The sequence below is a fragment of the Galeopterus variegatus genome, unplaced genomic scaffold (assembly GCF_000696425.1).
Source record: "Galeopterus variegatus unplaced genomic scaffold, G_variegatus-3.0.2 Scaffold2981, whole genome shotgun sequence".
Taxonomy (NCBI): domain Eukaryota; kingdom Metazoa; phylum Chordata; class Mammalia; order Dermoptera; family Cynocephalidae; genus Galeopterus; species Galeopterus variegatus.
This window is the reverse complement of record NW_007729092.1, coordinates 187,345-259,433: the sequence shown is the minus strand read 5'-3', so window position 1 is coordinate 259,433 and position 72,089 is coordinate 187,345.

Genomic DNA, 72,089 nt, shown 5'->3' with positions numbered 1-72,089 from the left:
TTTATGACACTATAATTGTGCACACATTTCATTATAAATTTATTCAAACTTATAGAATGCATAATGCCAAGAGTGAACCCTAATGTAAATTATGAACTGTGGGTGATCATGATGTGTCAATGTACATTCATTGATCATAACAAAAGTACCACTCTGGTGGGGGATGTTGCTAATAAGGGAGACTCTGTATGAGTGGGGGTGGGGGTATATGGAAAGTCTCTGTGTTTTCCCCTCAATTTAGCTATAAATCTATAAAATCTATAGATTTCATAAAATCTATAAAAATATGCTGTGAAATACTATGGTAAAGGAAAATGCTTATAAAATGTTATAAAAGAAAAGGAGGGTAAAATTAGATATACAGCATATCTTATATAAAAAATTAACATACTCTTAATAATAATTAGTAGTAGTAGTAGTCAGAATTACTGGATTTTAAGTAAGACACTGTACTAAGCATTTTATATTCTTATACTTAATATATATAACCTTCAGTATATAATATATAAAATCATCAGTAATAATAAATAGATGAAATTGAATAGGGTTTGCTATTTGCCAAACAGACTTCTTAGTGCTTTGAATTAATTCATTTGATTAAGAATTATTTTATCCTCACACAAGCCAATTGCCAAAAAATAAAGAAAAATAAATAAAGAATTATTTCATAACTTAATTCATGAGCTAGATCTTATTACTATTTATCACCAACTCCAATCACTGTATCTGGCTCTTAAACTAGTACATATTGGTTATTTGCTGACTCAGTGAATGACTTGACAAACGTACAGCTGAATGAATAAATGCATTACCATCTAATAATATTGACAATGAAATATGGAAAATATGGCAACCGATTTTATGCATGTAGTGAAAGCAAGAAAGCCAAGAGAATACTAATTATTCAATAGAGAACGTAAGAATGAAGAGGATGTTAGAGTGATATTGGAAACTTCCAATTAAGAATGCTGGTATTTTCCTCCAACTCTGGAACTTTAAGATAGTGTAATCCACAAATGTACCACGCAGACCTGTACCAATGAAAACTGGTCCTATTCCAATTCCAGCAATAAGCTTGGACCCTCCTTGCTTAAATTTTGACTTCATTTTCATTTTATTTTATACGTGATCTACCTAAATTTTGATCTTTGGCCTTGTCTCCCCCTTTTTAAAATTAATTTACTCTCAAATAATTATACTCACAAGAAGATACAAAAATGATACAGAGAAGTCCCAGGTACCCATTATGTAGCCTTTGTAATAATGATGTTATGTAACTAAAGTGCATTTTCATGTTTATTTTAGTGCTATATACAACAGCCAAGGTATGGAATCAACCTAATGTTCACTGACAGATAACTGGATAAAGAAAATGTGTTATATATACACAACAGAATACTACTCGGCCATAAAAAAGAATGAAATGCTGCCATTCACAGCAACATAGATGATCTCGGAGAAAATTATGTTAAGTGCAATAAGCCAGACATAGAAAGAGAGATAATATATACCCTTGGGAGCACAGGAAGGAAGGAAGGAAGGAAGGAAGGAAAACTTTGAGCATTCAGGAGAAAACAGAACTGTGATTATTAGAGGGAAGAAAGGGGGAGGAGAGGGGGGTTTAGGGAGCAACTGGTTGATGGACACAAAGAATGAGTATGTTTTGTAGTGACGAATATGTCAACTATCCTGATGTGATCATCACATATTGTACACAAGTACTGATAGTCAACTCTGTACACCACAGTTATGTATAATTACGTTTCAATAAAAATAAAGTCTATTTTCAAAGTCAAGAAATTGACACAGTACAACTAAACTACAGACCTTATTCATATATCAAGAATTGTTTTTATGTGCTTTTTGATATAATTGTTAATATTTCATAGATGACTTTACATTTATATTTGTAAGAAATAGTGGTCTCTAGTTTTCTTTCTTTATACTGTCTTTGGTTTGGGTATCAAGTTAATGTCGGCCTTATAATATCAGTAGGAAAGTATTGGTTTTCTTTCATTATTTGAAGAAGGTTGTGTCGAATTTGTTTCAATTCTTATTTAAATATTTGTATGACCCAGTGAAATCATCTGGGCCTGGAGATACTACTTTCAGAAGTTTTTTTTTTTTTTTTTTCTTTTTTTAAATGAATTCAATTACTTTATTTTTTATAGGATGTTAAGAATTACCTATTTCATCTTGAGTTTGGTAGTTTTTTATTTTTATAAAAGGAATTGTTCATTGAGTATAAGGTATGAAATTTGTGTATAGTGTTGTTACTAATATTCCTTTATTATCCTTTTAGCGTGGTCAATGTCTGTAATAGTATCTTCTCTTTTATTCCTAACATTAGTAATTTGTATCTTTTTAAAATTTTTCTCTTTGTCAATTTTGTTAAAGTTTGTTAAAGGTTTATTTTTTTTTTTTTAATGAACTAACTTTGGGTTTCATTGATTTTCATTGCTCTTTTGGTTAGTTTGATTTTTCTTTTATTTTTTAATCTGCTCTTATTTTCTTTTTAGCTGGCTTTGGAATTATTTTGCTCTATTCTTTTAGGTTGATGCTTAGTTTATTGATTTTAGACATGACCTCCTTTTTTTAAATAAGCATTTTGTGCTTAAACATAAATTTCCCTCTAAACAATACTTTCTTGCATCCCACAAGTTTTCATATGTTGTATTTTTATTTTTACAAAATTTAATGTTGCTGTTGTTGGTACTTCCATGAGTTGTTTCTTCATGAGTTTTTTAAGACTGTGTGTTTTTTTTTAATTTCCACATGTTTGGAGATTTTCCTGATATCTTTGTTATTAATTTTGAGTTTGATTTCATTATGTCCAAAGAACATACTCTGTATGACTTAAATGTGTTGAGATTCATTTCAAGACAAAGTATATGGTCTATTTATGAATGTTCCATGAGCATGTAAAAAGGGTGTGTATTTCACAAATGTTTGGTGGATAAATGTTTAGTACTGTGATAATGTTAGGGTGATCCTGTTGTCTGATGTTGTTTATTTTTCTATACCCTTGCTGATTTTTCATCTAGTCATTCTGTCCTGAAAGGAGGGCATTAAAGAGTATTACTGCAATTGCAGAGGTGTCCATTTCTCCTCTTAGTTTGTTGGCTTTTGCTTAATGCATTTTGAAGCTATGTTCACACGTAGGGTAGCGTATACATTTAGGGTTATTGTGTCTTCCATTATTAGTCTACTAACCCTTTTATTATTATATAGTGTCCTCTGTCTTTGATAATCTTCTTTGCTCTGAAATCTATATGATCTGGTATTAGTATACTCATATCAGCATTTTGGGGGTAGTGGGTGTTTGTATACTCTTTTTTTCATCCTTTTACTTTTGGTCTATTTTTATCTCCATATTCAAAATGGTTTTCTTAAAAAAGATGTAGCTGGATCATATTTTTACATCCATTAACTGGTTTTTGTTTTTTCCTATTCAGATATTTTCATTTACATTTAATGAAATTATTGATGTTAGGATTTATGTCTACCATTTTATTATTTCTCTGTTCATACCCTTTGTTTTTTGTTTTCTGTTTGCTTTTTCCTGCCTTCTTGTGAATTATCCTATCATTTTTTAATATTCTATTTTGCTTTACCTTTAGTGTTTTTGAGTATATTTCTTTGTATGATTTTAAATGATTTCTTGAGAAACCATTTAATACTGATAACTAATCAGTAATATTAGTTAACACTGATAACTAATATTTATATTTTACCAGTTCAAGTGAAATGTAGGAAACTTACCACTATTTACGTTATTTTACCCTCTCCACTTTATAATTAGTTGACTTAAATATCGTATTTACATGCATTGATAACTATGTCAGAAAATAGAATAATTTTTTCAAGCAAATAATATAGTTTTAAAAACAGAGTAGAATATTTATTGTATTTACTTATATCTTTCATTATTTCATTGTAATTCCATTATTTAATTGTTATTTTCACTTGCTAAAAAAAATGGGGTAACAATTTCTTTCAGTAATTGAAAATTTTTTTCTGCTTTCACTTGGCTTCCAGGGTTTCTGGAGAGAAAACTGTTGTCAATTAGGCCGTGTTTCTTCACAGGAAATGTTTTCTCTGTGATTGCTTTCAAAATTATTTCTTTCTTCTTAGTTTTGAGAAGTTTAACTATGTGTATTAGGGTGTGTATTTCTTCAGGTATATCCTGTTCATGTTTTCTCCTTAAATCTGTAGGTTTGAGTGCTACTACTATATTTGAAACATTTTCAGCCATTATGTCTTTTCTTTTTTATTATTATTTTTTTCTGATCCACACGTTTTTTCTCCTTTCCTTCTAGTAGTCCAGTAGATGAAAATTAGATCTTTTGTTATTGCCCTACAGGTTCCTGAAACTGTTTATTTTTGCTCTTTGCTGTTCAGGCTAGATATTTCTATTGATCTTCAGCTTCACTGAATTTTTCTCGTCTCATCCCCATTCTGCTATTAAGCCCTTCCTGTGAATTTTCATTTTGATTATTGTATTATTTAGTTTTAAATTTTCCATTTAGTTCTTCTATATATGTTCTGTTTCTTTGCTGAGACCCGCCGTCTTTTTAATTTTTTCAAGAGTGTATTTAATTACTTATGAAAGAATCTTTTTGATATTTACTTTAAAATCTTTGTCAAGTTATTTTAATATATGTGTCAATTTTGTGTTGGCCTCTATTAAGCATCTCTCTCATTTGAGTTAAAATTTTTCTAATTCTTAATATGACTATTTTTAATTAGATCCCAGACATTTTGGGTATAATGTTATGGACTCTTGTTCTTATTTAAATCTCTTTGCTACTAACCAGATTGCGGCTCAGGGCTCTTTTTTTACACAGTCTCTGCAGATGGTCACTGGCTGAGAGACAGAGTTATCTCATTCTGAGAGTGGGATATTTGCCTTTCATTTTTATTCTCATTCTTGCTCTGAGGAATTTTTGGCTGACTTAGTTTTTTTTAACTCATTCATTAGTATATTCCAGGGGTTTTGACTTAACAAATATTTCTCTAATTCTATTTCTAATTTCCTCAGATAGAATTCCAAGCCCTAACTTTTCTAATTTATTCTTTTAATTTTAACTTCTGTTACTTCCACATGTAAGAAGTCTGCCATTAAATCTTCTTGCAATTTCAACCCTACTGTCCCATTTTTCCATCACATCACTTTATGTTGAATTCTTTCCACCTTCAAGATAACACTAGCCCAAAAGTGAAATTGTCAGATTTGTTTTAAGTATTCAGGACAATGTAGAGGGTTGGCAGCATGGCCTGAAAAACTACTGAATGTGCAAAATTCCTGTGCAGATAGCTCCAGTTTTAAAATGTCTTCACCTGGAAATTTTTAATTCTTAATAATGTAATAGAAATTTGAACTTTTACTGAGTTTGATATCTGCTGAAATAGAAAACTTTTAAGATTCTATGTGTTTATGAAATATAGTTGAAAATGAAAGGATATTATTTTGTTATTATTATTATTGTTTTGATTACCAATGTTGTAAACACAAGGCTTGCTTCATTATTATTAATATGCACTTAGGGAGCTAAAACACAGTAAGCAGTTATCGTTTGTCAAACACTGGTCTAGATGCTTTATGAACATCTCTTTTAATATTCAAAACATTTCTTGGAAATTAGATATTATTAACTTCATTTTTATTTTTTATTTATTTAATTAATTTATTTTTTTAAATCTTTCTGACCTCAAAAACTTGCCTTAAATTTTAATTTCATATTATAATGTAGATCATTTTTGGACTTGGGTGGATTTTTTTACAATCATTTTTTATTGGTTATGAATATTCATGAGATACAAAGCTGATTGTCACCCCTCGTGCCCTAGATATGAAGGCCAGATTCATACTGGCAGCACGCCCATTACCACAAATTGCATTTGTACCCCGTGTCCGCCACCCAATTATCCCCATCCTCCCTCCCCTCCCCTTATATCCCCCATTCCACTTTGTAGCCCAAGGTATGTTCTCTCCCTCTGCAATTCCAACAGGCCACTGTGGTCTTTCTTTCCTTCCTTCTTTCTCTCGTAGCTCCCACATATGAGTGAATACATGCGGTATTTATCCCTCTGTGTTTTGCTTATTTCATTCAACATAAGTTTCTCCAGGTTCATCTATGTTGTTACAAATGAGAGAATTTCATTCTTTTTTTTGGCAGACTAGTAATCCATTGTGTATATATACCACAGTTTCCTTATCCAATCATCCACCAATGGGCATTTAGGTTGGTTCCCTGTCTTGGCTATTGTAAACTTCATTTTTAGAAGAGTAAAGTGAGATTCAGAGAGGTTAAATAACCTGCCTGCAGTATTTTATTTGTTCCCTCTAAGAGACTGAGGGAATAGTTGCTCTTGTTTGCTCAACTCCTTTCTCTATTTTCCTCTCATGTTTTATTATATGTCCTAACCCCTAAGTTTCTTATATTTTCTTACCTAGAAAAATTTAGTGTTCTCCTCTTCCCTGCCCTCTCTTTCCTTTAGTGTTCTCCCAAATCATTCACTCACTCTTTTATTTTTTAAATCTAAAGAAACCTTTCAGATTAGGTAATTTCTTGACAAAGTTTGTTCTCTCATTAAGTGTTCCTTAATTGTATCTATGCCCTAGAGTTTCCATTTAGCTAACTTATGTTAATGTCTATGAGTGGATAAGTATAATTCAATTATTTTAAAAATATTGCATCAATTAATTTAAAGGCTCCAGTTTGAAAAATTATATCTATATCTCTGTGTACTTATTTTTTGGTAAATCTTAGGTTTATGTACACCTTTTAAAAATCATTTCTAATGATTACCAGTATATGAAGGACATACTTAAGAAATGTAACTTAATCAGCTAATAAGATCAGTGAAGTGGTAAATTAGCCAGTCATAGGTGAAATATTTAACACCTACCATCAAGAGGAAAAGTTATTTCCTAAAAGGCATGTCAGTGTTAACATAGCCTTGTGGAATGGAATTTTAAAACTAAAACGTCCTTAGAGTTGAAAATCATATAGTCATATAGTAACTATTTTAACAAACGGTATTACTTATCATTAGTTATGCAAGATGAGATTGTATTATTCTAGTCTTTCTTATTAATTGCATTAATTCTGTATTATTTTATATAGAAGACAGAAAACTCTGAGTTCTGTATAAAATTCAGGAGTTGTAGATTGCTCTCAGGGCAGGGCTTAAGAATATTACAAGATAACATTTAGTATTTTTTTCAATGTATAGAAAATATACACAAACACTAACCCATGATTGTCCAACATTTATTAGAAAAAGCCCAAAATTTATCAATAATTGCTATGTAAAACTCAACAAGTCATGAAATGCAAAATAATAAAAATAAATTTGTTATGATTTCTAGAGTTTTATGAACAAGGCTCTTATTATTTGCCTGAAGCAACCTTAAAATTGATGGGGAAAAGAGAAAGAAAAGTCTGCACATATTCTCCGTGGGTACAGGAAACCTATGTTAATTTCAACTCTTCTCACTTCTATTTTTTTTCTACATTTCTTATTCCCTTGCCCTTGCCTTCTGTGTTCTCTTTATTTCTCTCTCATTACCAGCAACCAATACATTCTGTTAAAATCCAGACAGTACTTCACTCAGAATTTTTTTTAAAAAAAGGTCTTTACTGAATATGTTATTAATTTAATTTCCCATGTTATGCAAGTGTGCTAGGCACGGGAGGATCACATGGACATAACACGATGCAGTTCATCTCTAAAACAAGGGAGAGAAGATAATACATACAAGTACAATTGCGTTGAAAGTTATTCAAAGTTCTGTGGAAGCAAGTTGGGAAATTGACAGCATTGAGTTATTCACTTTGCATTTTAGATATTTTCATTTTTGTGCACTTTATATATCGTTGTAATTCAGGCAAAGCTTGATTCTGTCTTTTTGTTTTATTATTCCTTACTCTTTTTTATGCCATGTAAGTGAACTTAGTAAAAGTATCTAAAATATTTAATTGTCAAGTTCTATAAAATTTCTCATCTAGATAAAAAAGGAACTATCACCAACTGGTGATATATTTTGAGTCTCAAAATAAATAATAATTTTTTTTTTAAAGCAAAGAAGAAGAAAGAAGGAGTTTTTCAGTGTCCAAACAGCAGGCATGAGCTACCTCCTGTTGTATTGCCATTTTGAATAGGGTGGCTAATCACACTGAATTAAAGGTCTAAAGTACCTTAACTTTGAAATGTTAGGCTCTTGGTACACCTTAACTTCAACTTAGTTTTTAATTTACTTGCAGGGCTCAAGCCATCTTTTTGTCTAATTTATTGGCATTGTTATAACATCCTACAAGTCTTCCTTGCACAGAACAGAATTCAAACCAAATAATGCAAATGTTTAATTGAATCTAGTTAAACTGAGATAACATAAAAATAACCCAAAGTTACAGTACCAAAGAAACATATCTGCAGAAAACAGACTTATTTTAAGCTAATTATAAGTTCATTTTAGGGGAAAATATTATACATAAAAATCCATTTTTTTGTATGCTATGGTAAGGACATTGAGTTTGGTTGAGATGTTTTTGATTAAAATGCGATTATTCAAAAGAAATAGTTTTGAAGATTTTGTTTAAACAAATTTGCTTTTCCCAAATTTGAAAATATTTTATATGCTGCCTATAGTGTTCCTGTTGATTGATTAAAGAACTAAAGATTAATATTAAATATTGATACTTTAACACTGAATTTCATTACTTCCTTGATTTCCACATAGAAATTATTTTTAAATAGAATAAAAATGATATTTGACATTTGAATGTCCTTTTAAATACTAAAAATCTGTTTAAATTTATCTTAGGGTGCTATAAGCTAAATATAACAAATGAAAAGATTTTGATAAAAATCAAATACTAAATTAAGAATAGATAAAAGACTGTTATTTATTTTAAGTATTTTTAGGATTCTAAGAGATTAGGCTTACATATAGTAACTATTTTAACAAATGGTATTACTTATCATTAGTTATGCAAGATGAGATTGTATTATTCTAGTCTTTCTTATTAATTGCATTAATTCTGTATTACTTTATATAGAAGACAGAAAACTCTGAATTCTGTATAAAATAATAAAAGTAAATCATACATACTTTTCATAAATTTAAAGAAAATAAAATAATTAAAGAATTATCATACCATTTAAAATTAATTTTTAAGAAAAATGTATCTAGATAACACAAGTGTAAGAAATATGTGCATAAATTTTAATACTTGTAAAAAGTGAGAATGAATTTGAAACTATAGAAATACATTTCTTAAATATAGACAGACCCTGTTCTGATGATTATTATGACACAATAGAGAAGGAGGAGAAGGGCAGGAATGGTAGGATTAGAAAAGTTTTATAGGGCCGGCCCGGTGGCGCACTGGAGAGTGTGCCGCTTGGGAGCACGGCAGCGCTCCCGCCGAGGGTTCAGATCCCATGTGGAGACCGGTTCCCGCTCACTGGCTGAGCGCAGTGCGGGCGCAACACCGAGGGTTGCGATCCCGTTGCCGGTCCCCGGTACGGGCGCGACACTGAGGGTTGCGATCCCGTTACCGGTCAGTAAAAAAGACAAAAAAGGAAAAAAAAAAAAAGAAAAGAAAAGTTTTATAATTTTCTATTAGTGATATATTTGGATTTATTTGATGTCCCTAAACATTTATACTTAACAATCCTATGAACTGCTTTCGGAAATGCAATAAACTTATCTCTTGCTATGTGCACAACAGAATACAATAATGTTATACAATAAAATTTAAATTGCTAGTTTGTTGTATTAAAAAAAATATGGTTCAATACTTAGGCAATGCTCTTGATTCATAATTAAAGCCCCTGCTTCAGCATTTGATTAAAATTAATTCTGAGTCCACTAACACTATAATAACATTTAGTGTCAATCATTTAAAAATTGTTCTGTGTCATAAGGGAAAAAAGCTATTATCAGGCCTAAGAATTAGTAAAAATGTCAGGCAAGTAAATAGCCTGTCACACAGCTGTTAATACTGATTAATTTAGGAAGCACCACACCTTTTTCAAATGAAGAAATGTAAAGGCCAATAAGACTAACTACAATTAAATGACTATGCAAGAGCAGCCTGGCCCTAACCCAGATTTTATTGATTTTGCCCTATGAACAAGTTTAAAATATTGTTTTTATTAAAGATGGGTATGTTATACTATTTTACTATATGTGGAACATCAATTCACTGAAGAAAACATAAAATATAGGTCATCAAAAAAAAGAAAAAGAGAGGAAGGAAGGAAGGAAGGAAGGAGAAATAAAGAGAAAGAAGGAAGGAGGGAGGGAGAAAGAAGGAAGGAAGAAGAAAAGAAATAAAGAAGAAAAATAAATAAAACAACTTTTCTACCCACTAGGGTATTAGTTTTTGTTATTAGAGACTGAGAGATATTAGGTGGAAAGACAGATGTTAGATGGATAGATATGTAATTTTTACAAAAGTGTTTTCCAATTGGCAGTTCTACATAATTCTCTTTTCCTGTTGACAAATTTTAAACTGTAACATTATATTTAATTTCTGAATTGTGTTATCACATGGATATACCATGAATTCATCAACTATTAAGAGCTATATTTAAGAATTATAAGTTCCTTTCAGTTTTCTACAATATAAAAACTTTCCATGCAGCTTTTATGAGGTACCTAAGAAACAGTTCCAGGAAAGTGAGAGAGAAGCATGTAGTGCAGTGATTCAGCTCCCTGGAGAACACAGGAGAGGAGAACACAGGAAACAAGGAAAGCTGAGCAAAGCAGTAACTGCAGACAAACTGCCAAATCACTAACTAACTATCCTGTTTCTCACCAGAGTATTCTCAATCAAAGGGTAAACCTTATGCTTTGAGAACTATATACTCCAGAAATTATTTGATATTGGAAACATATCTCTTAATCCTCCTCACTCAAATTGCTCCAGCACCTTGAAAGCATAAATCAAATGTTCCCAACTCCAGAACTGACTGATAAATATCTCATATTTCTAAAAGTTTGATCCTCTGACATCTTGAATGAGGTTAAGTAAGCCAATATTTTTCAAAGCCTGGAAGAAAGAAAAATCATATTATAGTATACCATCACCTCTCTGAGATTTTAATTAAAAGTACCACAATTATTTTATTATGTGCTGTTAATAAAAAAATTCAAGCAGCTTTCCAGCAAATTTAAGCTTTAAGTAAATAATTACTTGAATCAACTTGTTTATGAACTTAAGTCATTTATAATTATATGAATTTGTCTCCTCAGCAATTTTTCATTAGAATATTAACAACTCATACATTTTATAAGGATAAAAAGGTCATTAGCAAATTTGTAATCTATAAAATTCTTCAATTTATGGCTCTGAAGTAGTTATAACTTATAACTATGAAGTTCCTTCTCAAAGGGCAAAAACATTCTTAGGAAAAAACAACATTAACTTTCCCATATTCACTAGAAAGTTGAAAGACTGTACTAACTTCAAACATATTAAACACTCATGAGCCATTAGCTATTATTCAGAATGTGATTTCAAACAAAGAAAAAAATCACATCTCTGATCCAGTACTAGAGGTAAGTGTAGACCAGTTTGCTCACTGCTTTTTCGAGTCAATCTTATCCATCAGCATCCTGGCTGACTCTGCTAACTACAATCCCAAGTTCTTGAATGGCCTGTGCTATATGCCCCTATACACACCCCAAACTAGAAGAAATATGATCATTGGAAAATATTTCACATGAGTCAAAGGACAATCCCTAAAGTGAAGTGATTTAGATGACAACCAAATGAGGACTCTTTGCCTAGGTAAGAAAATGCCTGCTGTCAAGCTATCTAGATAAGAATATTGTTTTGACTACTGAATGTTATGTAAATAAAAAGAGGGAAGAAAGAAAGAAAAGAAAAAGAAAGGAAAAAAATGAAAGAATTAAAAGAAAGAAAGATCATATCTATTGTGATTTTATGCATACACTCCATAGGAAGCATCAGGAAGATGTTTTCAAGAAAAAACAAATATCCATGAGAGAAAAGGAAAAGGTGGTAGAAATTAAATATACAAAGTGTAAGATAATTTAAATATGTAAATACTTGCCTTATTCCAAGCTTCACTAGGAAGTAACGTATATTTTAAAATATCACTATTTACTCTACTTTTCTCTCCTCATTTCTCCTTCCCCTCATCTTTTCCTCTGTGTGTGTATGTGTATGTGAGTGTGTGAAAGGAAGACAGAAAGAGAAATGGGTGAGGAGTTGAGTGATGATGGAGGTGAGGAGAGGAGCCATGAAGGGGAAAGGGACACTAACTGAATGTAGACACTACACCAAACTGGGAATAAGAGAGTATGATTCAAAGTTGATAGAGCTTTGCCATCACAGAAATAATTTCAGCCATCCTAACTCCAACAATTCATAGTTATGCCAAATATTTGTCTTTATCCCACAGGGTCAGAGCCCAGTTTAGGCAAAGTTCTTCTTCAGTCTCATTTATCTTCTTTTTTTTTTTTTCCTTATCCTCAAAGACTTTCCACTATCTAAAGTGATCAGATCCAGTCTTCATTCCAAACTTTCCATGACGTATAACTCTCCTTTCTAACAAAATAAATGGAAAAGTGAAAAGAAAAGAAGTAAAAACAAGCAAAAATCTCGATTCACTGAAACTAATATCCACAAATAGAAATGGATTTAAATAACCACGAAAGTAAGTTTAACCCTAAAGACGGCATGGTGTCTGATGTGTAGTGAGCCTAGCCTTTTCATTGAAAGCTGCTCACTTAATGCTGAAAACAACTGCTATAGACCTATATTCTCATCTAGACAATATGGCAATAAACCAGAAGTTCTGTAAATTACTTTCTATGACTTTATGCATATTGAAATAATTTGTACTTAAGTCTATATATAAATACTACTTAATAAATGACATTAAAATACATTAATAGTGTGGAAAATACTATCTGTTGACTTCTTAAACATGTGCTTGGGATGCTAATGGTCAAGTCACAGGCACATGGGAATGACAGATCTGCAGTGAACAATGAAAACAGAGAGAGTAAGAAAATCAGATGTACCAAATTTGATGAAGTACAAAGGCATCTGACAAGCAATTTCTTTCTCCTATTAACATTTTAATTTATCAGATGTTGTACAAGTGTACACAAATTTTGCTCCCTTCACTTGCTGAATTCCATGCTTCCAACTTCTCTCTCTTTCCCCTCTCTCGCACACTGGGGGTGATTTTATTTGTTTGTTTGTTTATTTGTTTGCAGCTGGCCAGTGTGGGAATCTAAACCCGTTACCTTGGGGTTATACTATAAGGCTGCGCTCTAACCAACTGAGCTAACCAGCCAGCCTCTTTTTTGCTGTTTTTTGTTTGTTTTTTTGATTGGGGGTGATTTTAAAATAAACACTCCAGCTAAGGATTGTGCTCACATTCAGGGATCACTTGACAACCAGTAGGGCCTACCCAAAGGTCTAGTAGATAAAGGAAAGGCTGACACCTAACTGGCATTGACAAAAGGACATTTATTTCCAGGGCCAATGACCATTTCCAACAATAATAACCATGGCTCCGAACACATGGAGGAGAGTAGAAATAGGATTGGCCTGAATACATAGAAAAGTATCTAAAGCAAAATGAAGCAAAAAACACTTCACATGCATTGATAGCTCCTTAGAAACAACCACTCCAGATGGGTTTACTTTTCAAGTTTGACTCCCCAAGGCAGAACATGCATCTCGGACACACACCACCACTCCTCTGTCAGCCCCCTACTTGCTGCCTTCAAAGAAAGTAGGATAAGCCAGTTAAAAAAACTGTCACCTATTTTAATATAAAGAAAAAAAGTGTTTATAAGAGCAGTATGCACATGAGTGAGTCACAAGGTTAGCATGTGACAAAATCTTTCTCTTTCGGAAACTAATCTTTAATTAAAGCAAACTATAAGTTGATTTACCAATAACTTGATTTCTATACCAATTGTGCCACATATGACATGAATAAAAACTTTTATTTTTCATGATTAAATATACCAATAAATATATTATATTATTTCATACTTATTTCGGTAACCATTAGATTTTTCAGAGGAACATGTATATACTTGCCACAGATTGTTCTCATTTTGGGTGCCTTGTGCTTCTCTTATTCTGTGCTGCTTATTTCTCTCCTTTGTTTCTATCCTTCTTTGATTGTTAATAATCCCTGTCTGCCTTTCATGTGACTAAAATTAGAGTCCTACTTAAAACATACAGATGCTCTGGAATATTGAGCAATAATTTCAAACTTTGGCACTTCTTAATTAAAACATTTTAAAAGAGTATACAGAGAAAGTTGATGACTGCACAATTAATGTTAAAATGCATTTTTCAATGTCATCATTATTATCAATAATAAGCTATCACTGCTATTATTATCTATGATTTTTAAAAACATGCAAAATTAAATTTACATTCAGTCTTATTTTGCATTAAAACCATAATTTCACAATACATATGTATACTTAAGCAGAGTTAGATCCCTAATGCCTTAAAAACTGGATTGCTTTTAAAAATTACACATTACACCTTGCACTTTTAATAAAAAAATAAAACCTCCAAAAAGTATTCCTTAAGTAAATTTTCTCTACTTTTGGTATTTTCAGCTCCAGGTTAGGCTATATTACAAATATATTACAAATTATATTAAGGAAACATGAATATCAGCATTTTTATACATGGAGGAATGGAGAAGCTATCCTATTTTTATGATTTTAGGCCTATGTTCTCAGGAGATTCAGTACATAAAAAGCAAAAAAAATGGCTGTCTCTGGTCTGTTTGGTTCATCCAAAGCTTTGCTGTACTTTCACCCTGTACTTTTGGAGCTATTTGGGGAGGAACATGTTCATTCCAGACTAATGCCTGTCCTCATCATTGTCATCAATTTACTGACATATTCTAAATATAGACTTAAAAATTATAATCATTATATTACTAATTGATTCCCCTCATATATTCTACATCTTCAAGTAGTTCATATAGATATTTTCTTTTTAAACACCTTTCCCTCCCTCTCTGACAATTACTGCCGTCAATTCTCACATCCCTGACTCTAAGCCATTCCGCTAGGTGACCTTCCTATTTCTGGTTCTCTCCATGCCAAATCATATCCAAATCACTGCCCAAATACACTTTTTTTCTTGCACATTGCTTTCATTATATGACAAGTTTTTTTCCATGGAGTCTGATGATAAACAGACAGCCTGATAATAAATTGATAAACAGTTCCCCTTTTCTGGTTTTCAGAGCCTTCACAATCGAACTCATCTCCTAAAATAAAGAGACCTTACTATTTGCTTAGTGCAGAAGCGATTTTAGAAATCATGCAGGGATGCAGACCTTTACAAGATGAATTCTATATTGTATGGGAACTAACATTTACCTCCTATGCATATTAGAATGCTTACTTTCTAACATATCTTTGTGAAAATCAAACATAGAAAAACTGGCAGAAAAATTAATACAATAGTTATTATAGGTACTAGAGAATAAACAGATGAATGAAATTTGAAAATTAAATCTAGAAAGAACACACTGACTGATTTATAAATCTATTCAATATTTTAATTATTTTCTAACATTTGCTAATAGTGAAAACAGGTGTGTTTGTCTATTTATAAGAAAAAATAAATATTGTTTTTATAATTGTATTGGGCATTTGTATTTTAATTTTAGTGTCCACAATTTTTATTTTATTTGTATTTAATTTTTACTGTCCACTGAGGTGAATAATTTATACTTATTCATACATGATTTTTAAATACAATATTGTTTTTGTTCATTTTATAAGCTGAAAATTTTTCCCATTTTGTTCCATGCCTTTAACTTTGTTGATTTTGAGTAACATATGCACATATTTCTATTTTTTTCTACAATTACATTTTATTTGATGTAAAATAAATCTACTCAAATATCTTCCTGTAAGATTTTCATAGCTTTGTTTTTCATACCTTGCTCATTAAACCACGTATATTTTTTTTGAAAGAAATATCTGAGGTAAGAACCTAACTTTATTTTTTCTCAGTATCCAACTCTCCCAAAGCATGTACCATATGATCTAAGATTTCCAACTCTTTCCATTTATCTAATGCAAACACACACACACAAATATTAAATATTTCTCCCTGTTTGTCTGGTTATGCCAGTATGTGCCAAATACCACAGTATTTTGGTCATTTTAACGTTGGTACTGTTCTTTCTCATAATTCTTTTCTTGTCAGAATTAGGGAAAACTTTATATTTTTAAAATAATTGCCTTTTCATTTAGTGAGATGGTTCATTTCCCCAATTTGAATAACTGACTTGCAAAGTTAGTATGGGATTTTCTTCAGTAGCAATGGTTAATTAAAAATTTTTTTTTCTTTAATTGTTTTTACTGTTCTCATACAAACAAATGAGAGATTTTTAATAATCTATTGTAAGCTCTTCAAAGGAAAATGATCTATGTGGTGGCCTGGGCACAGATTTATGCTCTCCTAACTTGATAAATGTTTCAACCAAATATCATAACAAAATATTATCTTTACTTAATTTTCACTTCATGAATTTTCTCTCCTTTGTAGAGTCCAGAGTGACCACAAGCTCATTGACCAACAGCTCTTTCTTTGGTATGCTTAGCTTCCAAGTATTTTCTTTGTATCCTTGAATCTATTTTTATACAATGTAACCCCTAAATAAAGCAGAGGATAATATTTTCTGCATCTGTATGCCTTGGTCCTAACCTCCTCTTTGCTCCTCAGATGAAGTAAATTGTGCAGTCAGCAACATCACCCTACAGGAATCCATCATCTCTGCCACTCTTGTTACTGGGTGTCCAGCAGTGAGTGTAGAATCAGTAATGTTGGGAAGAGTTCCAAAGGATCCCATGTGCTAATCCTCTCATGGTATTTTGGAAATCATATCTCAATAATGAGCAAAAAAAAGCACTCCTGAAACATAAGACAAAATATTATATATAGAGATAGATAGATAGATAGATAGATAGATAGATAGATAGATAGATAGATAGATAGATGGATGGAGCATAAATAAAACCCCAACTTTGAAATAGCCTTCTTAAGATAGAACATAATTTGTTTACTGGAAACCATGTCTTGAAAAATGAAATCCACCTTTCAAAATTTTCTCACATTTATATATTTTGCCACTGGATCATTTTTAAAGGCCTCAAAGGAGATCTCATTTATCAAAATGTCAAAACCATTAATTAGCTCGTTACTCAACAGTTGAAAATATATGTAAATTTTGCTTTTAAAAAATTTAACGTTTGAAAGAGTTTGTCTAATGACATTAATTATCCATTCCTGTTGGGATTACAAACCCTATAACTATATTAAAGTAGTGTACTAGGAAATAATATATATGAATTATTGCATACTCTTGACATGGCACATGCTACTTCTGTTGCACCAATCTTCCCTCTCACAGCCATTCACCATTTCCCTGTCTTCAGAACTACTTCCAACTGACAGCACCATACATCTTTGCCCAAACAGTTTTCACTGACTGCTGATACCTACTCTATCTTTGTATAGTCAGGAGAGAAGTACAAGAGAATGAAAGCTCCCCAGACACAGCTCAACTGATAACTCACATGAATTGGGGTTTGCTCTACATCATTTCTGAGAGCCTTTCAGTGATATTAAGTTCTGTTTGCTCACAGTAGTAACTAGCTTGATAAAATCCTCTTTACTGGTCTCCATTCTTTTACCATTACATCTCTTCACTTCTCTACTGGCATTTTCAGGGATTATCTTCCAAATTAACTTCTTGTACTTAGATACTTTCTTTGGGTTCTGGGCCATGGGAAACTCAAACTAAGATTCTTGTCTTTAAGATGTGCACTTCCTCCCCCCTGCCCATTTTAATATATTTTTTAAAAAATTAAGATGCAGCACTGTATTTAGATGGCCACCTGGCTCACAACAAATCCTTCAGTGGTCATATCTATGCTTCACAATTCTTCTTCCCCCACTATAGTAATGGAAGCATCTGTTTAAAGTTAGGTCGATTCTGTTTATTCCAGAGAGTTAAAACTTGAATAATGAGCCACAGGAACTGGGGCATCGTAATGGCAGCACACTTGAGAGAAGATCCATAAACTTCTTTGTTCAGATCCCCGAGCTGTCACTGTCTCTTTTTCTTTCCAAGACTGAGTGCCTTTCTTTCAATTCTATGATGCTATCTCAACATTGTTGAATAAATCCTCCTTCCAGAATTGTTTTCTGATGTATGAAATGCCTCTCTCATACCTTCTCTCACACCACACACACAGAATATTTAATGCTCAAAATCCACAAGTCATCGAAACAAAACTTCTAATCCATTTATTTCTCTTTGTCCTATCACTAAGAAGCTCACTAGCACTTGTTTTGCTTTGCTTTAACAGATATGTTAATAATATTGGTGACTTGAATTCTTATTGGATATAGGTTATCCATTCTGGATTAGTTATAATGATCAAAGAGTGAAAATAGTGTTTGAGACCTATAAAATATTATTTAATTATCAGCTAAGAAAGGAGACTTTTTATTAGCATATTCATTATTACAAATTGTAATCATCCATTATTCCCCTTATCCAGCCAATCAGTTCCCAAACCCTCTCCCTCCCTCCCCCATCTCTAAAATCCTTAGGTTTGTTCTCTCCTTTTGAACGTTCAACATATTATCGTGGTTTCTTACTTTCTTTCCTTCCTTCCTTTTTTTCTTCCTTTCTTCATTCCTTTCATTCTTTCTTTTTTTTCTTTCTTTCTTAGAACCCAGTTATTAGTGAGGTCATGCAGCATTTCTCTTTCTGTGTCTGGCTTATTTAAGTGAGACGAATCATTTAGAAGAGTTTTACTGAGTGCTTATTTGATGATGGCCACTTTACTAAGTAGAGCTTTCATTCTATTCTCACACAGCAGAAAGACTTTTTTAAATTTTCGAATACTTACAATGTTAAATCTTATCCCTTAAAGTAACCAGAAGGCTGAAACTATAATGTTTAAGTTCCAATTCTAAATTTCTGGGTGAAGAAGTATGATAGCTCCAGCTTCCTTCAATTGTTAAGCACTTGAGCACCCACTTTTGGCTAGAACATTTTACAGAAAGCCTGCTCAGTCTTATCACTGTTATGAGGAGGAAGTGGAAGGTTCCTAGGATATGAGACTGATAAAAGGTTTCTGTCCATTTTAATCAGAATGATCATGCATCCTAGTTTTCCTGAGGCAATTCTGGTTTATGACTGTGTTTTAGCTTTAATTATTAATACTGTCCCCTTTTGCTCTCAAAAAAGTTCTACTTTGGCTGATATATGTCACCCAAATCATAGAAATCATTGAGAGCAAATTTATTGTTTTATTTGAGAGGGCAATTGAGACCATAAAGATTGAAAGACTTTTTCAAAGTGATCCAATTAGTTGTAGTCTAACAGTAAAATTTAGGTGTGCAGGGTCCCATTTTAATTATTAGTTTATGTTGTTTAATCCATTATTTTTCATTATTCCACCTTGTGATTGACAGCATAAGGTTATAAAATTGTTAAAGTTCAGTTAAGTTTAATAATCAAGTAACATAGCAACCCCAACTGCATTCAGTAATTCATGATCAGAATTAGCCTCTGTTGTGATCTGAATGTTTGTGTCCCCCCAAACTTTGTATGAGGAAATCCTAACCCCCAAGGTGATGATAATTAGAGGTAGGCCCTTTGAAAGGTGATTAGATTGTGAGGGCAGAGCACTCACAAAAGGGATTAGTGCCATTATGAAGAGGCCCAAGGGAGCTTTTTGCCCCTTCTACCATGTGAGGACATAGTAAGAAAGCACCATCTATGAGTCAGAAAGTGGGCTGTCATCAGACACCAATTCTGCCACTGTCTTGATCTTAGACTTGCTAACCTCCAGAACAATGAAAAGTAAATCCCTGCTATTTATAAGCTACCCAGTTTGTGGTATTTTGTTATAGCGGACTGACAGCATCCTAAGCAAGCAGCCAAACAAAGGTAAGAGAAAATCGTTTTGGAAAATTTTTCTTGGGATGCTAAATGTTATTATAAAATAGACTATAATTCCAAGCTGTGTTTGTTTGTTATTTCCTTATCATTGGATGAATGGGACCTAGCCTTCACTCGAGGCATTTATTCTCTTCTTAAGAGCAACACTAAGCCTAAAGATTTAAACATTAACTAAGGATAGTTTCCCTTCCAGATGGCTAATTAAATCAGGTGAATCTACTATTCTTTAATCTCTATTTTTGCATATTTCTAAATAATTTGTCAATTTATAACCCAAAATATTAAGAATTGTATTTCTTACACCTTCCAAGCTAATTTTATCCAACTTATCACTGTCACTAAATATTTTGAGTTTATATTTACAGAAGTAAATAAAGAAAGAAGGGGCAATGGGGATTGTGCTCATTTCTGATCTTCTTGAATCTTGTTGGAAGCATGATAAACAAAGGTACTTTATAACTAATCATAATTTGTAATATTGGAATTCATTTTCAAATTAAGGATTTAATTCCTAGTTCTCTGAACTACTGTACTGAGGAGTTATCTACTATCTGACAATTGGGATTTATTCTTTTTAGATATAGCTTGGAAACTACATTCTAGAAAAACTTTTATCTAAGGAGATTAGAAAAATATTCTCCAGACTTTTAGCTGCTTGCAAGTAATTCATTTATTTAGGCCTACTAATGTAGAGAGGAAGAGGCCAATCCCATCTGATTTAAATGGTTTTAGAAATGACAGTGTGCTCCCAAGAGTTGGTGAATGGTAGAGAAAAACTTTAGCTGGAGCCCGGGGGTTTCACATCTAGTTTTAAGTCTGCTGTTGTATGGCTGAGAACAAGTTATTTCCACCACTAAATGGACTTCAATTTTGTCAATTGTTAAAAAGTTTTAGTCATTTTGGATAATTTTTATAGTCACTTTGATCTTTTTTCAAAAAACAAAACCAGACTTTTTATGTATAGTACAGCTCAAATACCTAGTTGATACTAAGAGGAAGTACTACAACAGCAGCTTTAATTGACAAATACTAAGCTTTGTTTCTAACTTATCAATTGCTTCTATATAAGGATTTTGGGGGGGGATTTATTATGGTAAGATCTGTTTCTTTAATTTTATCACATATTTTACTTTAAAATTTTTATTGATATTATTTCTTAACAGGTTGTATTTTTCTTATAAAGTGTAGAATTAAAGGCAAAATTAAAATTTCTTAGGATTGCTCAAAATTCAACATTCCTTGCCCTCAAAATATTAAAGTATCTCACTGTTTTAGTTATATTTTCTCCACTTTCCTTTATTGTAATTCAGTTTACTGCAATAACTTAACTTTGTTTTTTTTCTTTTCCTTTTTTTAATATTTCATATTTATATACCTTTCTTTTTCAAACTATCTAGAATTTGGGAATTTTGGGAAGAACAGAAGGACATCTTGTTTATTGTAGAAAAAAATCATGTTTTCTTATTGGAAAAGTGTATTCATACATTTCAGAAATATATGTATCCTATAAGAAGTATATTAATCAAAATTAGAAACAGCTTTTCAATGTGTTTTTTTAAATGGCAATATTTATTGCATACTTATCTCAAAGAATAGAATATCTTTGAGAATAGCACATGTGTTTTAGTCTTTTTTCTAACAAATAATGTGCCTCTTTTTGACCTGGTTTATGTTTTTCATTTGTTAATGTGTTTGTTTAAGTAATGGAAATTTCCCAGGAAGATTTATTTCTAAAGAAAAATGTGTTTAAAACCATTCTGGAATTTGCCAGGATTTCAGTACAATACTCTAAACTTTTGAGAGCAGAAATTGTCAAATAAACAATTCATTATGTCACTTATTAAACATGTAAATATTTATTGAATATCTTCTATTGCCAGAAATTGTGCTAAATAATTGGTTATACAGAATTTAAAAAGACAGATCATATGTCTGCTTATACAAACATTACTTTATATCATCAGCATCTCTCAGCACAGTACTTGAGTGACATCTAGAAATCAGTATGATTTCTTAAATGAATTAAAGACACTGCATCTTTCAGCTCCTTATGCAATTCTGCTAAAAAAAAATCAAAAGAAAAGAAAAACCTAGCATAAAAGTCCAACAAACAACTCTATCCACACAAATTTCATAAGGCAGATTGAAAGGAAACAATTCTTGAATGACATAAACTATCAATAGTCATTCAAGGAAAAATATGCTATCTGAATCTATCTATTACATAAATTGAACCAATAATTAGTATCCTTCCAAAGAAGTAATAACCAAATCCAGATGGCTTCACTAGTGAATTTCACCAAACTAATGAGAAAAAAATGATGCCAGTTCACCAAAATCTCTTCTAAAAAATAAAAGCAGAAGGAGCACTTAATCGTTCTATTAGGCCAACAGCTCATACCTAAGTGCCAAAACCTGAAAAATACATTACAAAAAATGAAAACCTTCAGATCAATAAAAACCATGAATATAACTACAAAAATCTTCACAAAATATTAGCAAGTTAAATCCAACAGTTTGTGAAAATAATTTTACACAACAACCAAGTGGGATTTATTCCACATATACAAGACTTATTCAACATTCAAAAACCAATCAATGTCACCTACCACATCATCAAAGGAGGAAAATTATATAATCCTATCAACTGTCACATGAAAAGCAGTTGACAAAATTCAATACCTATACATGATTAAAAAAATTTTTTTAAGTCTGCAACTAGGAATCGACATGAGCTTTCTTAATTTGATAAAGAACATCTACTGACTATCTACTGCTAACATCTTACTTAATGGTGAGAAACTGGATGCTGTCCACATACAACTGGAAACAAGGCAAGTATGTCCCCTTTTGCCCTCCTACTCAACTTCCTTTGGAAGTCTTAGCTTGTGCAATTAGTCAAGAAAAAGAAATAAAAGTTACACAGGTCAGAAAGGAAAAAATAAAACTGTCTCTACTCACAGATGACATGATTGTCTGTGTAAAAAGTACCAAGAAATTGTCAAAAGAAGTGCTGTAACAAGTAATTGAATATAACAAAGTTGTAGGATACAGATTAATATACAAAAGGCCATTTTTTCTTATATATCCATAACAAAGAGTTTGAATTGAAATTTATAAAAAACAGTAATATTTAAAATAGCACTCAAAAGTGAAATGTACTCAAATCTAACAAAATATGTATTAATAGAAATACAAAATAGTGATGAAAAGATAAAAGAAAATATCAATAAATGGAGAGATTTTCTGTGTTCATTAATGGGAAGACTCAATATTGTTACAGTGTCCATCCTTCCTAACTTGATTTATAGATTCAATGGAATCCCAATCAAAATTCTAGCAAGCTAATTTGTAGAAATTGATGAATTGATTCTAAAGTTTATATGCAAAGAAAAAGGTGCCTGAAGAGCTGACATAATATGGAAGGAAAAAAAAGAAAGTTAGAGAACTCCCTTTACCTGATTTCAAGTCTTACTGTAATGCTCCAGTAATTACAAAAGAGTGGAACTGGTGAGAGAATAGCCACACACATCAATGGAACAGAATAGAGAACTCTGATTCTGTGGTTTGAATGTTTGTATCCTAACAATAGGGGAGAAGGCTGAAATGAGCCATGTGATAATGGGTTAGAGTTGGAGTTATCAGTATGATTATTGTTTAGTCATGTTTAGCTTAATATAAATACAGATGACTGCATGTACAAATACTTAAAGATATATTAATGTACATAGATTGGTATAAATGCATAAATCTCCAGCATTGTCAGTTTTAGAGGGTCTAAAAACAATGACACACACCAGTAGCAATGAGCAGACAGCAAGATTTTGGTTTCTAAATCCTATTCTACAGTTAAAGGAGCCAGAGTTCCTTGGAGAAATGTCTGATACTAGGACTGGGACAGGATATATAGAAAATGAACCTGGAACATTTAAGGAGACAAATGAAAGGACTCCCAATGGCCCAAACTGGAAAAATCTGAGCAAAAATGAATATAGTATTTCCTTTATAACCTGAAGTATAAAATAAACAGTCCATAGTGAGATAAATAAATGCTTGGATAAATAAAAGGGGAGAATAGACAAATCCCCCATGAAAAAGAATTCTAAATGATTAACATATATATTTTCTTCTTAAAGTGATGGAACATAACCCCCCACTCCTTAAGTGTGAACTACACATAGTGACTTTATTCCCAAACAGTAGAGTACAGAAAGGAAAAAAAGGGTAAATGTACAGTGGGGTAATCTGACAAACACTACCTCAAGTCAGGTGACCAAGGTTAGCATCAGTAGCAATAAATTATGTGACTAGCATACAACCCTGATGCAATGTGATAAAAATTGCACTTTACCTCTGTGGCTTTCCTCTCAGAAACATATTATACCAATATAATCATGAGTAAAACAGCAGAAAGATCTCAGTAAAGTGGATTCAACAAATTACCTGACCAGTATTCTTCAAAATACTCAAGGTCACAAAAACAAGAAGTCTGAGAAACTGTCACTGTCAAGAAGAGTGTAAGGAGACATGATGAAAAAATGTAATATGCTGTTCTTGGAATATAAAAAAAGAAGAATGTTAGGTAGAAATTAAATAAATCTGAATAAATTATGAACTTTAGTTAAAAATAATAATTAATATTGGTTTGTTCAGTGTAATAAACAAACTTTGTAATAAACAAACAAATGTACCAAAGTAATGTAAGATTTTAATAATACGGGTAAGTTGATGTGGGGTATACAGGAACTCTTTGTATTATTTTCACAATAATTCTTTAAATATAAAACTGTTCTAAAAACATTCAGGTGCTTGTAAATGTGCACACATGAAAGGGAAAAGGGTGTTTTCTCTCTGGTCAGTGGAAAAGTGATCTGGTCTGTCTCTCCAGCCATCTTAAGAAGCATTGTGTTCTTAATATATACTGTTTCATCCAGAAAAGCTAAGCCTACAGATTTGGTATTCTTCATTTTCTGTTTGTAATGTATACTATGGAAACAAGGATGATAACTTCGTTAAATAGCATAAAAAGCCAGGATACATTTTACCACAGGATAGACATAAAAACCTCATTTTTATCCTCCTAACAAATTCTATGTAAATAGAGTAGGTGTGACTCCTACTTTACTGATAAAAAAAATTAAATTTCACAAAATCTAAGAATCCATGGAGTGACCTCAGTCACTTGGAATTACGAAGCTTTTTTTAAAAAAAAAATATTTATTTTTCATTGAAATGTATTGATTGTACATATTTGTAGGGTACAAAGTTATATTTTAGCACCTTCACACAATGTGTAATGAACAAGTCAGGGCTATTAGCAAATTCATCATCACAAAAAATTATCATTCCTTTGTGATGAGAAAATTTGAGCTCCTCTCTTCCAACCATTTGAGAACATACAATAAATTATTGTTAATTATAGATGCCTAGAACTACTGTACATAACTAGAACTTATTTTTCTGATCTATCTGTAATTTTATGTCCATTAACCAACCTCTTACTATCCTTCTTCTCTTCTTCCCCTCACAGCCTACACTATTGATAGAGTTTGGATGTGTTGTCACCCCAAAACTCATGAAGAAATCTAATCCCCAATGTGACAGTGTTGGAAGCTGTTTGAGTCATGGGGGCAGATCCCTCATGAGTGGATTAATGCTCTCCCTGGGGCAGGGGGGCCTGAGTGAGATCTTACTCTATTAGTTACTGTGAGAGCTGGTTGTTTAAAAGACCCTGACATCTCCTCTCTCTCTCTTGCTTCCTCTCGCCATGTGATCTGCTTGTACCTGCTGACCGCCTGCCACTTTCTGCCATGAGTAGAAGCAGCCTAATGCCTATGCCAGATGCAGCCTTCCCAGAATCGTGAGCCAAATAAACTTCAGTTCTTTAATCACCCTGTCTCAGGTATTTCTGTTATAGCAACACAAAACAGACTAATGCAAGTACCCATAATTCTACTCTCTATTTCTAAATTAACTTTTCTTTTAGTTCCCACATATGAGTGAGAACATGCAGTATTTATCTTTATATGACCAATTTCCAATTTATTTCACTTAAAATAATGTCTTCCAGGCTCATCCATGTTGCTGCAAATGACAGGATTGCATTCTTTTTTCGTGGCTGAGTTGTATTCCATTGTGTATATATGCAACATTTTCTTTATCCATTCCTCTATTGATGGATGCCTTGTTTGATTCCATATCTTGGCTACTGTGAATACTGCTACAATAAACACGTGGGTGTAGATATCTTTCCAGTATGCTTATTTCTTTTCCTTTGAATAAATGCCCAGCACTGGGATTGCTGGATCAGATGGTAGTTCTATTTTTGGTTTTTTGAGGAATCTCTGTGCAGTTTTCCATAATGACTGTAGTAATTTACATTCCACCAATAGTGTATAGAGTTCCCTTTTCTCCACATCCTCACCAGTATTTGTTATTTTTTGTCTTGATAATTGCCACTCTAACTAGGGTGAGATGCTGCCTCATTGTGGTTTTGATTTGCATTTTCCTGATGAATAGTGATGTTGAAAATTTTTACAAATACTCGTTGGCCATTTGTACATCTTCTTTAGAGCAGCTAAATGTTTTCCTTCTTTACAAATATGTTTTCTATGCAAGATTTAGTAAGACAGTGTCCTCAAAGAACAGTTGTGCTTTATTACAAGATTTGTTAGAACTAAAATCAGTGAAAAGTCTTGATGAAGGAAAGGAGAGAGAGGATACTGTCAGCAAAACAAAAACAAATAGAACAAAGCAACATACTTAAAATTTAAGCTCTTCCACAGGACTGAGGAATAAGAAAGTTAAGGGTGAAAGCCATGCAATCTTGTACGACCTTAAAAAATCTAACAAGGGCTGGCCTGGTGGTGCACTGGAGAGTGCGCCGCTAGGGAGTGTGGCGGCGCTCCTGCCCAGGGTTCGGATCCCATGTGGAGACCAGTTCCCACTCACTGGCTGAGTGCGGTGCGGGTGCAGCACCGAGGGTTGCGATCCCGTTACTGGTCCCTGGTGCGGGCGCGACACCAAGGATTGCGATCCCATTACGGGTCAGTAAAAAAAGACAAAAAGGAAAAAAAAAATCTAACAAAACACAGGACATTCCCAATGGGAAATATTCAAAATGAAGTTGTTCATTAATATGTCAGTAGCTTGTACTAAATTCAGACCTTAATTTTGTTCACAAAGTGTGATGCAACCCATGTGGTTCAGTTAATCTGAAGTGAATTTGCAAGTCTTCTGAATCAAGGCCATTAAAATACAAATTAATGATATATAAACTATCCTAACTATTGTTTAATACTGAAAGGAAGTATTAAATCTTCTCCCTTACCAGTATCTCAAAGCATAGGTCTCTCTATGCTAATGTCATTTGGGTAAGTTACAGAAGCTATTCATTCAACCCAAGAGCTTAGTCTCTATAAGATTTAAGGGACTGCTTATAGTATTTAGCTCTACAGCCCCTTTTCCCTCACCTCTTCAAATCTATGGAGGGAAAAAAATAGTTTCAACTTGCAAACTGTTCTTACTAGAAGAGCAAAGTGGAGATATTTTTCTTCCTTATCTTTTTAATGATCAAATTTTTCATTTAGATAATTCTACATTAATGCTATATTTATACTTAATTCAATATCTCTAGAAAGAGGTAACTCTGTGTTTGTACATGTGTATGTGTGTGTCTTTCATAAAACCACTGCTGAAATGCTAAAGAAATCCTATGCTTTCTTTAAAATACAGCTGCTTGATGAGGCCCACACGTGGGCATTCATGTGGAAGGAACCGCTGTATGACATGGCTCTCCTGGAGGCTTGCCCAGCACCTGTCTGCAGGTGGCAGCTAGAGGGGCATTCAGAGGCCCATGAAAAGCAGGAGGGGCTGGGACCAAATGTCAGGATTGGAGAGTGGAAGAGGTGATCCACGACTGGAAATTAAAAACAAGAAGAAAATGGAGGCAGCAGTTCTGAACCAGCAGCCATCATGAAACCCAGCCCACGGAAGTCAGTGCCACCGATAGGCCAACCCACTGACCCTAAGACCCCAAGGCAGCAGCACTAAATTGTCAGACGCTGTGGGATACAGGCCAGAAACAAGGGTGGAAAAAGTAGGCTGTGAAACCCTCTGCCACAATGACTAAACAACAATGGAGAGATACCAGAAATATGAAAAACCAAGGAAGTATGACACCACCAAAAGAATATAATAACTCTCAAGTTCTAGATCCTGTAGAACAGGAAGTCCTTGAAATTACTCAAAAGGAATTTCAAGCACCAATACTAAGGAAAATAAATGAGATACAAGAAGACTCAGTTAGACAACACAATGAAATGAGAAAAAGTATACAGGATCTGAAAGAAGAAATATACAAAGAAATCAGTGCCTTCAAAAAAAGTATAGCAGAACTTGTGAAGCTGAAGGATTCATTCAATAAAATAAAAAAAAACACAGTAGAGCATTTAGCCAGGAGGCTAGAATAAGCAGAAGAGAGAATTTCTGACCTTGAAGATGGTCTGTTTGAAATAATACAGGCAGACAAAAAAAAAAAAAAAAGAAAAGAAAAAAGAATTTAAAAAATTGAAGAAAATCTAAGAGAGATAACAGACAACCTTTAGTGCTCAAATATCCAAATCATGGGTATTCTAGAAGGGGAGGAAAAAGAAAATGGTATTGAAAACATATGCAACAAAATAGTAGCAGAAAAATTCCCACGTATAGGGAAAGACACAGATCTTCAGGTTCAGTAGGCTCAAAGATGTCCAAACATATTCAACCCAAAAAGGTCCTTTCCAAGACAAGTTTTTGGCAAAACTCAAAGACAAAGAGAGAATTTTAAAATCTGCAAGAGAGAAGCATCAAGTCACCTATAAGGGAGCCCCTATAAGACTAAAATCAAACTTTTCATTGGAAACCCTAAAAGCCAGAGGAGAATGCAATATGTTCAAAATACTAAAAGACAAAAACTGCCACCCAGGAATACTTTACCCAGCAAGCCTAATCTTCCAAAATGAAGGACAAATAGTATATATCTCAGACAAACAAAACTACCGGAGTTCACTACCACACAATCAGCCTTGCAAGACATTCTCAAGAGAGTACTGGGTATGGCAGTAGAAAAACAACTATCACTACCATGAATACTCAAGGAAGAAAAAATCCCACCAGTAAAATAAATATGCTAATAATAATAAAAAATTACCCACCATCCCAAAAAACCAACAAACACAGAAGACAAAAAGTAAGTCAAAAAGTGAAGAACAAAAGATATTTAAATCATCTGAAGAAAAATTAAGAAAATGCTAGGAGTAAATCAACACTTTTCAATAATAACTCAATGTAAAAGGATTAACTTCCCCACTCAAAAGTCACAGACTGACTGACTGGATTAAAAAGATAGACCCAACAATATGCTGCCTTCAAGCGTCCCCTTACCTATAAAGACAAACATAGATTAAGAGTGAAAGGATGGAAAAAGATATACCATGTGAATAGAAACAAAAAATGAGCTGGAGTAGCTATTCTTATATCAGATAAAATAGACTTTAAACCAAAAACCATAAAAAGAGATACAGAAGGCCACTATATAAGGACAAAAGGATGTATCTAACAGGATGACATAACAATCATAAATATGTATGTACCCAACATCAGAGCAGCCAGACTTGTAAAGCAAACACTATTAGACATAAAGAAAGAAATAGACACTAATACCATAATAGTAGGGGAACTGAACACTCCACTCTCAACATTGGATAGATCGTCTAGGCAAAAAATCAAAAGAGAAACACAAGATCTAAACAATACTTTAGACCAATTGGAATATTGGACTTGGCAGATATCTGTAGAACATTTCATCCAACAACTTCAGAATCCATTCTTTTCATCAGCACATGGGACATTCTCTAGAACAGACCACATATTAGATCACAAATCAAGTCTCAACAAATTCAAAAACATTGGAATTATTCCATGTACTTTTTTAGACCACAATGGATTAAAACTAGAAATCAATAACAAACAAAACTCTGGAAACAATATAAATACATGGAAATTAAACGACATTCTGCTTAACGACATATGGCCCAAGAAAAAAATTAAGCAGGAAATCCAAAAACTTATTGAAACTAATGAAAATTATGACACATCAAACTAAAACCTGTGGGACCCTGCAAAAGCAGTACTAAGGGGAAAATTTATCCATTAAATGCTTACTTCAGAAGAATGGAAATATGGCAAGTAAACAACCTAACACTTCACCTTAAAAAACTAGAAAAACAAGAACAATCTAAACCCAAAGTTAGTAGGCAGAGAGAAATAATTAAAATCAGAGCAGAAGTAAATGAAATAGAAACCCAAAAAATGATACAAAAGATCAATGAAATAAAAAGCTGGTTTTTTGAAAAGATAAATAAAATAAACAAACCATTAGCAAGGCTAATTTAAAAAAAGAGAGAAGACACAAATAAAAACTAGAAATGAAAAAGTTGATATTACAACTGATACTTCAGAAATACAAGGAATCATTAGAGACTAATACAAACAACTATCACCAAGAAATTTGAAAATCTGGAAGAAATGGATATATTTCTGGACACACACAAACTACCAAGACTTAGCCAAGAAGACATAGAAAATCTGAACAGACCAATAACAAAGACATTGAAGCTATTACCAGCAGTCTCCTAATAAAGAAAAACCCAGGACCAGATGGCTTCACAGTAGAATTCTACCAAATCTTTAAAGAAGAATTACTACCAATTCTCCAGAAACTATTCCAAAATATTGAAACAGAGGCCATTCTTCCCAACTCATTCTATGAGGCAAACATCACCCTGATACCAAAACCAGACAAAGACACAACAAACAAAGAAAGCTATAGGCCAATGTCTTTAATGAATATAGATACAAAAATTCTCGATAAAATACTGGCTGATAGAAAATAGCAGCATACACATAAAATTATACACCGTGATCAAGTGGGATTCATCTCAGGGATGCAAAGTTGGCTCGACATATGCAAATCAGTAAATGTGATACACCACATCAATAAAATCAAAGACAACAACCATATGATCATCTCTATAGATGCTGAAAAAGCATTTGACAAAATTCAACAATTGTTCATGATAAAGAATCTATAAATTTGGTACAGAAGGAAAGTATCTCAACACAATTAAAGACTTATATGACAAACCCACTGCTAATATCAACCTGAATGGGGAAAAGTTGAAAGCTTTTCCCTTGAGAGCAGGAATAAGACAAGGATGCCCACTCTCACCACTTCTGTTCAACATAGTGTTGGAAGTACTAGCCAGAGCAGTCAGAGAAGAGAAGGAAATAAAGGGCATGCAGATTGAAAAAGATGAAGTCAAACTGTCCCAGTTTGCAGATGAGATGATCCTGTACATAGAATAGCCTAAAGACTCTACAAAAAACTCTTAGAGTTGATAAATGATTTCACAAATTTGCAGGATACAAAATCAACACACAAAAATCAGTAGCATTTCTAAACTCCAACAATGAACTAACAAAAAAAGAAATCAACAAAGTGAGCCCATTTATGATAGTCACCAAGAAAATAATATACCTAGGAATAAAGTTAGCCAAGGATGTGCGAAGTCTGTACAACCAGAACTACAAACCACTGTTGAGGGAAATTAAAGAGGACACAAGAAGATGGAAAGATATCCCATGCTCTTGGATTGAAAGAATTAACATTGTGAAAATGCCCGTACTACTGGTGATCTACAGATTCAGTGCAATCCCCATCAAAGTCTGATGACATTTTTCTCCTAAATGGAAAAAAAGAACAATGCTATCATTCATGTGGAAGAACAAAAGACCACAAATAGCCAAAGCAATCCTGAGCAAAATAAATAAATAAATAAAGCTAGAGGCATAACACTACCTGACCTTAAACTATAAAGCTGAAGTAAACTACAAGGCTATGGTAACCAAAACAGCATGGTACTGGCATAATAACAGACACGTGGACCAATGGAACAGAATAGAGAATCCAGAAATCAACCCATACACCTACAGCCATCTGATATTTGACAAAGGCACCAACTCTGCACACTGGGGAAGAGACTGCCTCTTCATCAAATGGTGCTGGGAAAATTGGACATTCATATGTAAGAGAACGAAACTAGACCCATAACTCTCACCATATACCAAAATCAATTCAAAATGGATTAAAGAATTAAATATACATCCTGAAACAATAAAACTCCTTTAACAAAACACAGGGGAAACACTCCAGGAAGGAGGATTGGATACAGACTTCATGAATACCACCCCAAAAGCACAGACCACCAAAGGAAAAATAAACAAATGGGATTATATCAAACTAAAAAGCTTCTGCACAGCAAAAGAAATAATTAACAGAGAGAAAAGACAACCAACAGAGTGGGAGAAAATATTTGCAAAATATACATCTGACAAAGGATAAATATCCAGAATACACAGGGAACTCAAAGAACTAGACAGGAAGAAAACAAATTACCTGATTAAAAAACAGGCAAAAAAGCTGAACAGGCACTTCTCAAAGGAAGAATAAAAATGGCCAACAAAGACATGAAAAATGCTCACCATCACTCCGTATTTGAGAAATGCAAATTAAAACCAGTTTGAGATACCATCTCACTCCAGTTAGGATAGCTAATATCCAAAAAACTGTGAATGATAAATGCTGGTGAGGTTGCAGAGAAAAAGGAACCCTCCTACACTGTTGGAGGTACTGCAAAATGGTACGGCCTTTGTGGAAAATGGTATGGAGATTCCTCAAACAATTACAAATAGATTTACCATATGACCCAGCTATTCCACTGCTGGGAATATACCCAGAGGAATGGAAATCATCATGTCAAAGGGATACCTGTATTCCCATGTTTATTGCAGTGCTATTTACAATTGCCAAGAGTTGGAACCAGCCCAAATGTCCATCATCAGATGAGTGGATAAGGAAAATGTGGTATATCTACACAATGGAATCCTACTGTGCTATTAAAAAAAAAAATGAAATACTACCATTCTTAGCAATATGAATGTACTTAGAGAAAATTATATTAAGTGAAATAAGCCAGTCACAGAAAGAGAAATACCACATGTTCTCACTTATTTGTGGGAGCTAAAAACAAATAAGTAAATATACAAACAAATAAACAGGGGAGGTGGGAAGAAGACACAACAATCACAACAATTCATTGATCTTGTTAAGACAAATGAACAGATATGATGTTCATGGGGGAACAGGGGAGAGGGAGGGGGGAACGGCGGAATTGGTAAATGGACATGAAAATCAACTACATTGTATATTAATAAATTAAAATGAAAATAAAAAAGAACAAAAGGAAAATAAATGAAATAAAATACAGCTGCTCTGTATGATAACGTATACACATATATCCTTCACAGCTGAGACATAAGGTCCAAAATAACAGTTATTGTCCTTAAACAGTTTGTATCAATATGTCAAATTACATCAAAACTCATACATGTTGTATTGGATGACATCGTTAAGCAACAAATCTTTTGACTTCCTTATGGATAATGTTATTTCTAATTAAATTCCCTTGGTCAACTCCCTATTTGTGATACTGTATATTTATTTTGGAAATATTTACAAGACATATTTTAAAATTTTTTCCTCCTGATCCCATCATCAACGAATTCCTAAATCTGTTTCTATTGACTAGTTTTTCTTCTGATTATGAGAGATACTTTCTTGCTTATTTGCTTGTCTAGTCATTTCTTGTTTGTTGCACAACATTAGTAAATGTTATGTTTTTGAGTGTCTATACTTTGTTGTCTCCTATGGAAGAGTGTTGGGCTTTGATCTGGCAAAGAATTCATTTATTGGTGGATCCCACACTCCGGGGGCACTGAGATATGATGATTTCTGAAGGTGAGACTCCTGAAATGAGGCTGTGCTCTGCAACTCACTAGGATGCTCACACAGTCCTGAAGGCGTTTAAGTCCTGCCTCTTGATCTATACGTTGCCTTTTATCTTATTTGGCAGACTTCCATCACACTCACCTCCCATTTTCCCCTTCCTACAATCCCCACCATTACTATATTCATAAGAATAAGGTTTACAGCACCCAGCATTTCTGTCTGCACAAAAGACATGGTAATACTGTCTGACCTGGAGTAACTTATTTGTAATCCTACAGGGATTATAAGAATAAATTTTAAAAAGCTCAAAGAGAAAGACCTTTCTGAAAATCATTCTAAGATCTCAGCAGCTCTTTATTTATTTTCATTTAGAAATGACTTCAAGTGCCCATAAAAACATGTCAGCAGCTACAGGGTTGCTTTCCTTTTTAGACAAATGACAGTGAGAGACAATTCCCAATTGGGATGGATTATTCAAATTAGCCCAAAACTCAGAATACTGCACAATGAGCTCAGGAATTTATTATGTGATTTATTTTGCAACCAATGTATCATATTTCTAATTAAATTTTCCTTTGACTAATGCTAAAATGAGTTTATGCTTGCTGAGAAATCTTCACAGTCAGCTAGTTCAACCAGGTACTGAATGCAAAAACAAAGGTGATAGAAAACTTAAAATATTAGTAAACAATCAAATAGAATGATTATATAAAACTGATCAAGAATAGACAATTTTTCAGGTCTTTGTTAGCAAAGTTCAGTGTTTTAGAAATGATTTTTCTAGTTTTATGCCTTTTAAATAAGTGCATTTGAAGTGCTCTGTATGAATAAGATTGAGTAAAGTGGTTATTCATTTCCTCTTCAGGAAAGGAAGAAACCATCCCTCTCCATTGTTCAGGAAAATTTTAGGGAAAATGCCAGGGAGCCAGGAACAAGGAGCATAATTATTATTATTTTTTTTTTGGAAATGTATATAATAAACAATTTTTTCATGACTATTTTTCCCTCAAAAATAGTCCTTTGGTCTCAATCAACTACTTATGAAAATATCCCTGAGAAGTACAGAGTTGGCTGGGGTTATACAACTTGAGATCCACATTAAAGGCCAAAATAGTTTTCTTAATACTAGCACACTCAAACCCTAAGTTTATACTCTAAAATTAATCCTCGTCAATCTTTTTCGTGTTTGATAAAAGAAATGACTCAATCATTGCTTCACAACTTTCAGGAACCCCCCGCCCCCCACTGGTTTCAATAGTTGCTTCATCCATTTAATATTGTAGAGGAAAAATAGTCTCCAGGTGAAGAATGTCTCTAAGATAAAAGACAAGATAAAACAATGTTTCCTAAAGGGGTAAGCCCCTAGAGATAAGCTATTTACTTTTCCACCATGAGACAAAAATCTTCCCAGAAAGTAATAAATTTTCAAGATGCATTTCCTTATAAAGTTATCATCATCAGCTTTTGCTACCCCATTCCCTTAAAATCAGCAGGTAACAACCTGAAATTGAATTTTTCAACACCATGGAAGAGACTATCTTGTCCCCTTTACCTAAATAGGTAAAATACAGGGTATACCTTTCTATTTTAGAAATAAAACTTTGACCATGGAAAAAATCCATGTAATTAGAAATAAGTATTTCTTTTAAATGAGTCATAAAGTTACTCTATACTGAAAACTATGGAGTCTGTTCATGTGATTGTATTACCAAAAGAAAAATCACAACAAACTGAAATGAAGACAGATACGGTAAACATTGTAACCTTGAAAATAGGATATTTCCCATAGCTGAACAGAAAGCATAGAATTAGTTCATTTTTAAAACATACATCCCATACCATCTTCTGCCTGAATTATACACACATTAAAATTCTCTGAAGATAGAAGACATTCTTTCTCCTAATTGATCACTACTTCTCTCTCATTTCAGACCATTGGCAAAGCAGACCTAGTGAGACTTGTCTCAACCTAACAGACTTCCAGGAAAGCTGTAGCTCCCAGCTCCTCACCAGCAATTAGAAAGACTTCCAGAAAGGCTCTAACTCACTTTATTTGTTTACGGACTAGAGGAGTTAATTTAAGAGAAACTTGTTTTCCTTTCTGTGGAAAGTTTGTAACCTTTATAATTGCTAAATGCCAAAATACCCAGTCTGGGTATGGTTTCCATGGCTCTATCACCAGTCCCTGGTATTCTTCACCCACTGCTGTACACAAAGGACAATTTAACTGAGTGCCTGGAAAATCTCCTATACATTGAGGTGGTTCTCCTGTACATTGGACCCTGAGTATTTGAATATTGAGTATTTGCTCAATTCTCAAGCAACTCAAAAAAAAAAAATCTATGTCTTTCTTACTATTTTTACCCATTTTCAATAGAATGACTCAGAAACTGACAACACTATGACAGAATTCATAGTCCTATTAATTGATCATGTTCTGTGTGGCAACAATCATCTTTGATCATATGATTGAGACAGGCTTTTCTGTAGGTCATGAATTACAATCCATACCTAATGCACTAAGCCAAATTGTTATAGCTACTGGTCCCAAATTTCCCTTCCAATTTTAGCCCCTAGGAAAGTTCTAAGCATTTTAAAGGGCAGCCTGTAGAGAGTAATTCTTAAGGGTACTTAACATAATATAGGGAGTCAAAATAATATTTCCCCAGGAGATGACAAGTAAACTGGTATTGGTAGAATGAGTATGAGTTTGGCAAATTGAAGCACACAGAACAGGAACATAGGGACGCTGCCCAGAAATTACTTTTTTCACCCTTAACTCCAACAACTACCCTACATGAATTCAATGATCCAGTCAAGCTAGTTTACTTGGTATTGCTTTAATATGCTTTGTGCCTCTACTGATGATATGGGCCAGGCCTTATCTCAAGCTATCAAATTCTGAGCACCTTTCAAAATGCAACTTTCATGCTACTACCTCTAGGAAGAATTAGCTGATTTTTTCAGTTAAATAAGGTTTCTTCCTTACTGCTCAATTTTGGAAATTTTAATACTTCATAAGAAGTCACTATTTATTAAGTCAAGCTTCAAAGAAAGAAAGCAATGATCCTGGAGTGATATTTCTCTCCAGTATTAATTACATAAAATAAATAAAAAATTAAATAGGTCTCTTCATGTAATAGGTTCTAAACTAATATTTGTTGAGTGAACAAATAAGATTGACCTGAGAAAGATTGCTAGCCCAAAGTAAAGTCCGGATGCTGAGCGTTCAGATGCCTCTTGCCTACCATAACTAGAAAAAAAAAAAAAACAGAAAACCAAACAGAAAACCTACAGTTCCCCCTTTTAGCCAATCTATTAATTGCTAATTAGCTAAAATAGATATTTTAGTCAATATTGCATGTCAGGGCCATGCACTAAATATTGATGAATTTAGAATACATAAGATAGAATCCCATGCCTTTAAGATAATATATAAACAACTTTCGCTCCTAGCTCTACTGATATTTCTTCCTAATGTACCCTAAAATTTGTAAGATGGGTCCAGTTTTTAGAGCAATTACAGTCCTAATGTTTTTGGTAAGTAGAACTGTTCTGCATTATGAATGATATCCCAAGTGCTAGTTACACTATTCTCCTACATAAGAATCTGCAAGCCTGAAGGAGACCTTCAGAGTTCATTTAATCCACAGTCTGGATTAGTCAGTCAAGATCTGACAGATCAATCTATCCTAGAATTTAAGGCAGATGTAAAAGCAAATTTCACAGTGTTCCATGCTAACTTATTGTTTTAAGATTTTCACTACGTAGAAAGTGCATCTTTCTTATATCCAACCAATGTAGGACTAGAAGAAATAAGGAGGGAAAAAAGCTATTATTCAATAATTACATTCAATATTCAAGAAAAACAGAGTACTAATGGCTTTACATGGGTATAATAAGAAATGCTTGAAAAAACCACCATGTAAGACATTGTTATGCCAGTTTTACAAATGAGAAAATGAAGAATTGAATCAAGCATGCATCATGCTTAAAGTTACACAACTAATAAAAAATAACAAATTCTCTAAAGGAAATGGTAGCTTTCAAAGAAAGGGAGAATGTCAGAGCCCTCAATTCAGTTACATTTTTCAGAAACTATTGGGAGTTCTCTCTTTTTCAATCAAGTATTTCTCCTCAGCATTATTCCCTCACATTATCTACTTTTTCTTAGAAAATCCACAGCTTGAGAGAGGCATGACTACATATTCATCAACTCATCTACATATTTTAACAAAATTTATTCAATGCTAATTACATATCTATTAATGCAGCAGGCTCTGTCTGATACACTGGTAAATAAAAAATACATATGTCCTGTCTCCATGAAGTTAAAGAACAACGGGGAGTCAGAAACTCAGGAAGTAACCACACTGGATACAATATAGGAAGAACAAAAATAGATAGTGTGCTCTCAAGTAATGTTACAGAAAGACCTTCTTAAGACTGGAAGTTTAGTGAAGGCTTCCTAGAGAAAATGGTTAAATTGGACGAGTAAGAGTTAACCTGGTAAAGAATGTTGAGAAAGGGTTAAAGAGAGAGAAAGAAACAGTCCAAATTCAGGAAATGAAGTAGGAAAAATCTAGTTTAACAGAAAAATTAAAAAGAGATCAATAACTAAATCATATTGATAAGGCAGAGTGGTACAAATATAGCAAAGAAGCACTCAGTGAGAGCCATACAAGTAGAATTTTGTGCTCCATTTCAATGAGAAAGGAAGCTATTAATATGTTTATGTGTGTCATGATATAATTTAAATTTTAAAAAAGATTACCCTAAAAATATGCAGATATTTATCCCTAATCCCTACTAAAACAACAATAAAATATGCTCTTAAAATTTATAAACCTATAAGGGCAAAGAAAAGATATTGGCAGCAAAATTTGGAAACTGGAAATCAGAAGAATAAATGATAGCTGATACCGAACAGGCTAATTCCAAACCAGAAAAGGTAGAAACTTTGGGAAGCAATTTGCACCTCAGAATTCCCCCCAAACCTTAATACTTCTGGGAAAAGTATGAGAATGGGGCCCCAAACAGGAAAACATGTTGAAAAATATTTTTGTTGCAGTTGCCCACCCCCTCCCCACCTCAGATCTCTGCTACAGTTCTCCTTCCCCACTTTGTGCAGCCAGGTCGCTGGCCCACCGCATACCCCACCCTCAGCAGAAACAGATGTTTATTTCCTGGAGAAATTAAAACAAAGTCTCTAACTGGGAGACAACAGGAAGAGGTATCGTAGTAAAAAAGGAGGACTAAATGAAATTTTATGTACTGAATATCAAGACTACACTTTCCTTCTTTCATTCCACTACTTGAGGACTGGTCATGTAATCTGTTTACCATAATTATAAGGGTAAGGTTTATACTCTTAAAATCCAAGTGATTGACAGGTTATTCTTTGTGGGATCCGGAAAAAATATATGTATATAGGTTATCATACTGGAGATTTGCCAGTGAAACAGCCTTGCTGGATCACCCTATGGTGAACTCCTCGGATGGCAACCCTTCTGTCAGTAATGAGTAATGTACTTTCAATATGACCAGAAAGTAAAGGAGCACTAAATATCTTAAGAAAGATGTTAATAGGAAAGACACAGACAAAACACTGCAAACAGGAAAAAGGAATTTGGAGAAATAGAAGCTTGTGAGACAAGCTGAAAACCACACTAAAAAAAAAAAAAAAAATTCATATTAATATCCTCTGAGAGCAAAGAGAAGAGTATTTACAAAACAATAATCAAATGCTACACAAATTCAAAATTGGGGGGGAAAGAGCTCATGACAATGAATAATATGATAGCAGAAATGAGAAACTCAAAGAAGTGCTTCAAAATGAAACTGATTAAGTCAAGAAGGAAAACAACATTAAGACAAGGACATAAAATAGTGGAGAAAATATTTTGAAAATGTATACATTAATCAAGAATGTCTAACAGATAAATAATAGGAATTCTATAAAGACATTACAGGAAAAACATAAAGAAAATATAAGTTAATAATTCAAGAAAAATTATCAGAGCCAATTTTTTTTTTCTTTAAGAGTTCACCATATACCCAGAGAAAACAATGGAAATAATTTTTTAAGCATGTATAATTTTAAAATTGCATAGTAGTACATCTAAAAGAAGATTCTAAAAATCTCCCTAAGGAGAATAAAATTAGGGATCATATTATGGATCACAATGGCTTTAGATTTTTTGACATGTACTATAGAGAACTGTTATATTAGTTTTCAATTACTGCATAGCAAATTTTAAAAATTAGCTGCTTAAAACAATACCCATTCATTTACACACAGTTCTGTATTTCAGAAGTCCACAAAAGCAAGTTTGGATTCTCTGCTCAGGCTGAAATTAAGGTGTCATTTGGGCTGAGGTCACACCTGAAGGCAAGGGGGAAACTCTGTTCCAAGCTCACTGTTGTTGTTGGCAGAATTCAGTTTCTTGTGACCACAGCAAGTTTTCTTGCTAGCTATCATCCAGAGCCCATTCTTAGTTCCTAAAAGCCACCACATTCCTTTCCACATGGACCTCTCCATCTTCAAGGCAGCAACGGTACATTGAAATCCTCTTATTTTTCAATATTTATCTGCTGCTTCAGTGATCATCCAAAGAAAATGCTTTGCTTTTAAAGGGCTCATCTGATTGGATCAGGACTACCAGATAATCTCCCTCTTTTACAGTTAACTAATTTGGGACCCTAATTATATTTACAAAATTTCTTTATAGCTGTACTTTTGTTAGTGTTAATTAAATAACTGGGAGATAGTGTGAGTCCACCAGACACCAACGATCTTAGGGGGCCATCTCAGAATTCTGCCTACCACTACTAGAAAAACTGATGATTTTTTAGAATTTCTGAGGCAAAATTGTTTCTGAGACTACAATCTATATACAAACCACAATCTAAGCATGGAAAGACTAAAACCATTTTCAGACATGTGATGTCTCAAAAAGAAGGATGCACTACAAGATGACATGCAATATTGTATTTATTTCCTGTGACTTCTGTAACCAATTACCATAACATGAGTGGCTTAAAGCAACAGAAATTTATTCTCTATCTGTTCTGGAAGCCAAAATTCTTGAAGTCTATTAGACTTAACTGAAGAAGACAGAGACAGAAAGAGGAGAATGAAGTCTGCCAGGCTTTCAAAGTTCTACAGGGAGGAAATTGCTGATAGACCCACTCAGCTATAGATGTGCTAACTTTCAGGATGAAGGAATAGTGATTCTGAGGACAGAGGTTTGAGCTAGAGAGTGAAACCATGAGTACAAAGACAAAGGTTGGCAGAGTAACGGGCACAGAGAGTGAAGCTGTGGGCTCAGAGGGTGGAGCACTGAGCATGAGTCTCAAACCTTGAAACCCAACTTAATTTGTCCCCTTTGTTTCTTCTGATTTATCTTTTTGAATGGGAATGTCTATCCTATGCCTATCCCACCATTGTATTTTGGAAGATAATTTAAATGGCACAGGTCCACAGATGAAGCATAATTTTTCCTCAGGATATACCTTATATATCCAGAATCTTGCTCATACATGATTTAGATTTAGAATATTTGAATTGATGACATTTAAATGAGATTTCGAACGTAGAGCAAAGACGGAGCTTGAATTATTTTGCATGTGGAGGAATGTGAATTCTGGGGCTGGGGGCAGAGAGCAGACTGAATGGATTGAGTGGTGGCTCCCAAGAATATGTGCCCACATCCCTATCCCTGGATACTGTGAATGTTGCCTTGTCTGGAAAATGGGCCTTTCCAAATGCAATTCAGTTAAGGACATTAAGATGAGGAGCTAGTCCTTGATTATCTGGGTAGGCCCCACATTTGAAAAGTGTCCTAATCACAGTAAATTACAAGGATATTTGATGCAGCCAGAAAAAGAGAAGGCAATTTTCATCACTGAGGAGAGATTGGATGATGTGACCAAAAGTTAGATAACACTGACAGCCACTCAAAACTGGAAGAGGCAGAGTGGATTTTCTCCTAGAGCTTGCAGAGGGAGTATAAACATTCTGACACCTTGATTTTAAACTTCTAGCCTCTAGAACTGTGAGAAAACACACTTCTGTTGTTTTAAGCCATCCAGTTTACAGCAATTTGTTATAGCAACCATGTGATATAATACAGATTTTGGTACTGGAAAATGAAGTCCTGCTTTAACAAGTAACTCAGAATATGGAAGTGGCTTTTGAATTGGGCAATGAGTAGAGAATGAAAGAGTATTATAAATAATATTGAGAATATTGAAAAAAAGTCTAGATTGCCTTGAAGAAATTGGTAGAAATATGTATATTAAAGGTGCTCCTGGTGGGGCTGAGAAAGAAATAAGGGGTGCAATATTAGAAACTTAAAGATGATTTTGTTATGTAGTGGAAGAAAAGTTGGATGCATTATGTTTAACAATTGTGTGGAAAACAAAACATGTTAATTATAGACTTGAATATTTAGCTGGTTTGATTTCCAAGCAAAGTGTTGAAGGCAGAGCCTGTTTTTTTAAAAAAATTTGTTTGGTTTGTGTTTTTTGTTTCTTTATTTCTTTTGGCTACTTATAGTAAAATATCAGAGAATGGAGATAAATCAAGGAAAGAACTATTCATTAAAAAAACAAACAAAAAAACCGACATGTAATGACCTGAAAATATTTTCAGCCTATCTAGTTTGCAAAAGATGCTATCAGGAGATTTACTGTTATGAAAATGTGCTCTAAAAGAAAGGGCAAGTGTGTGGCTGGACAATTTGCTGAAGAGATTGGGTATTTGATTCATGGATTCATGCAATCATCTCAGCAGAAGCTAGGAATAGAAATAGAGTTATCCAGGAAAAGACCTGTAGAGGACCCGCTTGTTTAACGTCATGGATCCCCCCTTGACATGCACAGGAGACTCCCAAGGTTTTGAGAATGCTGTAGTAGCAGAAACAATTACCAAACTAGTTGAAGACATGGAATTCAAGAAACGAGGCTTTAATTCATTAATGAAGTAAAGATAACTCCCAGAATAATAATGAAGGGAGATCCCAGTATAGCAAACATGCAGCGGGCATAGCCAGCAATCTGTTCACATTGGAGAGATAAGAAGATTTCAGGTAAGTTGTCTCCAGGAAAATATAATTGACAGTCTAATCTATGATTTTTAAAGGCTTAGAGAGATTTGGGGGATGTTTCCTAACCAATTACATATAAAATAATTAAATAAGATTTTACTTTCACAAAAATCAAAAAGCAAAATTAATAATAATCCATGATACAGCTCAAATGCAAATGGTTTTTACATACTCAAAACAATTTAAAATTGAAAATTGTTCTTTGCAAAATTACGCTAGATCCATATTGGGAAAATGAAAATATGGGAAATGTGTGTGTGTGTATCACACTTGAGATAGAAGGTGAGGGTGGGCTAAAACTTCATGTTCCCTAATTTAAAGACAAAAGATAATTTCTGAAAAACCAAGAAGGTAAAAGCAAAGAGTAAAACTAAAAACGCAAGTAGTACCAGTATCATAATTATATGAATGTTATCTAGAAAGATAGAACTAAATACTGAAAGATAGCTGATAAGTTCGAAGATGGTTGCCTCTGTAGAATAGAAATTGAAACTAGGGGTAGAAAATTACTTCTGTTCTATGTGTTTCTTTTTTATTTTATTTTTTGCATTTCTTCTTCTATTATTTGTAGAATAATACGACCCTTTCAAATTAATTATACTATGTATACTTATATATTTCACAAAAACTCTTTACCCTAAATATAAAGATTACCCTGGAAGCTCTATGGAAAATGGATTTAAGGGGGTAAAAAACTATTACAGAGATGCAAACAAGAAACGATGGCAGCATAAGGTAGCATTATACTACCGATGGTGGAGGGGAGGGGGAATCTAGATTATTATATGTGAGAAGTGATGAATAGCAAGATGCCAATATTGACTCCCAGATTTTGTACATGAAGAACTGTATGAAAAAGAGTCTTTACTAAGGTGAGGATTAGGTGGTAACTAGAGGATTTAAGGTAAATTATTTTTGTTCTGGGAATACCATGCTTGAGAGATTCCTGTGAAATTCAGTTGGGGAGATTTTACCTACACCTTCATACGTATATGTGACTTAGAAGAGAATTCTGGACTAGAGATATGCCTTGGTATTTTTAGCAATTAAGTATTATTTAAAGATGTGCCAGTTAATATCACTCATACAGTGGAGACAACGATAAGTTCAAAACCCAAGACTATATTGTAAGAAGTGCAACATGTGGAAGAAGAAAATGAGACACAAATAGAGACTAGCCAGGAGAGACAATTCCTCAAAAACTACAGATAGAACTGCCATATGACACCAGCAATCCCACTGCTGGGTATATATCCAAACGAATGGATATCATCATGTTGAAGTCATACCTGCACTCGCATGTTCATTGCAGCTCTACTTGCAATAGTCAAGAGTTGGCACCGACCTAAATGTCCATCAACAGATGACTGGGTAAGGAAAATGTGGTATATATACATAATGGAATACTACTCTGCCATAAAAATTACTGCAAAATTCTTCTATTTGCAGCAACATAGATGAACTTAGAGAAAATTGTGTTAAGTGAAATAAACCAGATATAGAAAGAGAAATACTGCATGTCCTCACTCATAAGTGGGAGCTGAAAAAACAAACAAATAAATATGAAAAGAAAGAAAGGTACAATAATCACAATAATGTGTTGAACTTCAAAAGGAGAAAACAGAACTGAGGCCACTAATGGGGAGAAAGTGGAAATGCGGCAGGTTAGTGAGAAATTGGTAAGGGCCACAAAAAATAATCTCATCTTTTAATGTTGAATATATCCTGATTTGAGCATCACATATTGTTCACAGGTATTGATATTCAACGCTGTACTCCACAGATATGTACAATCAATTATGTTTCATATGTTTCAATTAAAAATATTAATAGAATAAATAAATAAATAAAATAAAGTCTGGCATATATAGACACTCTATTAAAAAAAATAAAAGAATGTTGTACCATGGAAAACAAGGTAGAACTGTGTTCAAAAATAATGTAAATGGCAGTGACGTCAAATACTTGTTAAATATCAAGTAAAGGTAACACTGAAAAGTATTTAATATATTAAGCAACGTGAATATCATTGGCCATTTAGCAAGAAATGTTTTGGTGGAATGGTAGGTGAACAAGCCAAATTAGAGTAGGTTGAAAAGTGAATGGGAAAGACAGAATGGAACTTTTCCAGCTGTAGGAAAACATTTCAAGGAGTTCGTGCAGGGTGAGCAGATAAGCAAGACAACATCTAGAGGGAGCATGTGGTTTGGGGAGATTATTTTAAATAGAAATGACCACAACATGTGAATGCTGAGGAGTAGTCATCAGAGAAGTGGATGAGGAGCAAGGATCCTGGGAAAGTTGAAGGGGGTGAATGAAAGTGGATTGGAGCTTTGAAAGGAGAAAGTTTATGACTCCTTTATGACAAGAGGAAAGAAGAAAAGAACGGGTGCAGATGCAGGTGTGCTCTGAAGATGGAAGAATTCCTTCTTGTGAATTTCTCTTTGATGTATAAGAAACAGTCACTAACTTAGGGTGAGGATGGAGGAACAGTTAGAAGTACGAAGAAAGTGAAAGCACACAAACATGCTAAGCCAGGCTGCACAGCACTTTTTAAATCTCACTTGAGATTGATGATGGTAAGTATCTAATGATACCAATGTACAAAAACTAAACCAAAACTACACACTAAAACTGGGGGAAAGTGGTTGAGATGGATTCTGCACATTTTAAAGAATAGGGACTTTTTCAGAGGTGGGAAGAGAAGTTAATATTTAAAATATTACCCCCACATCTTGACTGAACTCTTCTAGAAGTACCTGATTTAACTAAAGGTAGGCGTATTAGTCTGTTTTGTTTTGCTATAACAGAATTACCTGAGACTGGGTAACTTATACAGAATAGAGGTTTATTTGGCTTATGGTTCTGGGACAGCTGCATCTGGCATGGGCCTCAGGCTGCTTCTACTCATGGTGGAAAGTGGCAGGCAGCCGGTGGGTACAAGCAGATCACATGGTGACAGGAAGAGAGAGAAAGAGAGAGAGAGGAGGTGCCAGGGTCTTTTTAAACAACCAGCTCTTGCAGGAACCAATAGAGTGAACTCATTACCCTCCCTCCCCCAGGGAGAGCATTAATCCATTCATCAGGGATCCACCCTCATGACTCAGCTTCCAGTACTGCCACATTGGGCATCAGATTTCCACATGAGTTTTGGCAGGGACAACACATCCAAACTCTATCAGTAGATATCTGATTCAAAATCAGCTGTTCGGTTTCATTCTCTTGGCAATTTCCATTTGGGAAACCATGAGTTACTCTGATGTGTGGAACTGAACTGACAGTCTGGGAGCTGAGGCTGCCATGGTATAGATATGATGAGTCAAAAATTCAATGATATGTAAGCAGAGAGAACTAGGCAATAAAGAGAAAGAGGGGAATCAAGCCAACAGGCAGAAAGAGGAGATAAGAACCCTGTGTCTCAGAAAGGCAAAGTAGTTTTATAAGGAGTTTTAAGTTCCCCTGACACCCTTTTATGCTTCCATGAGTTTACAAATACCATTAAAATACGACTAACTTTAAGTAAGTTAATTCACACTGGTTTCTATTCCATGCATGAAAACATCCGTAGATAAGTAAATTAAGGGGGTTTCATCATGCTTATACTTGTTTCAATGCTATTTTGATATTTATATCAACCATAAGAATCGGCATAAAATTATCAAGACTCATAGTATATGTGAATGAAAAAAAATGTGGGTTTTCACCTAGGAATGGAGATCACTCATTTTCAGTAGACTAAAATAATGCAGGATGAGGATAATTATTTTTCCCCATTGTTTTTGACCTTGTTCTGGCAGTATTTGCTAAATTTACGGATAATACTGTTCTCCTTTTTGGTTAGCAAGAGTAATCTTACTGTTGATGACACCTGTGCTTTAAAAGATCTTTTAGATATGTGTTATATTTATATAGAAAACAGTGTGTTAACAGTCATTTGACATTTAAAATAATTGAGAGTCAGTCCACAGTTTTAATTAGAATTGTCGCACGAATACATGCTGTCCTTGACTCTAGGCTGTTAGCAGTAATTTGTCTGTGTACTTAAATGTTAATTTGAAAAGAAAATTGCAAAGCAATACAAAAAAATAGATGTTGGATGCATGTTTCATTCATAATGTAATTATTGAGATTACATATATTGAGAGTTGCAAAAGGCTGATAATAGACATATAAATATTAATGAAAAAGAGGAAATACTATTCTTCATAAAATATTACTATAAATAATACAAGACTTGGGGGAAAATGGTACATTAGGGTCTTTTACAAGGTTTTATAAAGACTGAAATTCCAAATGATGTCTCAGAGAATACACTGTGGAAAGGCTTCTGAGACAGCATAATTTTATATCAGTGTATTACTACTCCAATCATGAATTACATAATTTGCTCACAGAAGGCATCTTATAATTGCTACCTGTGCCTTTTCTAATATACGAAGAATTGTAAAATTTTATATAAGGGTAGTGCTATCAAATTAATATTTGGTTAAATTAAAAAGTGGGAACTTCTAAAAATAGAAGGATTATTTCAGGTGTTAAAAACATACGTTGAGAATTTTATTTAACTCAAGATGAAGTATCATCTCAAATCTCTATAGATTTTCTTATTAATATTTAGATCTTAAAAGAATTTATATGTATGTAGCTCTATTGCAGCATCAGAATCACACAATATCTTTTTAGGAAATTCAGACTTTTAGACCCCAGCCCAGATCTACCATCTGCTTTGACAAGGTGATTCTGATAAACGCTGAAGTTTGACAATCACTGAAAGTCATGAACTTTAAAGGAACTTTAAAGGGTTTTCCATGAAAATAAAAGAGTTGTGACCTGAAAGTTTCAATAGTATGAAGGTGGAGTCTGACCCTGGTGATTTACCAGCCTGCAGACACTAGGATGTTAAAGGAAAAACAGCTTCAAAGGGACACTCAAGAGGTAGCCAGACTTTGTTTAAAACTTGACGGTAGAGTGGATGGTCAGTGAAAGAGTAATGAATGGTCAGCAGTGGTTAACCACAGCATAAGAGATTCAGAGAAGAGAAGGGAAAGGTTTTGAAAGGAAGGAATGGGGTGAAATGGTTTAGGGAAGAAACAGAGAATGGTAATGACACTGTGGAAGAATAACCAAATAACTCGTTACTGGGAAATGTACAAGAACAATCTGAATACAATGTCTGAAGGCAGCACTGTATGTTTCAATAGCACTTAGGCACACAGATATTAGCAATAAACTTCTTTGGCTCTTGGCTCTACCATATATGAATTTTATGACTTTGGGCTAGCTTTGAGTTTTGGATATTGGTTTTTAGGGTTTCCTATCTTCAAAACAGAGAGGTAGATAGTAGTTATCTCATAAAGTTGTTGTAGGTATTAATAAGAAAATGCTAATGTTTTGGGGTTTGACACATATATATCACAACTTAGGAGAAAAAGGAGTAGAATTCTTCATTTTCTGTAGCTGTACTTAGATTCCTCTGAGGATCACATTTTTCCCTGGATGGTGGAAGGGAATAGGTGTAGTGAAAATTCAACTAGCCAAGTAAAATTCATTGTTTCTTTTGAATGAACTGGAATCTTTGCAGTAAACTCTCAGTCTTGCCTATTTATCTATCTCTTTGCCCCCTTATGTCATGGGTATTTCTTCACGGTGATTGCAGAAGGAGCCACTGATAGGAATTTAGGTGGTTGTACTCCCCTCTGAATCCACAGTGCTATCTTCAGTGATTCTTGGTAACTGGACACTCTAGTGGCAACTGTCCATGCCAGTTGAAGTCAATGGCATGTTCACTTTTCTGTCTGCTGTCCAGGGAAAGCCCCACTTTACTGACTTCATCTCACTCCAGCTCTCATGAGCTCTGCGGATACTGAGTCTCAGTCATACTTCAATCAAGACTAAGGATTTGACAGTCCACCTCATGGCCTCTGCTGGGGAGTCTCCCCCCACTTTTACCTCAATGGACCCAAAATAGCTCCACCAAATTTCAACTTTCAGTTCCAATCCTGAGAGCATGTTGGAATTTCTGTTTTCTCAAAACTTAAAAGCCAACAAAAACCAGGTACTCTGTTTACAACACAATTCTCCTCTAGTTCAGGTATACGTGTCTTGTAGTCTCTTCACACAGTTTCAGGCAGAAAGCCGCGTCTAAGACCCACTGCTTTTTTCTTCCCCCTCAACCCAATTGGAATTTCTACCATCCCCAGCCCTCAAATGGGACCTCTTCCCCAGCCCTTTTTATCCTCCCAACCCTGAGAACACCTCCTCCTTTCTCCCATGTCATATCCTGAGATCTCTTTGCCTTTCACGTGTAGTAAAACTTTGACGATCTGGGCACACCAGGATTTTCTTAATTTGTGAGAAAATGTGTAAATACCTTTTTTTTTTTCAACAAAGACTGGCTTTATTGTTTCAAGGGAGAGTTTTGATGGTCAAAGGTTGTCAGAAAATTCTTTGGTAAAAATATTCTTAGATAATAAGCCTCCCTTTTTAGCCCTAATGATAGAAAGTTTTTATTGAAATATAATTTAAATGAGTATTAGAATTAGATTGAGTTAAATTGATTTAATACTTTAAAAATTCCATCCTTGTTATCTAAGTGATACCTAATATTTCTTGATCATTTAGTATGTCTTAGGAACTATGCTAAGTTCTTTACCTATATCATTTTATCATCACAACAGCTCTATGAATCATTTTACAGATGATAAAACTAAGGCACTTAGAGGTTAAGTGATTGCTCCAGGCAACAGAATGATTAATTGAAAGAACCAAGGTTGAACTTAAAAAGTTTGACAGAGCCTAAACTCTGAATGGTAAGGCTCTATTACACTCTCTCTATGCATGAAACAGTAGATTTTTCAGTAAATAAGAGCTATTACTATTACCATATTTGTTTGGCAACTGTGATCACTAGAAGTTGGTATATGCTGTTTTAAAATAATAATTTACCATTCTAAATTACAGATTATTTTTGTGAATTTAGATAGCTTGGATGCATCAGAGAGACTGATCATCCTTTGGAGTACAAAAACAGCAAAAATATGATTTATCTCCATCTTTTAACAAATTAAATTGCAGTTTTAATATCCCAACTCCATCAGTTATGACTACAAAATAAGGTTACATTTCCACTAAATACCGAATTGTAATGAACTTTCAGCCATTTCTGCCCAAACTGGAACTTAATGACTGTCTTTAGATGCTCAGGGAGGAATGACCCGAGAGAGTCACAGACAATTTGATTATGCTGTAGAGAGGAGAAGTGAAAATGATTGACTAACTTTCCAGTTGCTATTCTAAATTATATAAAATTGTTAGAAGGGAATATTTTCAATATCGCTTTGAAAAAGAAAGTGGCAAAAGGTCCTTCTTTCTAGTTCTTTTTATCCTTCTTTTTAGCTCTTTTTGTGAAATCTATAAAGGAACTAAAAATCTTTATTTAAGGATATAATGCTTTGAGAGAATAAATGGGTTGGTATATCATGTTATTCAAAAGTAATAGTACATGTAAAAACATCAATCCCCCCATATTATACTATAAATCCAAAACAATTCATATAAAATTTCAGGGACACCACTGAGAAAAATATTTGAAAACAAATCAATAGGTGACTATATCAAAGATAACTCAGAAAGAAAAGACTAATGTGAACAATACAGTTTTACAGAAAACTCGGTATATAATAAGCACATATTATGTGATATAGGGTAGTACTATCCACAGATAAGCAATACCAATGGATTAGAAAGGATTGCCCAGAAAGAGACTCAATTGTGTATAAGAATTGATTTTACAATAATAAAGCCATCACAATTGGAGCAACTAGCTTTCAATTTTATGAAAATCAATTGGTATTTCATACAACAAATTCAATTTAACATGAAGTACTCATTTGATATTTGAAATATTATTTTGTTACAATTGTATAACAAATTCGGTAAAGCTAGGAAGAAAACCACTAGTTAGGAGACTAATAAGAAGACTAGATGAGGAATGAAAAATGAGAAATAAGGGGTAAGAAAGACAATATGGACTCCAGAGATATAGAAATTGACAGTGAAAAATAAATTTGGAATATAAGGTTTTCAGATTTTAGAATGTAGGTGGGCAATAGTTCTTTTAACTGAAATAGGTCAGACTGGGTGAAGGAATGCTTATGGAGCAAAGCCTATGAGCTCAGCATGTGATGCAGATGATGCCCAGGACTGAAGTTGATAATAATAGCTCAGAATACAAATAATATGTCTTGGATGGAAATACAGACTTAGAATTCTGCTTCTGCAGAGTATTTGAAGTCATAGGAGTAGATGAAATAACACAGGGAGGGAATATAAGTGAGAAGAAAGCCAAGCACAGAATCTCAGAATGGTGGCAAGATTACAAGCAAAGCACCGTGCCCCAGAAAGCAAAGAAGAATTGCAATACGGAGCATGATATCAAAAATATGAAATGCAGCTGAGAGGTCAAATGCACTGTCTTCTTTAAATTGGGCAATTAAGAGGTATTGGAGATCTAAGCATAAAGAGTTTCAAAAGAGGATAGAGGAAGAGGCCATGTTGTGAGTAGTTCAGGAGTGACTAGGAAAGAAGGAGAAATCAGAGAGAAAATGTGATGGAGAAAAGATCATATGATATCACATTCTGCTAAGGAAAAAGAAAAAAAAGACTCTGAAATTCATATTGGAGTCTCTAGGCATTAATGAGTGAGTAAATGGATATAGAAAGTATTTTACAGGTACTAAAGTTTTTACAAAATTAGTAAATTTTTTTGGAAAATTATTACTTTACAACATACTTAGGTCAAATATATAAGCCAAATATTAACTGCAGCCCATATTCAATCCTGAAATAAAAAACACAATTTTAAGATTTTGTCATGTGATATTCTGCGAGCTTTCAGTTATCATAGGTCACAATATATTTAAATGGCATTAAATCCAGTCCTTTCAGTCATGAAACAACCAAATTTTACTACATAATTCAAAGATCCTTAAGTTTGTGGGTTTTTTTCCAGAAAATATCAGTGAATACTGATTCTATGTTTTCTTGATAGCTGAAAATAAATGTTGCTATGTCTGTGTATGGATTCTGTTGACAACAGTGTAGTTTATCATTTTACACTTTGCTGACTTCACCCTCAGAAAAAAATTCCAAGACATTTTAAAATTTTTTCTTCCTGAGTGAAAGATGAACTGTCTTTGAAGTTACTCCATTCAAATGTACTGAGCAGGCCTAAATTACACATGAGAAATATGAATTAAAAGATGGGCCAGAGAAAATAGCTGCTTGTTTCCTTAATATAAAATAATATTGGTTAGCCAAAGACCTTCACAGTCTAAACTTTTTGGTGTTAGAAAAGTAAAGAAAATCCCTATTGATTAGATGGAACAATGGAACAGTCATGAAACATCACCTGATGAGATGTCACTGGAAAATACCTCACTGAGATGGGAAGAACTGCAATGCCGCGGAATTCTTTATCTTAGTAGAGGTGAATTTTTGAAGATTTGCAAGCATTTTGGGGTCTTACAATTTGGAAAAGGTTTTAGTTAAGAAGCAATCTTAGAAAACAGAGTCCTGACAGAATCAAGATTTTGGAATTCAAAGTACATAATACAGATTATATCTGTTATTAGAAATTTACAAATATAATTAAAATTATTTGCTGTTCTTCAGTGATTTCCCCACTAAAATTATCTCAGCTAGATTGAAAAAAGCCAAAACAAATAATCCAATCAAAATGGTTTCATTTCTCTAGCAGGGAAATGTATAGTGTACTTCAGCAAACAAGAAAGATACCAACTTGTTGCGAGGAGGTCAACAAATTTTGTACTTAGTTCTCTAAAAAGTCAAGTGTCTGAGATTCAGAGAGATATATGAAGATGATAAAAATACTCATATATGTTCTTGAGAAAGAACAAAGCAGGAGGAATCACACTTCCTGATTTCAAAATAAATTAACAAAGCTACATTAATTACACCTGTATGTTACTGACATAAAGACAGACACATAGAAAATAGAACAGAATAGGGAGCCCAGAAATAAAGCTATGCATGTACAGTTAACTGATCTTTGACAAGAGTGTTAAAAACACACACTAGTGACAGGATAATCTCTTCAACAAATGGCATTGGGAAAACTTGATATCCACATGCAAAAGAATGAAATTGGACCTCTACCTCTACTACACAAAAACATCAACTGAAAATGGATTAAAAACTTAAACATAAGGCCTAAAACTGTAAGTTCCTTGGGGAAAAATATGTGAAAAACTTCTTGACATTGGTCCTGGCAACGATTTCTTGGATTTGACATCAAGAGCATAGACAACAAAACCAAAAATACACAAGTGGAACTACATCAAACTAAAAAGCTTCTGCATAGTAAAATATATAGTGAAAATAATGGAAAGGCAATGTAATGAAAGGAATAAAATATTTGAAAACTATGTATCTGATAAGGAGTTAATATCCAAAGCATATAATAATCCCTTACCATTCGACAGAAAAAAGAAAAAAAAAACTGATTAAAAAATAGGTGAAGGACTTGAAAACGCATTTCTCCAAAGAAGACATATGCACAGCCACCAACTATATAAAAGAGTACTTAACATCATTAGTAATCAGGGAAATGTACATCAAAACCACAATGAGATATAATCTAGGCCCTATTCGGATGGGCATTACCAAAAAGTCAAAAGATAACAAGTGTTGTCAGACCCCTTATACATTGTTGGTGGGAATGTAGAATGGTGTAGCCTCTATGAAAAACAGCATTGAGATTTCTCAAAAAATTAGAAATAGAACTACCATAAAATCTAACAATCCCTATTCAGGGTATATAATCCAAAATAATTGAAATCAATATGTCAAAGAGATATCTGCACTCCATGTTCACTGCTGCATAATCCATGATAGCCAAGATATGGAAACAGCCTAAATGTTAGACAGCTCAGTGGTCAAGGATTTGGAATTTTCCAAATTCATGAGTAATTCACAAAATAACTCCTTGCTTCCCAGTACCTAACCTATATTCTCCTCAGTTTCATCTATAGCCAAATTATTTACAGTAATATATCTACGTTCAATCTTATTTATTAGACATTCTCATATTATTTTCTTATTTAACATTGTATGCTGATGTGTTTTTTCTCACAAATGAAAAGGTAAAATACCTAGATGGTTATTGAATAACTACTCCAGATTCCCTTGCAGAATCCAGCTTCTTATCAGAAGAAATAAGCTCAAGTGGATAAACTTATGACCCTGTGTAGGGCTTGTCAATTTGATTAACATATCTGATTAACATAAAAGCCCAAATATAATCACAGATTGCTGATAGATTTTTGTAGCTCACAACTTTAAAATGCTATGGAAATGAAGATGATTCTTCTTGTCAGGTACTGCTATAAACTGGGCAACAAATACACTAATTATTTGATATTTTGATGCTATCTGATAAAATTGTGGTTAAAAAGACAGAGACCAACCAAAAAAGTTATAATAAATGCATCTTTAGAAAATGGTTATGCAGGTTCTTATGTTAAGCCAGTCTTGCTGACTAAAGTCCCATGCAAAGACTTATTATAAAACAAACAAAAAATATATATCAAGAAGTTTAAAAATTCCTTTCATGGATGCACAGAGTTTGGCCACCAAATCTGAAATGAAATATTGAGAATGACTGGATTTTAAAATAACTCATAACAAAGCTAGGAAGTCTCAATGGCAACACAAGATGACATCAAATTGACACTTACTAATATACTTCATAACATAATTCCTAATAAAATAAATGAATTGTCCACAATATTAATCAAACAAATACTAGTGGACAAACTTTTCTTAATATCAGAGGATATATCCAGTTCGTGCCTTTTCCTTAGCCAACATAATCCTGAAAAAATTGTAGAGGTCGGACATAGACAAGAACTATGTCTAATGGACCCCATTTGGCTATGTCCAAATGTATTTAACAGTTGCCTGCACCTGTGGATTATGAATACGTACAAGTGATATAGTATGCATTTTTCTGAATATATGTTCTTTAAACCCCAAATACTACCACTATCACTTCATTTCCTATCACTTCTAATTATCTAATACTTCTTCAAGAATAAGGCTAGAATTTTGCATGAAGTACATCATACTGACTTCAGTAGAAGCCACAGCAGCTCTAATGTCCAACTGTGACATGATTAGTTCCATAAGGCGCAAACTTCCCTGGTATCCCAGAGGATGTAATACGATCAAAAAGTGTTAGACTAGAACCCTATGGGGTAAACTTGAACTAGCGAGAGGAAGAAAAGAGCTGGCAGATAAATTGCTTTCCCTTTCTTCCCTTGATGGATTTCTCAAGACTCCTTTCTTCAAATGGACTATTCAAAATGCAGTGATTACATACGCTGTCTCCAGATATATCACCTATGACCCAGCCATCACCTATCTGTTTGAAGCTGTGACCAGCTCAGTAATGTATCATCTTTATTTGATTTTCCTCCATTCCTGGTTTTCTTCTTTTCTCCTCACTTGAGATTCCCTGTATGGAAGATTTATTCTAGGTCTGTTTTCTAAGAAATCTAGGCTATAACAATTGATACCACAAGAGACCTTAGAAAGTAAGCCATCAAGCTGGTAATTTGAAATTGCATTGTCCACCTGTCTGAAAGAAATAGGAACCCAATTGCTGCTGATAAGTGAGGTAGTAACAATCCTTGAACTTTAGTGGAATCAAAATGACTGAAGCCCTTGCCTGTGATTAATTAGGATAACATACAGGTAGAATGCAAAAAATAGTGGATCAAGTGACACTGCTCTGATCAGTATAATGCAATTATAATTGTAAGTATAATACAATTATAATTATAATTATGGTGTTTTTTGGTTCCATTGAACAGCAAGGGAAGTCTTGCAAAAAATAAATGATAAGTTTGAGGTAGCTATTTGCCAACATATGTCAGGGTATGAAAGTAGAAAATGTCCATGGTAACTTTTAAAAAGACTGTTCTCTTGCAGCCACAGGGCACACTGTGCTAAAAAATTATCTGGTTATAAGGGATACAATACTGTTAAGGAAAATGGTGTTCAATGATTGAGGTCTCTGATCATCAAATAAATGCCATGATAGTGAAAGAATGAAACTCTGGGACCCATAGGGTGGAAAACTGAATATTTTAACCTCCATATCTCCTTTAACCATCCTGGCGGAAAGCAGCAACCCCTTCACCCTTGTTGCAAAAGAAGCTATTCTTCTTACCTAGTTTGAATGCTATGTGATGGTATCAATTCAATGCCATTGTCTCAAAAAATGGTTGATTGTTTTCCTAAACCTCCACTACCTCACTGTCACCAGACTGATAACCATAGTCAGGCCTGAGCATAGTTTGAATAGAGAAGTATAATCTCTGCTCAAAGAAGAAATCACACACTTGCAAAAAGAACTGTAGAAACTGACCAGCATGTACCAGCAGAAGCCAGGGAAATGTGTGTGAAAGTGATGGGAGAAAGGGAGGGAGACAGAGTGGGGGGGAGAGAGGGAGAGAGAGAGAGAGGGAGGGAGGGAGGGAGAGAGGGAGGGATAAAGATAAATTTCATATGGAATCAAGAAGGTCATTTTGCAAGGTAACTAGAAACATAAACACTGAAAGTATTTCAAGAAATTGATGTCTTCCTCAAAATTTATCACCATGAACATCAGTTTATGGTGGGGACTGATGGAAAACAGTTAATAGATGTATTTTGTGGCTATTAATCCAAGATCCATCTTTATATTTGGGATAATATACTTGGAAGTTAACAAAATGACACATATTGATTGGTTCTATGATCTGTAGTATAAGAGCCATTTTATAGGAAAGCCTAGGTAGAAGACTTGATACTTTGACCCCCTCACCCTTGGCCAGGATAGTAAATTAGAAGCCCTGTGTTGGGAGGAGCGGTGATAATGACGCCATCAAAGACTTGAGTGTTGTACGTATGGTAGGCTTCATCATATCTCCATTCAATTTCTCTTGTTGTCTCTGCAAACCAGATGAACTGTGATAAAGGTTGACTGTAGTAAATTTAATCAGGTGGTAGTCCAAATTGAAGATGCCACATCGTACAAGTATGTGATATCCTTATGGGAGCTTATCATCATAGACTCTGACACATTGTATATGATTATATTTTGGAAAGCTTTTTGTTCTCAATCCCCTGTAATAGAAAGGATCAAAATCCCTGTCTTGCTTAAGACTATATTAACTTTTACAATCTTTTTCATAATATACTCCTTAGGAACTGTGGTCACCTTGACGTCCCAGTGAAAAATCATCCTGGTCTACAATATTCTGTTATTCTAAGGACATCATGCAGAACTTGACAAGTACTCTAGATCCTCTATTAAGACACATGCTTGACAGATGTTGTGCTATAAACCTCCTAAAACATCAGGGTACTGTTATATGTTTAAGTTTTTGCAATATATTCCACCTTGCTGTAGGCATTGGTTTGTCCTTTCTAGAATCATTTCATACTGGAAATATTGGTTTGCTTTCCATGCTTGCAATGACTCTAATACCACCACTATCCAACATGGTGGATATTTCTTTATTAATATAGTATTGCACACATTTTCTAGGACTAGCAAACATATTATATGGCAAAGGAGATACAACAAATGACACAGGATTTATCATTCTGACAGTGTACCTCATCATCCAGAAACAGGTAGCCTGATAATATAGTTGAATGACCTGTTGAAGGTTCATCTAGGGTGTCATCTCAGAAATAACACTTAAAGGGTTGGGATGCTGTCTTCTGGGGTTTGGTATATAAAACTGAGCCAATGACCAGTCTGTAGAGCTGTGTCCCAATTGTTAGAATCCATGGGTCCACTAAGTAAAAGACAGACATAAGGTTGGCCCTATTATTATCACTGCCGGTGATCCACTTGATGAACTTTCTTTGTATTCCTCTCACCTTAGACCATCTCAGCCCAGTGGCCTAGTTCTGAGGTGTAAACATGGAAATGTTTCCACTAAACTGGAAGCTGCAATGAACTCATGGCCACTTGTATTCTTCATGCCGGTGTATCAATGGGCAAAGAAAAAAGTTTCTATAAAGATGCAATACTCATGAGGGTCTAGGTTTTCCACTAACCCATGGGGGAAGGAGGAATATTTCTTGAACCCAGATGATTCACCGGGTCACTTCCAATCCAATCATACCAAGTGATCATGGCGAATGGACAATTAAAGCAAACGTGACCCCCAAAAGGCAAGGAAACTAAGAGCTCAGATACCTTGGGTAAGAAAGTCTGAGTTATGCCATCAAGAAAATAACTCAAATCAGCCAAATGGTGGTAAGGGAAATCTAGAATGCATGGTTAAGGAGGGAGATTATATCAATTGTAGTTTTCTGTTATAACACAACAAATGACCTCCTGAACTTTGTTACTTGAAAACATTGATATTATGTCTCATTTTGTGGTTCAGAAATTTGGGAAGGACTTGCCAGGACAGCTCATCTCTGCTCCTCACAGCATCAACTGGGAAGGTTTGAGAGGGTCTAGAAGATCCGTGTACAAGATAGCTCGCTCACAGTGCTTGCAAGTTATTACTGGCTGTTGTCTTGGAGAAAGTTGATGCTGGCTGTCAGCTGGGAGCTCCATAAGGTCTTTAAACCATGTGCTTCAGTTCTTCTCCACAAAGGGCTCTCCATGGGACTTCCTGAGCTCCCTCCCCGTATGCAACTATATTTCAGGGTTGAGTGTTCCAGGCAATCAAGTTGGACACTACATGTCTTTTTTATTTACCTAGACTCAGAAGCCTCAGAAAGTCAATTCTTTTGCATTACACTAGTCAAGAAAATCACTAAGACCAGCCTAGATTCAACAGGAGGGCAATTGGACTTTACCTCTCAATGAATGAAGGAGCAAAGAATCTGTGGCTATCCTTAATCTCAGGTCCCATGGTCAGCTATAGGAACAGAAATTGCTATTATATAATTGATTTTGTAATCTTTAAGCTTTTTTTTAGGTAGTTACAAGAGACCATTTTTGAAAGTAAAGGCATCTTATTTTCACATTAGAGGGTGCAACTTAACAGAATAGCATAGGGTGAAGCTATGTTGTATCTCATTTCTGTTTCTCTAAGGTACTCTAGTCCTACCTATCCTGGGCCTTGCCCAGTTGCTTTGCTTCCTGGCCTGAGTGACGCCCATGGAAGATCATCAGTTCCTTAAGTAGCAAAGCTGTGGCCACTGTGACAGTCACTCCATCTTCTCACACTTTCAGTTATCTCAGTTGTCCCTAAAAGTGAGAACTGAGCTTGGGCTTATCTAGGTTACTACATTTCATGGCAGAATCCACAGAAAATCTAGCTCCTAAGTCCAATCTAATTGGACTCGAAAAGGCTCTAGCCTGTGATGAATTGACATTTTTTATAACTGTCTGGACGTATATTTATCATCCATAAAATTCACTGTTTTAATGTATACAATTCAGTGGTAGTATACTCACAGAGTTGTGCAATCATCACCACTATCTAATTTTAGAACATTTTCATCATGCATGGGTTGAATTTTGATCTATGAGAGATGGAAGATGAGAAGCAGCCAGGAGATAAATTGCTCACTTCCACCCTGTGACAGACTGTTTTGACATGCAGTAGCTCCATATGGCTTCTCTGAAGATGTCCTGCTTGGCCAAACATCCAGCTGTGATTTCTTATAATACAGGTGACAACTCGGTAATGCAACATCTTACATTTGATTTCCATCCTACCTGCCTAACTTTCCCTTACCCATGCTCTTAATTTCCTGATACTTAAATACCCAATAAAGTGTTAGCATGTAAGCTTTCAGCAGGCTCTGTTTTCTAAAGTATGGGTAAGACATATGGCATTTAAGAATCTCCACTTTCTAACAACACACTACGCATGATACCCCAATTCCTTTAGACTATTCTTTTTCCAAGCAGTATACTCCTTTTCCTATGCTATTCCTCCAGTCTGCAATATACAATATACTTTTCTAATTATTCACCCATAAAAATCTTGGATTTTTTTCTTTAAGGCCAAAAGAAAAATACCTATCGTGTGTTTTAATCACTGTCCTTTAGCTTCTCCCTGTCTCCCACTTATAATTCTAGTGAAGAATTTACTGCCTTGAAACAGTCAAATCTTTCACCTGTTCCTATCATCTGCCAAATATTAAGCTTGCATTGAGAACAGGCTTTATGTTTATTCTCCTTTGACTCTGTATCTCCCAAGTTCCTTGGCACAGTGTCTTGCACATAGTAGTAGATCAATAAATGTTGAATTCAATATTAAGTATCATAGCTGAGGAAGTGGTGTTTCAGATGGACACGTCAGTATTAATTTCAAATAAGGTTAGTATAGCTATTAATCTTTTTTACTTACCCTACAGGTTTCAAGCTACAAAGCCTTTTAAATCTTCAAAACATATTTTCCAGAAGATCCAAATTATTTTATTTTATTTCTCTTAACATGCAGAAAAAATCACTGGGAAGTGGGGAAAACAAAGAGCCATCTATACATTCAATTCTGTCCTACATAGAATTGCTTAGAAATTATATATTTTCCAGGAAACAGTTTTAAATGCATCACCACAAAAAAAATGAGAACATGGAAATTTAATAAACTACATAGAAATGCATGCTGTCTGAGAAACATCACAGTTTACCCATAATATCCTACTTTTCTCAGAAAATTCAGAATACTTTTCCATAAGAACATATTGCTATGAAGTAGTAGATAACATTGAATTCTAATCAAACCCTAAGGAAAAAATTTTGTAGTACTTATTGGCTGGTATGTTTCCTTCTTTGTAATATTAGACAGTCACTTAATGGCAGTAAGTTAGTGCATTATTAAATAGTGTGGTACTAATTGTGCTTTATCTGGATAAAGATACTCAGTGCTTAGTGGAATTTACTGATGTGCTTTATTTTCATTTCCAGGACACCAAAGAAAGCTCAAGTCATTACATTATACTAATAATTAAATGGTGGATCGTTTAAATGATAGCATACAACTGATGAAGACACTCATGTATCTCAAGATAGGTGAAAATGTGATGTCTTTTTGTGTTACAGATGGTCAGTCTTGCCTCTGGTGAGTGTCTGAAACTGTAGATGAGATCTCTGAATATGAGCCATTTTATCCAGACTCAGCTTTCAGAATTTCAGATTGGGTTAGACTTTTACCAGTGTTATTTGCAATAAAACACTGCCGTGCTGATGCACAGGTCTGGGGCTTCACTGATAAAAACTATTTATCATAACATTTATGTTAATTAGCCATTCATGACACAATTCTTTTTCTTTCTTTAAACCAATGTATTGCTCTATTTTCATTCTTCTCTGATGACCAGGCCACACTTAGATATAGAAATTTTATTCTGAGAATGATGTCAACATGATTTTCATGAGAGCAGCAATCTTTGTTTATTTTATTTAATAATACCAAGTAAAGAATACAGTGTCTGGCCCTGAATTGGTGCTCCATAAATATTTTTTGAAGGAAGGTTGGAATAACAGAAAAATAAAATGAAGAAATGCATAATGGAAAAAGGAGGAAAGAAAAAAAGTTTTATCAGTCCATTAATCATTTTTCTTCATGAAACTGTAGTGTCTTCTTAACAGCGATATATCAGAAAGAGAAGTTAACATTAGGTTATTTAACATTTAAATATTATAAAATAATTTTGACAACATGTTGACCAAAAAGAGTTTAGGGCATGTTTAATATATCTTAGGATCATTTTATTATCTTTCTGTGTGAAATCTATAAAGATTTACATAGAAATTAAAACTATATCTGACCAATATCAGTCAGAATATAGAGATATTCTAGCTTGGGTCTTCCTTGTGAAAAGGTACATGGAGTTAGATTGGTACCCTGGTTAAATAAAGAAATTACATCAGATCAGGCTTTTACCAGAAACCATGATATGGGAAGGACTTATTAAATAGATGACTCATTAGATATGAGAGTTTTATTGCATCCAGTTAATTAATCCAACAGATGACTCTGAAATATCATTTTAAGATAAAAGAAACAAAACCAGACTTAAGCTATATGCCAATTCATTTCTCTTCAGCTCTGTTTAGCAGAACATTTTTCAAAATGGTGTCACACCTGCTGTGTGAACATGTTATTCTCCAGGTACACTAAGTTAATTGCTTAGTAATATGTTCACAAGAATTTCAAGGCATATCCTTGGAGGAAAATTCAGAAATTAATGTTTAGCTCAGCCCAGACAATGAAGGAGACCAAAGTAAAAGACATTAAGGGGGTAAGAGGCAGAGAGGAATGGGTAAAGGGGCATGAAAATCAAGTACAATGTATTTTGAGAAGTAAAATAAAATTAAATTTAATTTAAAAAAATAAAAAATAAATAAATAAATAAGTTTTAGAGTGCTGCTCCCACACCACAGGACTGACTTCAGGTGCCAGCCCACGCCCGCCCAGAGCCCTGGAGCAGTCCTGTCCCCCAACCAACCACATGGGTGTCCCAGGTAAGAACCACTCCTATATCCTTGCCCTGACTTCAGTCATTGGCCCATGCCTTCCCCAAGCTCTGGAGAAGGCCTGCCCACTGACTGAGCAGGAGCTGTGGCAGCCCACTACATACTCAACTGCATTGATACAAGGAGAGTCATCAGCAGAGCCTTCAGATAGAGGAGGAAGTCTTTCCCCTCATAGCCCACTCCACAGTGAAAAGAAACAAGTGTCCTACCAGATGACCAAATTTCAACAAAAAATTACTAGCACTGCAAACAAACAAGATGATATGGCACCACCAAAGAAATATGATAATTCTCAAGAACCATACCCCATAGAGTTTGAAACCCTTGAGATGTCTGAAAAAAAATTCCAATCACTGATCTTAAGAAAATTCAGAGAGATAAGAGAAGAACCAATTAGAGAATACAATGAAAAGAGAAAAAAAATATCCAGGATATGAAGAAGGAAATTTACAAAGAGATTAATACCTTTAAAAATAATGTAACAAAACTTCTAGAACTGAAGGATTTACTCAATGAAACAAAGAACAGAACAAAAAGCTTGAGAAGCAGGCTAGAGCTAGAATAAGAAAGAATTTCTGATCTTGAAGATAGTCTTTATGAAATAAACCTGACAGACAAAAAAGGGAAAAAAGAATTTTAAAAAATGAAGAAAATCTAACAGAGCTAGCAGACAACTTCAAGCATACAAACATTTGAATCACAGGTATTCCAAAAGAGGAGGAGAAGGGAAAAGGCATTGAAAACCTTTTCAAAGAAATAACAACAGAGAACTTCCCAGGTATATGGAGAGATGCAGACCTTCAGATCCAAGAATCCCAAAGATCCCCAACCAGATCCAAAAATATCCTCTCCAAGACACATTATAGTCAAACTGGCAAAACTCAATGATGAAGAGAGAATTCTAAAAGCAGCAAGAGAAAAGCATCAGGCCAATAATAAGGGAGCCCCCATCAGCCTAACAGCAGACTTCTCAACTGAAACCTTACAAGCTAGAAGAAAATGGGATGATATATTCAAAATACTAAAAGATAAAAATTGCCAGTCAGGAATTCTATACCCAGCAAAATTATCATTCAGAAATAAGGGAGAAATAGTGTATTTCCCAAACAAACAAAAATTATGGGAATTCACTATCACATGACCAGCCCTCAAGAAAAAATCAAAGGAATCCTTCATCCAGAATCTGAAAAACAATAATCACTATCATGGATTAAGAGCAAAACCCACCATTAAAACCAAATGAAATTGAGAAAGAGAAAAAAGCTAAATCACGTCTTCTCAAAAATTCAACTAACATTGAAGATGAAAAATAAAAGGGGAAGAAAGAGACAAATGATATTTAAAACACCTAAACAAAAAGCAATATAATGACAGGAGTAAAGGAATACCTGTCAATAACAACCCTAAATGTAAATGGATTAAACTCCCCATTCAAAATACAGACTGACTGATTGGATTAAAAAGCTAGACCCAAGTATATTCTGTCTTCAGGAGATCCAGCTCAACTATAAAGGCGCACAGATTAAAAGTGAAAGGATGGAAAAAGATATACCATGCAAATAGAAAGCAAAACAACCAGGAGTAGCTATTCTGCTATTCTTATATCAAATAAAATAGACTTCAAACCAAACCCATAAAAAGAGACAAAGAAGGTCATTATATAATGATAAAGAGATCTCTCCAGTTAGAAGATAGAACAATCATAAATATGAATACACCAACACTGGAGCATCAAGATACGTAAAGCAAACACTCTTAGACCTAAAAAAAGAGATAGACCTTAATCCAATAACAGTGGGCGACCTGAACACACTCCTCTCAGCATTGGACAGATCTTCCAGGCAAAAAATCAACAAAGAAACATACTATTTAAACTACACCTTAGACCAATTGGACCTGGCAGACATCTACACAAAATTTCATCCAATGAGCAGAGAATACACATTCTTCTCATCAGCACATGCAACATTCTCCAGGATAGACCACATGTTAGGTCACAAATCAAGTCTCAGCAATTTTTTAAAAATTGAAATTGTTCCAAGTATTTTTCTCAGACCACAGTGGATTAAAACTGGAAATCAATAACAAGGAAAATTCTGGAAACTATACAAGTTCAAGGAAACTAAATAACAGACTCTTCAATGACCTATGGGTCCAAGAATAAATTAAACAGGAAATCAAAAAATTTCTAGAAACTAATGAAAGTAAACATACATCATACCAAAACCTGTGGGATACTGCAAAGGAGTACTACAAGGGAAATTTTTCGCAATAAATGTTTATATCAAAAAATGGAAAGACTTGAAATAAATGACCTAACACTACACCTCAAAGAACTAGGAAAACAACAACAATCCAATCCTAAAACTAGTAGACAAAAAAATAATTAAGATCAGGACAGACCTAAATGAAATAGATATCCAAGAAACTATACAAAAGATCAATGAAACAAAAAGTTGGTTTTCTGAGAAGATAAATAAAATAGACAAACCATTAGCTAGGATTAAGAAAAAAAAAGAAGAGGAAGAGAGAAGACCCAAATAATGAAAATCAGAAATGAAAGGGAGACATTACAACTGACACCACAGAAATATGAAGAATCATCAGAGATTATTATAAACAGCTATATGCCAATAAATATGAAACCCTGGAGGAAATTTATAAATTTCTGGAAAAATACAAACTTCCAAGATTGAACCAAGAAGAAATAGAAAACCTGAGCAAACCAATTACAAGCAAAGTGATTGATGCAATAATCAGCAACCATTGCAACAAAGAAAAGCCCTGGTCTGGATGGCTTTACAGCTAAATTCTACCAAATCTTCAAAGTGGAATTGACACAAATTCTCTACAAACTATTCCAAAAATTTTAAACAGAATCCATTCTCCCAAATTCATTTTATGAGGCCAGCATCACCCTGATACCAAAACCAGATCAAGATACAACACAAAGAGAAAATTAATCTCAATAGATGCAGAAAAAGCATTTTACAAAATTCAACATCCCTTCATGATAAAGACTCTCAGCAATTTAGGTATAGAAGGTAATTATCTCAGCACAATAAAAGCCATTTAAGACAAAACAATTGCCAATATCATCCTAAATGGTGAATAGTTGTAAGCTTTTCCTTTAAGCACAAGAACAAGACAAACATGCTCACTCTCATCACTCCTATTTAACATAGTATTGGAAGTACTAGCCAGAGCAATCCTGCAGGAGAAAGAAATAAAGGGTATCCAGAATGGAAAGGATAAAATCAAACTATCCCTCTTTGCAGACAGCATGATCTTATATATAGAAAAACCTATACACTCTACTAAAAAAAACTCTTAGAGCTGATAAACAATTTCAGTAATGTTGCAGGATACAAAATTAACACCCCCAAATCAGTAGCATTTTTATACTCTAGTAACTAACCAGCAGAAAAAGAAATCAAGAAAGAAAGCCCATTTACAATAGTCACACAAAAAAATTAAATACCTAGAAATCAATTTAGCCAAGGAGGTGAAAGATCTCTACAATGAGAACTACAAAACACTACTGAAAGAAATTAAAGAGGACACAAAAAGATGGAAAGACATACTGTGCTCTTGGGTGGGAAGAATTACATTGTGAAAATGTGTATTCTACCCAAATCAATCTACAGATTCAAAGCAATTCACACCAAAATACCAACGACATTCTTCACAGAAATAGAAAAATAAATCCTAACATTCATATGAAACAACAAAATACCCCAAATACCCAAAGCAATCCTAAGCAAAAATAAATAAATAAATAAAGCTGGAGCATAACACTACCTAACTTCAAATTATATTACAAAGCTATTGTAACAAAAACAGCATGGTACTAGCATAAAAACAGATAATCAGATCAGTGGAACAGGTTAAAAACCCAGGAATCAACACACATACTTACAGCCAACTGATCTTTGACAAAGGCACCAAAAACATACATTGGGGTAAAGACTGCTTCTTCAGTACTGGTGCTAGGACAATTGGACCTCTATATGTGGAAGAATGAAAATGGACCTGTATCTCTCACTGTATACCAAAGTCAACTCAATAAAAAATTAAATTACTAAAATAAAATAAAATTACTAAAAGAAAACATAAGGAAATACTCCAGGAAGTAGGACTAGGCAAATGTTTTATGAATAAGACCCCAAAAGCACAAAGCAACAAAGAAAAAATAAACAAATGTGACTATATCATATTAGAAAGCTTCGCACAGCAAAGGAAACAACAGAGCAGAAAGACAACCCATGAAATGGGAGAAAATAGTTGCAAACTATACATGTGACAAGGGATTAATATCCAGGATATTTAAAGAACTCCAACAATTATACAGTTAAAAAACAAATAATCCAATAAAACAATGAGCAAAGGATATGAATAGACGTTTCTCAAAGGAAGACATACAAATGGCCAACAGATATATGAAAAAATGCTCAATATCACTAGTCATCGGAGAAATGGAAATCAAAACCACAATAAGATATCATCAGAACCCCAGTTAGACTGGTCATTATTAAAAAGATCAAAATCAGCAAATGCTGGTGAGGATGTGGGGAAAAGGGAACTCTTCTATACTGTTGGTGGGACTGTAAATTTAGTGCAGCCATTATGGAAAACAGTATGGAGTTTCCCCAAACAACTACAGATAGAACTACCATAATATCCAGTAACCCTACTATTGGTCATATAGCCAAAGGAATGGAAAACATCATGCTGAGGGGATACCTGCACTCCCACTTTCACCACACCTCTATTTACAGTAGCCAAAATATGGAACTAACCTATGTGTTCATCCACAGATGACTGGATAAGGAAAGTGTGGCATATATACACAATGGAATACTATTCTGCAATTCTGCCATTTGCAGTAACATGGATGAGTCTGGAGAAACATATGTTAAGTGAAATAAGCCAGACCAGGGAAAAGAAATACTGCATGTTCTTCTCATAAGTGGGTGCTAAGAAAGAAATAAAGAGAGAGAGAGAGAGACAGAGAAAGGAAAGAGGGAGGGGGAGAGAGGGAGGGAGCGAGGGAGGAAGGAAGGAAGGAAGGAAGGAAGGAAGGAAGGAAGGAAGGAAGGAAGGAAAGAATGAACCAAAACAATACATTGAACTTTCAGAAGCAGAAAACAAACCTAAGGGTACTAAAGATGGGGGAAGGCAGGGTGTGGTTTTGGGGAAGGATAGGTTGGATGAAGGGCATAAAGAAAAATTGTGATTTGTAATAATTAATATGCTTATAATAAACAATTTTAAAAAGTGAAAAATAAAGTTTTAAAACAAGTTTAACATGAAATTAATTTATATCTTAAAATTTAAATGTAAATATGAAAATAATTTTGTCAAAAGGATTGCAATAAACAGTTTTTGAAATAGAAGGCTCTAAATCACTAGTTTTAAGTTTGCTATTGCAGAGGCCAGCAACCAATAGTACAAGGGTCACAGCAGCTAACAGTATAAAAGCAGTACGAGTTTACAGTATTTACCCCATAGTGGATAAAGGCATCACACCTCCATTCAGAAGGTCGGTCCTAGAATTGACTTCACCATTTTCTGGTTTTATGACCTGTTCCACTTTCCACATGCTGCACAATGGAGAAAGGGATATACTTATCTCTTAGATTTGTGAGGACTAAATAATTGTACAGCACTTAGGACAGTGCCTACCAAATAGTAGTAGTGCACAGCCACCAGTATGGCTCCAAGATCAAAGGGAAATCAAACTGGAAGTGATGAGACTACTTGGATGTCCAAGTTGTGTTGTTTCTTTCTCCTGCATTCTGTCAGCTCACTTTAACTCCTGGAGTCAAAACCTAGTTTAAAATGAAATCATTGCTAAGTTTGTTGTGTACCAATTTTTATCTACAGTTAATAAATACAAAATAAAATTAAAATAATATAGAAAATTTTAAAATTAGGATAAATTTTATTATAATATTTAAAAGAATAAATTACATTTCATAATTATTGTGATTATAATAAATAAAATTACAAATTTTACTAACATACACAATTTAAAATTCTCTAATTACAGCTTCATTCATGAGGAATTATTTATATGTATTTCCTATTAAATCCACAATGGGATTCATGTATTTTGACCTACCAGACTACAATATATTTTGTGATTAATTAGACTGATTTATGTAAAATATCTTTTATTGATTGTATCCAAAGGGTATAAAATTTTAAAAGCTCATCCAAGAAGACATTAGAAGCTGAATTGCATGAGCAACAACCTTATGTCATCTTGCTCTGCCTCCCACGGATTTGTCACCTCTCTTCCCCTGGGTGACAGAGCCGAAAAAGGATTACTCAAAGTCCATCTCTTCTGAGCAGTGAGAGACCCCAAAGGGGTTAATTTCCTGGAACCCTCAAGGGTGAGGCATTCCTTCCTTTTGGGAAATTAACCACGAACTGGGTTTCTCACCCTGCATTTATTCTCCAGACCAGGAAGTTACAGGAAAAGAACATAGGTGGGGTTATGACCAATTATAGTATAACGATAAAGGCTGGTAATAAGCAACGTGACATTCCATAATGCAATTTGCAAAAGGTTAAGTTGACCCACCAACAAAAGCTTGATCTTAGCAAACACTGTTTTTCCCTACAGCAATTTCCCAGTACCTTTACATATCAATTAGTAACTTGTCTGTCCTTGAGCCAGCAACCTTGCTGTGCCACAACTCTCCATCCACATCAGAGACCCTCACCTGGGGAAAGTTTCCTGTCTTTTGCAAGGTTAACATTTCTATATATAATTTTAAGAATTTAGGCTAAACCTGAAACTGCATGGCTTTGGAGGCCCGGTGAAATACATTTGCTTTAAAAATATTGATATATTCCACAATGTCAAAGTATTTCCACCAATATTACTAGCAAAGCATTCCAATATTTCTTCATTAATTCATTTATCTATTCATCAGACCATTGTTAACCAGCTGCTTTATGCCAGTCTCTCTACCTAAAGTTGGTGATACAAATACAAATAAGATACATAACAATAGGCACATGATGGAATAATGACAAGGCTTATATAGTATGTCAAGAAACTGCAGAAAAGGAAGTACTTCTCTCAGACCCAGGTGGTGGGACTGAGCCAAGAAGGTAAACATTCCTTTACATTTTGAAGAATGACTAAGAATTTGCCATAAATATTGAACTCTAAGAGCTTATTTAGTTCTAAAATCCTATAATAAAAATGTTTTCTGAAAGAAAATAATTTATCACTCAGAGCACTAGTCCTTGTCCTCTGAGCAAAGCAAGCTGAAGCAACTTGTAAAATTGGCAACAGACTTCTTGTAAGTTTTGGCTAATCTTCCTTCTACCAATGTTAATCCCAATGTTGACTATTGATACTGTTTAAAACAATGGCCCATTGACCTCTGCTATTTCATTAAAGCACTTGATAATTTCTCAAATTAATGTCCCCCCCCCACAATGTATGGCAATTCCAATCTACCATAAATTATTTCAAATTTATCATAAAGCATAAAAATATTGCATGTATGTTTTACTATATCCATTAATATGCTGTTAACTTAGTTAACATTTTATATGGAAATAAAAACATAAAAAGACCACAAACACAAACAATAGCAACTTCACAAAAATTTCATAATGTTGCATCAACATTAATAGGGAACTTTTCTTCCTGTTTTTAAATTATATTTAATTTTAAAAATAACTGAGTTAATCAAGGGGTGGTTGTTCACAAGAGTGTATCTGTACCTGAGTGGAGGCGACGGTTTTATAGTTGGTCTTTTTCAATAAGCTAAAAATAAACACGTGGAGATTCAGTGTTAATCCCATCTTTTTAACCAAAATAATTAAGGAGTCATGAAATAGGGATAGAGCTGAATATTCATGTGTAAAGAAGAAACTCAAACTTTTTTTCACCATTCAGATCTATTATTGAGAAACACAACTTTAAAGTCCAAATGAGCTATACGAATTAGGTTGACGTATATATCATCAGTGACACAGCTGCAATTTCAATTTCCATATTATAATAAAATAAACTGTTAAATTTTGAAGTATAGGAAACTACAGAAATGTAACTACTATAATTAGCAAATGAATTACTTTCCACAGCCCGTAAGTACAGCAGAAGGGAAGAAAGAGCAAATGAATATTGCGTGCAGTCAGTTGAGTCAGTGTGTGTCACGATGACTGAGAAGTGTGACTTCTGATTTGTTATCATTTTATCTCTCTAAAATTTGGCTCTTAAGAAATTATCAGCATGGCTTACTGCCGGAGACCAGCTCCAATCGAGTTGGGGGTCTTTGAAAGAGGGATGGAAAGGCGGCAAAAATAAAAAACACAGGCAGAGACCTCAGTTCCTCTGAAGCACGTTCTCAGCCTGCGGGCTGTCAGCGCTGCAGCAGCCAAAGCAGCTAAAGCAGCTGAAGCAGCCTTCAGACTGGAAACAGCATTTTTATTTGTTACACAACATGGGGGGGTTAATGTGGGCATTTTAACTACATAAACATTTAAAATTATTAAGTCAATAGTTAAATGGAAACTTTTCTAAAATTACATCAGTTCTCATAAAATTAATAATCTACAAGGTTAAATAAAACTGCAGCCAGAGCAGCTAAAGCAGCTGAAGCAGCCTTCAGACTGGAAACAGCATTTTTATTTGTTACACAACATGGGGGGGTTAATGTGGGCATTTTAACTACATAAACATTTAAAATTATTAAGTCAATAGTTAAATGGAAACTTTTCTAAAATTACATCAGTTCTCATAAAATTAATAATCTACAAGGTTAAATAAAACTCAGTCGTCAGCCAACTCTTTCTGGTGATTATATCTGTTGTGGTCAATTAATCCGTGACTCGCTGTTCTTGACGTTTTTCACCATTGTGTTTCTTTTCTTCTTGCCCTCGTATTAACCTTAAACTTATTACTACCAGCAAGCATAAATTAGTTAAACAAAACTTATATATATTTTTAACTTTTAAATACTATAAAAGAAAATTCTAACAATTATATTTAAAACTTATAAATCTAACAATTAAACTTATAATCAACTAAAAATTTAATGATTCTCATATTTCTATAGGCATGAACCTATTGTTTATTTGGAAAAGGAATAAAGGATATTTGAACAGCTTTATCATGCATGTACTTAATATAGCAGCTGTGTGGCCCAATGTAAAGTGTCAAAGTGCACAGCACCATCCCTCACAAAACCAGGTGCATTCTAAATTCCATCTATAATCTTTATTTTTAGGAGGGAAAGTTGTGCATCGTATGTTTTTGTCCCAATATCTTACTAAGATGTTTTTATTTAACTTAGGACACCAATGAGTAACAGGGTTTCTATGCATTCTTTCTCATAAACTTAATTCTTCCTATAATATCTTTTTCTATTAACTCCAACCATTCTCTTAACATTAATATAATCCCCCGTAGATGACGTTTGCCAACTTAAGTCATATTTAGGACGTCCCCTAAGAGGGTACCAAATTTTTCCTTTTCCCATTTTATAATCCATATAACCATTTA